At 46.2% G+C, this 67,347-nt stretch overlaps 2 protein-coding genes across 3 annotated transcripts in view; both read left to right on the top strand.

Annotated features, from left to right (window-relative positions):
• Nucleotides 1-11,007: 11,007 nt before the first annotated feature.
• Nucleotides 11,008-36,870, top strand: lig1 (ligase I, DNA, ATP-dependent). 2 transcript variants are annotated; one of them, XM_039004378.1, is made up of 27 exons: nucleotides 11,008-11,146; nucleotides 12,864-13,013; nucleotides 13,275-13,443; nucleotides 18,138-18,459; nucleotides 18,814-18,930; nucleotides 19,010-19,540; nucleotides 19,872-20,124; nucleotides 20,391-20,474; nucleotides 21,042-21,098; nucleotides 21,283-21,341; nucleotides 21,626-21,739; nucleotides 21,840-22,006; nucleotides 22,190-22,266; nucleotides 22,759-22,850; nucleotides 24,721-24,820; nucleotides 25,022-25,107; nucleotides 25,291-25,406; nucleotides 26,752-26,847; nucleotides 27,056-27,166; nucleotides 29,393-29,464; nucleotides 31,110-31,254; nucleotides 33,332-33,414; nucleotides 34,258-34,410; nucleotides 34,693-34,746; nucleotides 34,890-35,033; nucleotides 36,175-36,267; nucleotides 36,534-36,870. In XM_039004378.1, the coding sequence occupies exons 1-27, from the start codon at nucleotides 11,130-11,132 to the stop codon at nucleotides 36,606-36,608; spliced, it is 3,537 nt and encodes a 1,178-aa protein (XP_038860306.1). In that variant the 5' UTR covers nucleotides 11,008-11,129; the 3' UTR covers nucleotides 36,609-36,870. The 2 variants fall into 2 exon arrangements, with proteins under 2 accessions (XP_038860306.1, XP_038860307.1); XM_039004379.1 differs by lacking the exons at nucleotides 26,752-26,847; nucleotides 27,056-27,166.
• A 19,012-nt stretch (nucleotides 36,871-55,882) lies between these two features.
• LOC120055414 (myelin protein P0-like) overlaps nucleotides 55,883-67,347 on the top strand; it is a 17,611-nt gene continuing 6,146 nt past the window's right edge. Inside the window, exons 1-5 of the mRNA XM_039003277.1 lie at nucleotides 55,883-55,928; nucleotides 59,107-59,273; nucleotides 60,401-60,614; nucleotides 61,267-61,396; nucleotides 61,787-61,835. Coding sequence (XP_038859205.1) covers nucleotides 55,883-55,928; nucleotides 59,107-59,273; nucleotides 60,401-60,614; nucleotides 61,267-61,396; nucleotides 61,787-61,835 — 606 coding nt within the window. The remainder of the gene's footprint in view (nucleotides 55,929-59,106; nucleotides 59,274-60,400; nucleotides 60,615-61,266; nucleotides 61,397-61,786; nucleotides 61,836-67,347) is intronic.

Here is a 67,347-nt window from a genome sequence, read left to right as displayed (position 1 = left end):
CCACGCATGCACACCTAACCTGGCTCCTTTTGGGCTCTTGAGTTTCATTATTTTGGCGACATGAGATGGAAGGATTAGTAACATTGAAAAACTTTAAAAAATAATAAATATAATAAAAAAAGAGCTCCCTGGAGAGAGCGAGGGAGGGGGTAGAGAAGGCAGCAGGAAAAAAGAGGTGCCCACGTTCCAAATGGGACCCTATTACCAATGTAGAGCACTACTCTTGACCAGGGCCCTATTGGGCCTGCACTATACAGGGAATATGGTGCCATTTGGGACGTGACCAAGGGAGGAGAAGACAACTGTTCCTCAAGCCTTCTGGCTGTAAGTGGCTTTAGCTTGGAAGTTACCATCGAGCGCATCCTGACTGGTTGCATCACCGCCTGGTATGGCAACTGCTCGGCACCTGACCACAAGGCACCACAGAGGGTAGTGCGTGCGGCCCAGTACATCACTGGGGCCAAGCTTCCTGTCATCCAGGACCTATATAATAGGTGGTGTCAAAGGGAAGCCCATAAAATTGTCAAGAGACTCCAGTCACCCAAGTCATAGACTTATCTCTGCTACCGCACGGCAAGCGATACCGGAGCGCCAAGTCTAGGACCAAAAGGATTCTTAACAGCTTCTACCCCCAAGCCATAAGACTGCTGAACAATTAATCAAATGGCCACCGGACTATTAATATTGACCCCCCCCCCCTCCCCTCCATTTGTTTTGTATACTGCTGCTACTCGCTGTTGATCTATGCATAGTCACTTCACCCCTACCTACATGTACAAATTGCCTCGACTAACCTGTACCCCTGCACACTGACTAGGTACCGGTACCCCCTGTATATAGCCTCCACACTGACTCGGTACCGGTACCCCCTGTATATAGCCTCCACAATGACTCAGTACCGGTACCTCCTGTATATAGCCTCATTGTTATTTTATTGTGTTACTTTTTGTTATTTTTGACTTTAGTATATTTGGTAAATATTTTCTTAATGCTTGAACTGCACTGTTGATTAAAGGGCTTGTAAGTAAGCATTTCATGGTAAAGTCTACACTTGTATTTGGCGAATGTGACAAATACATTTTGATTTGATTATCTTTAGCTCGGAGGGCATTGTCTTTAGCTCGCTAGCCCTTTTGCTAGGTCCTGTTAAACACACACAGATTCTCACTTGCACTTTGCCTCCCATACAGACATGATGAGAATCAACAGTCCCACTAAACTCATTCTGTACATGACCGCCCCCCCATCCCATACATCATACATTCCCTCATCCCATCCCGTACATCATACATTCCCTCATCCCATCCCGTACATCATACATTCCCTCATCCCATCCCGTACATCATACATTCCCTCATCCCATCCCGTACATCATACATTCCCTCATCCCATCCCGTACATCATACATTCCCTCATCCCATCCCGTACATCATACATTCCCTCATCCCATCCCGTACATCATACATTCCCTCATCCCTCATCCCATCCCGTACATCATACATTCCCTCATCCCATCCCGTACATCATACATTTCCTCATCCCGTCCCGTACATCATACATTCCCTCATCCCATCCCGTACATCATACATTCCCTCATCCCATCCCGTACATCATACATTCCCTCATCCCATCCCGTACATCATACATTCCATCATCCCATACATCATACATTCCCTCATCCCATCCCGTACATCATACATTCCCTCATCCCATCCCGTACATCATACATTCCCTCATCCCATCCCGTACATCATACATTCCCTCATCCCATCCCGTACATCATACATTCCATCATCCCATACATCATACATTCCCTCATCCCATCCCGTACATCATACATTCCCTCATCCCTCATCCCATCCCGTACATCATACATTCCCTCATCCCATCCCGTACATCATACATTCCCCCATCCCGTACATCATACATTCCCTCATCCCATCCCGTACATCATACATTCCCTCATCCCATCCCGTACATCATACATTCCCTCATCCCATACATCATACATTCCCTCATCCCATCCCGTACATCATACATTCCCTCATCCCATCCCGTACATCATACATTCCCTCATCCCATCCCGTACATCATACATTCCCTCATCCCATCCCGTACATCATACATTCCCTCATCCCATCCCGTACATCATACATTCCCTCATCCCATCCCGTACATCATACATTCCCTCATCCCATCCCGTACATCATACATTCCCTCATCCCATCCCGTACATCATACATTCCCTCATCCCATCCCGTACATCATACATTCCCTCATCCCATCCCGTACATCATACATTCCCTCATCCCATCCCGTACGTCATACATTCCCTCATCCCATCCCGTACGTCATACATTCCCTCATCCCATCCCGTACATCATACATTCCCTCATCCCATCCCGTACGTCATACATTCCCTCATCCCTCATCCCATCCCGTACATCATACATTCCCTCATCCCATCCCGTACATCATACATTCCCTCATCCCTCATCCCATCCTGTACATCATACATTCCCTCATCCCTCATCCCATCCCGTACATCATACATTCCCTCATCCCATCCCATACATCATACATTCCCTCATCCCATCCCGTACGTCATACATTCCCTCATCCCATCCCGTACATCATACATTCCCTCATCCCATCCCGTACGTCATACATTCCTTCATCCCATCCCGTACATCATACATTCCCTCATCCCATCCCGTACATCATACATTCCCTCATCCCATCCCGTACATCATACATTCCCTCATCCCTCATCCCATCCCGTACATCATACATTCCCTCATCCCATCCCGTACATCATACATTCCCTCATCCCATCCCGTACGTCATACATTCCATCATCCCATCCCGTACATCATACATTCCCTCATCCCATCCCGTACATCATACATTCCCTCATCCCATCCCGTACATCATACATTCCCTCATCCCATCCCGTACGTCATACATTCCATCATCCCATCCCGTACATCATACATTCCCTCATCCCTCATCCCATCCCGTACATCATACATTCCCTCATCCCATCCCGTACATCATACATTCCCTCATCCCATCCCGTACGTCATACATTCCATCATCCCATCCCGTACATCATACATTCCCTCATCCCATCCCGTACATCATACATTCCCTCATCCCATCCCGTACATCATACATTCCCTCATCCCATCCCGTACGTCATACATTCCCTCATCCCATCCCGTACATCATACATTCCCTCATCCCATCCTGTATCCCATCACTCTTACTCACTTAAAGCGATCTCTGTTAATGTACAAAGAGAAATGAGGGATGATGGTAGATAGGAGAGCAGGAGTGGCTTGGAGAGAGAGATGATGGAGAGTCGGGGAAAGAGTTTGATTTATTCATCATACACTCGTCCTTTAACCAGGAACGACACCATACCCTGTTTTAACAACACAATAACTTTTGTGTGTTTTGTCATGCTACATTTGGACATAATTACATTCACATTTAACTACTAATACCACGTGATGGTTCAGCAGCATTATCGGAGGCCAGTCAACAAGGAAAGACTCAATCACATTGCTTCACCGTGAAGATGTATGAACTGAATAGGAGGGTTTGGCATTTGTAAAAAGGAATATAACTGTGTTACATTATAACAGAGGTCAAATGGATTATTAAACAACTACAGGTATTTTTGAATATCTGACTTCAGTGTGATGATGATGAAGATATTTTATAGACACAGTGTGACTGTACCTCCATAGGATCTCTCTCAGTACCATATTGGAGCAAAAGTAAGGGTCCCACTTTAGATTGGAAATGAGGCAGTCAATTACATTGATGGAAGCTACAATCTATCCGCAATATTAAAGCTGATCTACCACCTAAAATAATTCATTACAAATAAATGAAAATAAGGGTCCCACTTTAGAGTGTCAATAAAATATGCATTTATTACATAGAAATGACATACTGTCAGCTCCACAGTAGGTTGGTGGCACCTTAATTGGGGAGGATGGGCTCGTGGTGATGACTGGAGCGGAGATTCACCCTGTGTCTGTACATTTACTTTGACCTTTTGTCCCGGCTGTCAAGCTGAGAGGCTGGCGAGGCAGTGGGAAGAGAGAAACCCCACATGAACTACGACAAGCTGAGCAGAGCACAATGAGGTGAGGTGACACACTCACTATACCCATATGGAGAAATGCTCAATACTACTGTTGTTTCCATAGATACACATACTCAGATACAGTCTCAATGCTACTGTTGTTTCCATAGATACACATACTCAGATACAGTCTCAATGCTACTGTTGTTTCCATAGATACACATACACATACTCAGATACAGTCTCAATACTACTTTTGTTTCCGTAGATACACATACTCAGATACAGTCTCAATGCTACTGTTGTTCCCATAGATACACTCACTCAGGTACAGTCTCAATACTACTGTTGTTCCCATAGATACACTCACTCAGGTACAGTCTCAATACTACTGTTGTTCCCATAGTTACGCATGCTCAGGTACAGTCTCAATACTACTGTTGTTCCCAAAGAAATTCATGCTCAGGTACAGTCTCAATACTACTGTTGTTCCCATAGTTACGCATGCTCAGGTACAGTCTCAATACTACTGTTGTTCCCAAAGAAATTCATGCTCAGGTACAGTCTCAATACTACTGTTGTTCCCATAGATACACTCACTCAGGTTTCAGTACTACTGTTACTCCTTAATGCCAACAGGTACTTATTTAAATGAAATTACGTTGAACCAATGTGGAATAGATGTTGAATTCATGTCTGTGCCCGGTGGGGAGATTCACCTACAAATCTAACTTCAGTAAACTGATCCTGGTCAACTACCAAGGGCACCCACCTTGTCACCAGGTCTGTATATCCCCTGTTAATCTCAAGGTGTATCAAATGGCACCATATTCTTACTAGCTCACGCATTTCATATAAGGATGTAGAGCTTTGAAATGGACCTCTTACTTTTGGACTCCCAGCTGGTCCAGAGTGCCCCTCTTCTGTTACTCCCTATGCATTGTGGCAGGTAGCGTTCTCCTGGCATCCGCCAAACCCAGATTCGTCCGTCAGACTGCCAGATGGTGAAGTGTGATTCATCACTCCAGAGAACGCGTTTACACTGTTCCAGAGTCCAATGGCGGCAAGCTTTACACCACTCCAGCCGACACTTGGCATTGCACATGGTGATCTTAGGCTTGTGTGAGGCTGCTCGGCCATGGAAACACATTTCATGAAGCTCCCGACTAACAGATCTTGTGCTGACAATGCTTCCAGAGGCAGTTTGGAACTCGGGTAGAGTCTCGCAACCGAGGACAGACGATTTTTACACTCTACACGCTTCAGCACTCGGCGAGCTTGTGTGGCCTACCACTTTGTGACTGAGCTGTTGTTGCTCCTAAACAAACCCACTGGCTCCAGGTCATCTACAAGACCCTGCTAGGTAAAGTCCCCCCTTATCTCAGCTCGCTGGTCACCATAGCAGCACGCGCTCCAGCAGGTATATCTCTCTGGTCACTGCCAAAACCAATTACTCCTTTGGTCGTCTTTCCTTCCAGTTCTCTGCTGCCAATGACTGGAACGAACTGCAAAAATCTCTGAAGCTGGAAACACTTATCTCCCTCACTAGCTTTAAGCACCAGCTGTCAGAGGATCTCACAGATTACTACACCTGTACATAGCCCATTTATAATTTAGCCCAAACAACTACCTCTTCCCCTACTGTATTTATTTATTTATTTTGCTCCTTTGCACCCCATTATTTCTATTTCTACTTTGCACATTCTTCCACTGCAAATCTACCATTCCAGTGTTTTACTTGCTATATTGTATTTACCTCGCCACCATGGCCTTTTTTTTGCCTTTACCTCCCGTATCTCACCTCATTTGCACACATTGTATATAGACTTATTTTTCTACTGTATTATTGACTGTATGTTTTGTTTATTCCATGTGTAACTCTGTGTTGTTGTATGTGTCGAATTGCTATACTTTATCTTGGCCAGGTCGCAGTTGCAAATGAGAACTTGTTCTCAACTAGCCTACCTGGTTAAATAAAGGTGAAAAAAAAAAAAAAAAAATGTCTGACATCTTTTTATGTACATCAATGTGTGTTTGACTGTCTGTCTGTGTATCGACAGCCTTCCAGTCGGTTACCCGCTCACCTTCTGCCATATTGCCTCCCGAAGCCCATCCCGTTGCCCTCTTCGGGGCCACTTCCCCTTCCTCTCTGTTCCCCCTCCTTCTGGGAGCTCGAACCCTAATCTGAGGGAGCTCTTAGCAGGCCTTCCACCTGCCGCCACTACCGCCCTGGCACCTCAACCCCAATTGCTTCAACGGCTGGCATACCAAGAGCAATATCATCAGAACCCTGCCTGGTGTGGGACTGGGAGGGAAAGAGAGTGGGAGCTGAGGAGGAGAGAGGAATGTGGGGAATGATGATGGAGAATAGTGGAGGAGGAGGAGGAGGAGGAGGAATGTGGGGAATGGTGATGGAGAGTAGTGGAGGAGGAGGAATGTGGGGAATGATGATGGAGAGTAGTGGAGGAGGAGGAGGAGGAGGAATGTGGGGAATGATGATGGAGAGTAGTGGAGGAGGAGGAGGAGGAATGTGGGGAATGATGATGGAGAGTAGTGGAGGAGGAGGAGGAGGAGGAGGAGGAATGTGGGGAATGATGATGGAGAGTAGTGGAGGAGGAGGAGGAGGAATGTGGGGAATGATGATGGAGAGTAGTGGAGGAGGAGGAGGAGGAATGTGGGGAATGATGATGGAGAGTAGTGGAGGAGGAGGAGGAATGTGGGGAATGATGATGGAGAGTAGTGGAGGAGGAGGAGGAATGTGGGGAATGATGATGGAGAGTGGTGGAGGAGGAGGAGGAGGAATGTGGGGAATGATGATGGAGAGTAGTGGAGGAGGAGGAGGAGGAATGTGGGGAATGATGATGGAGAGTAGTGGAGGAGGAGGAGGAATGTGGGGAATGATGATGGAGAGTAGTGGAGGAGGAGGAGGAGGAATGTGGGGAATGATGATGGAGAGTAGTGGAGGAGGAGGAGGAGGAGGAATGTGGGGAATGATGATGGAGAGTAGTGGAGGAGGAGGAGGAGGAGGAATGTGGGGAATGATGATGGAGAGTAGTGGAGGAGGAGGAGGAGGAGGAATGTGGGGAATGATGATGGAGAGTAGTGGAGGAGGAGGAGGAGGAATGTGGGGAATGATGATGGAGAGTAGTGGAGGAGGAGGAGGAATGTGGGGAATGATGATGGAGAGTAGTGGAGGAGGAGGAGGAATGTGGGGAATGATGATGGAGAGTAGTGGAGGAGGAGGAGGAGGAATGTGGGGAATGATGATGGAGAGTAGTGGAGGAGGAGGAGGAGGAGGAATGTGGGGAATGATGATGGAGAGTAGTGGAGGAGGAGGAGGAATGTGGGGAATGATGATGGAGAGTAGTGGAGGAGGAGGAATGTGGGGAATGATGATGGAGAGTAGTGGAGGAGGAGGAGGAATGTGGGGAATGATGATGGAGAGTAGTGGAGGAGGAGGAGGAGGAATGTGGGGAATGATGATGGAGAGTAGTGGAGGAGGAGGAGGAATGTGGGGAATGATGATGGAGAGTAGTGGAGGAGGAGGAGGAATGTGGGGAATGATGATGGAGAGTAGTGAAGGAGGAGGAGGAATGTGGGGAATGATGATGGAGAGTAGTGGAGGAGGAGGAGGAATGTGGGGAATGATGATGGAGAGTAGTGGAGGAGGAGGAATGTGGGGAATGATGATGGAGAGTAGTGGAGGAGGAGGAGGAGGAATGTGGGGAATGATGATGGAGAGTAGTGGAGGAGGAGGAGGAGGAGGAGGAATGTGGGGAATGATGATGAGAGTAGTGGAGGAGGAGGAGGAGGAATGTGGGGAATGATGATGGAGAGTAGTGGAGGAGGAGGAGGAGGAATGTGGGGAATGATGATGGAGAGTAGTGGAGGAGGAGGAGGAATGTGGGGAATGATGATGGAGAGTAGTGGAGGAGGAATGTGGGGAATGATGATGGAGAGTAGTGGAGGAGGAGGAGGAGGAGGAGGAGGAGGAATGTGGGGAATGATGATGGAGAGTAGTGGAGGAGGAGGAGGAATGTGGGGAATGATGATGGAGAGTAGTGGAGGAGGAGGAGGAATGTGGGGAATGATGATGGAGAGTAGTGGAGGAGGAGGAGGAATGTGGGGAATGATGATGGAGAGTAGTGGAGGAGGAGGAGGAATGTGGGGAATGATGATGGAGAGTAGTGGAGGAGGAGGAGGAATGTGGGGAATGATGATGGAGAGTAGTGGAGGAGGAGGAATGTGGGGAATGATGATGGAGAGTAGTGGAGGAGGAGGAGGAATGTGGGGAATGATGATGGAGAGTAGTGGAGGAGGAGGAGGAGGAATGTGGGGAATGATGATGGAGAGTAGTGGAGGAGGAGGAGGAATGTGGGGAATGATGATGGAGAGTAGTGGAGGAGGAGGAGGAATGTGGGGAATGATGATGGAGAGTAGTGAAGGAGGAGGAGGAATGTGGGGAATGATGATGGAGAGTAGTGGAGGAGGAGGAGGAATGTGGGGAATGATGATGGAGAGTAGTGGAGGAGGAGGAGGAATGTGGGGAATGATGATGGAGAGTAGTGGAGGAGGAGGAGGAGGAATGTGGGGAATGATGATGGAGAGTAGTGGAGGAGGAGGAGGAGGAGGAGGAATGTGGGGAATGATGATGAGAGTAGTGGAGGAGGAGGAGGAGGAATGTGGGGAATGATGATGGAGAGTAGTGGAGGAGGAGGAGGAGGAATGTGGGGAATGATGATGGAGAGTAGTGGAGGAGGAGGAGGAATGTGGGGAATGATGATGGAGAGTAGTGGAGGAGGAGGAGGAATGTGGGGAATGATGATGGAGAGTAGTGGAGGAGGAGGAATGTGGGGAATGATGATGGAGAGTAGTGGAGGAGGAGGAGGAATGTGGGGAATGATGATGGAGAGTAGTGGAGGAGGAGGAGGAGGAATGTGGGGAATGATGATGGAGAGTAGTGGAGGAGGAGGAGGAATGTGGGGAATGATGATGGAGAGTAGTGGAGGAGGAGGAGGAATGTGGGGAATGATGATGGAGAGTAGTGAAGGAGGAGGAGGAATGTGGGGAATGATGATGGAGAGTAGTGGAGGAGGAGGAGGAATGTGGGGAATGATGATGGAGAGTAGTGGAGGAGGAGGAATGTGGGGAATGATGATGGAGAGTAGTGGAGGAGGAGGAGGAGGAATGTGGGGAATGATGATGGAGAGTAGTGGAGGAGGAGGAGGAGGAGGAGGAATGTGGGGAATGATGATGAGAGTAGTGGAGGAGGAGGAGGAGGAATGTGGGGAATGATGATGGAGAGTAGTGGAGGAGGAGGAGGAATGTGGGGAATGATGATGGAGAGTAGTGGAGGAGGAGGAGGAATGTGGGGAATGATGATGGAGAGTAGTGGAGGAGGAGGAGGAATGTGGGGAATGATGATGGAGAGTAGTGGAGGAGGAGGAGGAATGTGGGGAATGATGATGGAGAGTAGTGGAGGAGGAGGAGGAATGTGGGGAATGATGATGGAGAGTAGTGGAGGAGGAGGAGGAATGTGGGGAATGATGATGGAGAGTAGTGGAGGAGGAGGAGGAGGAGGAATGTGGGGAATGATGATGGAGAGTAGTGGAGGAGGAGGAGGAATGTGGGGAATGATGATGGAGAGTAGTGGAGGAGGAGGAGGAATGTGGGGAATGATGATGGAGAGTAGTGGAGGAGGAGGAGGAATGTGGGGAATGATGATGGAGAGTAGTGGAGGAGGAGGAGGAATGTGGGGAATGATGATGGAGAGTAGTGGAGGAGGAGGAGGAATGTGGGGAATGATGATGGAGAGTAGTGGAGGAGGAGGAGGAATGTGGGGAATGATGATGGAGAGTAGTGGAGGAGGAGGAGGAATGTGGGGAATGATGATGGAGAGTAGTGGAGGAGGAGGAGGAATGTGGGGAATGATGATGGAGAGTAGTGGAGGAGGAGGAGGAGGAATGTGGGGAATGATGATGGAGAGTAGTGGAGGAGGAGGAGGAATGTGGGGAATGATGATGGAGAGTAGTGGAGGAGGAGGAGGAGGGGGAGGAGGAGGAGGAGGAGGAATGTGGGGAAAGATGATGGAGAGTAGTGGAGGAGGAGGAGGAATGTGGGGAATGATGATGGAGAGTAGTGGAGGAGGAGGAGGAATGTGGGGAATGATGATGGAGAGTAGTGGAGGAGGAGGAGAAATGCAAGGAAGAGTCTTTCCTCTTTTGACATTATAATAGATGTCCTATTGTTTGGGATGTCTTTGTCTGTAGTTTTTACTCTCTCTCTCTTTAAGTTGTCCTCAGAATAAATCTGAAAAGGCTATTATTGAAATCAGATTATTATAATATTATAATTATCCTCACAGATTGAGTGGGGATACTACTGATGTTGTTTGATTATCTGTTTGTGTAAAGGATTGTGTATAGAACAGGACAATTGCAGTTGTGTGATATGTATGATGAATTGTATGTGAATGTCACAGAGTTTACAATGTACTTTGATATTTATTCTATTTAATATTGCATGTGCTTTTACTTATTCTAGATTTCATGAAATAAGTAGGTTTAGTCGTACAAACCTGTGACATGAACAGTACACTTACTTTCTCAGCAATCTTCAACAGAGAAGTACCTGTTGTGTATGACAATAAAATAGTTCAATTATCAAAATGTTGTTCTGCATTATAAGCCAAATTTGCTTTGCATGACAAAAGGCACATTTCCATTTTGTGCTCAATGATGTTATCAAAACATAGGCCTGAGACTCATGTGAAACATCATCACGATCAGAGCCATACTGCTGCTATATAATATATTCCACTCCAGCAGGTGGCAGTATCGCAAATGCCGTTACCTCGACACCACACTGGCAACATGATTCCCTCCCTTGCAGAAACGTCTGACGTTGTTTTGGCGCGGAACGTTACAATCGCATTTCTGCGCGGGTAATGTCCTTTTGTTGTTAGCTAAACACGAAGTTTAATTGTAGTGTATAACCAGTAATTTACCACATCAGAAAACTACAAGACAGCATGCAGCGAAGCATATCGTAAGTAAAGTCAGCATTGGTCTCTGCAACACTAGTCAAGTAATGTTACCTAGCTAGGTTGGCTAACTCAGCCTGTTTGCTTTTGTGCTAGGTAACGTTAGTTAGCTACACTAGCAAAATGAGTTCCTTGCCATCATCTAGCTAACTGGCTTGAGGTACATTGAAACTAGCTAGTTGGCTTATTTGTGGTTGCAAAGATGTGAACAACACACACGAGGTCAAACTCCTTGGGCTTTGTGTTGATAATTAGGTGAAAATTACTTCGTCTTGGGCCTAACTAACGTTACACCCGTGCCAATATATCCTCCAACCACCGGCTAAGACGGCATTATCACTTTTATACAACGGGTTACCAACATATTAAAAATAATGATTGACATATTTTCATTAACGTTATTTTGATTAATATAACGCGACTCAGTCGTTCAGTTGTTTTTTTGGTTCTGTATCTATGGACGCGACCCAGTCTTCTGTTCTAAATGTTCCATTGCCATACTGGCTGGCAACGTTCTTATCGCTAACTAGCCAACTACAGCTAACTTAAAGTAACGTAAAAAAGAATAACAGCTGCATTTAGGTTGTTTTCTAGTGACATTTATTTGGATACGTACATAACAGTAAGCTAATGAGGGGCGATTTCGCCTGGCATAGAAAATGTGCTCACTCGTCAGGACACTGTTGTTCAGAGGAGCTAGCCAACAACACAGCTAGCACAATCACTTCAAACACGGAAGCTTTAAATATGGAAAACTAGCTGTACTTCGTTTCGTTGTACCTTTTTAAATTGAAATTCCTTTGTATGTGTGTGTGTGTGTGTATATATATATATATATATATTAAATGATGCCAGCTGATTCATGATTTAGACTGGCTGAGAAACGCAGTCTGTCTCGTCCCGACACGTTCATTACTATGGGACAGCTGGAGATAGAATTTGAATATTGATTTTTTTGTTGCAAATGTCATTAAGCCAGACAGTATGGTTTATACACATCTCCGCTGTTGAAAACTAAATGTTGGTCAGAAAGAAATGCGAGATAATGTCTAGATACTTTTTAAAGTGGAGATCAAGTGTATATTTTGCCTGGCTGGGCTGATGAGACAGTGGATTGTGCAGTTGGATGAACAGAGTAAATGGGCATTTTAATGTCATAGATTTAGCTGGTGGTAACTTGTGGAATAGACACTGGCTGGAATGCACTTTTAACCAATCAGCATTCAGGATTAGACCCATCCGTTGTATAATTAAGCAATACCGCTCGAGGGGGTGTGGTATATGGCCAATATACAACCTCTAAGGGCTGTTGTTAGGCACGACGCAACGCTAAGGGCTGTTCTTATGCAAAGTGCCTGGACACAGCCCTTAGCCCTGGTATATTGACCCTATATCACAAACCCCTGAGGTGCCTTATTGCTATTATAAACTGGTTACCAATGTAATTAGAGCTGTAAAAATAAGTGTTTTGTCATACCCGTGGTATACGGTCTGATATACCACGGCTGTCAGCCAATCAGCTATCAGGGCTCAAACCACCCAGTTTATAATATCATATAACGTTAGTGCCTGTCTCAAAATTCTACTTGACACCTGCCTTAATATAAAGCGAATCATGAGACTCAACAGCGTGTTTGTGTCATGCATAATATATTTTTTACCTTTACAGTAGCTACATATGTTTTCTTTCTGACTTCTGTTACATTTTCTTCTGCCCTAAAGATCTTTCTTTCAGCCCAAAACGGGCAAAGAGAAGGAGAGCAAAGAAAGTGATGGACCGGTGAAAGACAAGCCGGTGAAAGACAAGCCGGTGAAAGACAAGCCGGTGAAAGACAAGCCGGTGAAAGACAAGCCGGTGAAAGACAAGCCAGAGTAAGTGTTTAAGGCCAGGGGGTGAGGGTGGCAGGGTTTTCACGGGTGTAGCCAGAGCCATATATTTAAGTTAAACACATGGCCCTGGGTGTAGTTGTCTATACAGGAAACAGATTACGTTTGAAGTTTGTGGTAGAGTACTTGCCTGAATAGCAAAGCAATCAGCAACGGCGAAAGCGAACAGAATGTAGAATGACCGATATGAGAGTAGGTATTTGCAGTGTCTCTCTATAATGTATTTTTATTTTCCATCCTTGCTAGACCAGTCAAAAGGCCTCTCAAAGTTCAGAATGGGGTCCATGAAGAGCCTGATTCGCCAGTAAAGAAGTTCACTAAACGCAGTCGTCAGATCTTGGACAGTGATGATGATGATGATGAGGCTCCAGCCGGAATAGAACAGGAGCAAGAGGACAAGGCTGTGCAACCCAAGGTAGGTTTTACATTTCCCACCTCATATCCTCCTCTACGTAAACAAGCTCTAATCAGGACATTGGATCCATCCCATATGGCAAATATATTATCTCCAGTTCAGTGCCCCAGCTATGCGTTTGGTTTGCTAACTCTCTAGCTAAGTGGCTAGGTTGCAAGATCAAGCTTCTAGGTTACATTTACATTTAAGTCATTTAGCAGACGCTCTTATCCAGAGCGACTTACAAATTGGTGCATTCACCTTATGATATCCAGTGGAACAACCACTTTACAATAGTGCATCTAAATCTTTTAGGGGGGGGGGGGTTAGAAGGATTACTTTATCCTATCCTAGGTATTCCTTAAAGAGGTGGGGTTTCAGGTGTCTCCGGAAGGTGGTGATTGACTCCGCTGACCTGGCGTCGTGAGGGAGTTTGTTCCACCATTGGGGTGCCAGAGCAGCGAACAGTTTTGACTGGGCTGAGCGGGAACTGTACTTCCTCAGAGGTAGGGAGGCGAGCAGGCCAGAGGTGGATGAACGCAGTGCCCTTGTTTGGGTGTAGGGCCTGATCAGAGCCTGAAGGTACGGAGGTGCCGTTCCCCTCACAGCTCCGTAGGCAAGCACCATGGTCTTGTAGCGGATGCGAGCTTCAACTGGAAGCCAGTGGAGAGAGCGGAGGAGCGGGGTGACTTGAGAGAACTTGGGAAGGTTGAACACCAGACGGGCTGCGGCGTTCTGGATGAGTTGTAGGGGTTTAATGGCACAGGCAGGGAGCCCAGCCAACAGCGAGTTGCAGTAATCCAGACGGGAGATGACAAGTGCCTGGATTAGGACCTGCGCCGCTTCCTGTGTGAGGCAGGGTCGTACTCTGCGAATGTTGTAGAGCATGAACCTACAGGAACGGGCCACCGCCTTGATGTTAGTTGAGAACGACAGGGTGTTGTCCAGGATCACGCCAAGGTTCTTAGCGCTCTGGGAGGAGGACACAATGGAGTTGTCAACCGTGATGGCGAGATCATGGAACGGGCAGTCCTTCCCCGGGAGGAAGAGCAGCTCCGTCTTGCCGAGGTTCAGCTTGAGGGGGTGATCCGTCATCCACACTGATATGTCTGCCAGACATGCAGAGATGCGATTCGCCACCTGGTTATCAGAAGGGGGAAAGGAGAAGATTAATTGTGTGTCGTCTGCATAGCAATGATAGGAGAGACCATGTGAGGATATGACAGAGCCAAGTGACTTGGTGTATAGCAAGAATAGGAGAGGGCCTAGAACAGAGCCCTGGGGGACACCAGTGGTGAGAGCACGTGGTGCGGAGACAGATTCTCGCCACGCCACCTGGTAGGAGCGACCTGTCAGGTAGGACGCGATCCAAGCGTGGGCCGCGCCGGAGATGCCCAACTCGGAGAGGGTGGAGAGGAGGATCTGATGCTTCACAGTATCAAAGGCAGCCGATAGGTCTAGAAGGATGAGAGCAGAGGAGAGAGAGTTAGCTTTAGCAGTGCGGAGCGCCTCCGTGACACAGAGAAGAGCAGTCTCAGTTGAATGACTAGTCTTGAAACCTGACTGATTTGGATCAAGAAGGTCATTCTGAGAGAGATAGCAGGAGAGCTGGCCAAGGACGGCACGTTCAAGAGTTTTGGAGAGAAAAGAAAGAAGGGATACTGGTCTGTAGTTGTTGACATCGGAGGGATCGAGTGTAGGTTTTTTCAGAAGGGGTGCAACTCTCGCTCTCTTGAAGACGGAAGGGACGTAGCCAGCGGTCAAGGATGAGTTGATGGGTGAGGTAAGGGAGAAGGTCTCCGGAAATGGTCTGGAGAAGAGAGGAGGGTATAGGGTCAAGCGGGCAGGTTGTTGGGCGGCCGGCCGTCACAAGACGCGAGATTTCATCTGGAGAGAGAGGGGAGAAAGAGGTCAAAGCACAGGGTAGGGCAGTGTGAGCAGAACCAGCGGTGTCGTTTGACTTAGCAAACGAGGATCGGATGTCGTCGACCTTCTTTTCAAAATGGTTGACGAAGTCATCCGCAGAGAGGGAGGAGGGGGGGGAGGAGGATTCAGGAAGGAGGAGAAGGTGGCAAAGAGCTTCCTAGGGTTAGAGGCAGATGCTTGGAATTTAGAGTGGTAGAAAGTGGCTTTAGCAGCAGAGACAGAAGAGGAAAATGTAGAGAGGAGGGAGTGAAAGGATGCCAGGTCCGCAGGGAGGCGAGTTCTCCTCCATTTCCGCTCGGCTGCCCGGAGCCCTGTTCTGTGAGCTCGCAATGAGTCGTCGAGCCACGGAGCAGGAGGGGAGGACCGAGCCGGCCTGGAGGATAGGGGACATAGAGAGTCAAAGGATGCAGAAAGGGAGGAGAGGAGGGTTGAGGAGGCAGAATCAGGAGATAGGTTGGAGAAGGTTTGAGCAGAGGGAAGAGATGATAGGATGGAAGAGGAGAGAGTAGCGGGGGAGAGAGAGCGAAGGTTGGGACGGCGCGATACCATCCGAGTAGGGGCAGAGTGGGAAGTGTTGGATGAGAGCGAGAGGGAAAAGGATACAAGGTAGTGGTCGGAGACTTGGAGGGGAGTTGCAATGAGATTAGTGGAAGAACAGCATCTAGTAAAGATGAGGTCAAGCGTATTGCCTGCCTTGTGAGTAGGGGGGGGAGGTGAGAGGGTGAGGTCAAAAGAGGAGAGGAGTGGAAAGAAGGAGGCAGAGAGGAATGAGTCAAAGGTAGACGTGGGGAGGTTAAAGTCACCCAGAACTGTGAGAGGTGAGCCATCCTCAGGAAAGGAACTTATCAAGGCGTCAAGCTCATTGATGAACTCTCCAAGGGAACCTGGAGGGCGATAAATGATAAGGATGTTAAGCTTGAAAGGGCTGGTAACTGTGACAGCATGGAATTCAAAGGAGGCGATAGACAGATGGGTCAGGGGAGAAAGAGAGAATGTCCACTTGGGAGAGATGAGGATCCCAGTGCCACCACCCCGCTGACCAGAAGCTCTCGGGGTGTGCGAGAACACGTGGGCAGACGAGGAGAGAGCAGTAGGAGTAGCAGTGTTATCTGTGGTAATCCATGTTTCCGTCAGTGCCAAGAAGTCGAGGGACTGGAGGGAAGCATAGGCTGGGATGAACTCTGCCTTGTTGGCCGCAGATCGGCAGTTCCAGAGGCTGCCGGAGACCTGGAACTCCACGTGGGTCGTGCGCGCTGGGACCACCAGGTTAGAGTGGCAGCGGCCACGCGGTGTGAAGCGTTTGTATGGTCTGTGCAGAGAGGAGAGAACAGGGATAGACAGACACATAGTTAACAGGCTACAGAAGAGGCTACGCTAATGCAAAGGAGATTGGAATGACAAGTGGACTACACGTCTCGAATGTTCAATAAGTTAATCTTATTGACTAAAATGATTAAAATGATACAGTACTGCTGGCTGGTGAAGTAGGCTAGCTAGCAGTGGCTGCGTTGTTGACTTTGTTTGAACGTGTTGCTGGCTAGGTAGCCTCGATAACTGGCTAGGTAACCTCGATAACTGGCTAGATAATTACTCTAAACTACACAATTATCTTAGATACAAAGACAGCAAAGACAACTATGTAGCTAGCTAACACTACACTAATCAAATCGTTCCGTTGTAATGTTTCGGTAGAAGTTGGCTAGCTGGCTAGCTAGCAGTGTTGACAACGTTAGGACGGCGAAAATAGCTGGCTAGCTGACTTTGTTTGAAAGTGGAGCTGGCTAGGTAACCTCAATAACTGGCTAGATAATTACTCTAAACTACACAATTATCTTAGATACAAAGACAGCAAAGACAACTATGTAGCCAGCTAACACTACACTAAGCAAATCGTTCCGTTGTAATGTTTCGGTAGAAGTTGGCTAGCTGGCTAGCTAGCAGTGTTGACAACGTTAGGACGGCGAAAATAGCTGGCTAGCTGACTTTGTTTGAAAGTGGAGCTGGCTAGGTAACCTCTAACTGGCTAGATAATTACTCTAAACTACACAATTATCTTAGATACAAAGACAGCAAAGACAACTATGTAGCTAGCTAACACTACACTAATCAAATCATTCCGTTGTACTGTTTCGGTAGAAGTTGGCTAGCTGGCTAGCTAGCAGTGTTGACAACGTTAGAAGATTCGATAATAATCTAAACTACACAATTATCTTTGATACAAAGACGGCTATGTAGCTAGCTAAGAAAAAAAGTGCTAAGATCAAACAAATCAAACCGTTGTACTGTAATGAAATGAAATGAAATGTAATACTACCTGTGGAGCGAAGCGAAATGCGACTTGAATTGTTTTGAACCTATACCGAACCCTGCATAGACTATCAAGGACCTCCTGGATCAAGGTCCCTGCTGCCTAAATTAGTTTTGTGCGTCAAAACAATAACACATTTTGTTTTTTAGAGCCCCTTGCGTGCGCTGCTGGTAATACTGTCTACCCCTGTACAGGAACAGCATGACTGTATGAACGTTTGGTTACCAGCCAACCCTACTCTGGTCTTTACCATTTGAAACAACTGTAAAGCCAAAGAAGGGTGTGTGTATATAAAGATGCGACTGACTATGCATTCCAAATGGCATCATATTCCCAATACAGTGCAGTCTTGACCAGGTCGCTCTTGAAAAACAGATTTGACCTAAATGAGACCTGGGTAAACAAATACAAATCTAGGAAATAGTGGCCGTTTGTGACCCTCTCTGTGTATATAGATCTGAACTTTGTCTCTCCCTCACAGGATGAAGTATTCAAGGCTGTTACCACCCCCCTGTCCCCCGCCTCTCCAGTGACCACATCCGCCTCTCCAGTGACCACATCCGCCTCTCCAGTGACCACATCCGCCTCTCCAGTGACCTCATCCGCCTCTCCAGTGACCACATCCGCCTCTCCAGTGACCTCATCCGCCTCTCCAGTGACCTCATCCGCCTCTCCAGTGACCTCATCCGCCACTCCAGTGACCTCATCCGCCACTCCAGTGACCCCAGCTGCCTCCCCCACCCCTGGAACCCCTGACACCCCCACTTCCATCTCACCTTCCGGAATACCCAAACGCCGCACCGGTCGGTCTCTAGCTGTACAAGTCCAACATCTACTAACACACTGTTAACAAAGTTGTCTGTTTTTAATGTTGAATATGTTTAAATATGTCTGAAAATAGGAAAAAGCATTTCCATATCTGGGGTTACTTGTTGCAGGTGCGTGGGGAATTATTCAATGATAACAAAGAGAAAATACTTCCACAAGTTTTTTTTTTTTTTTTTTTAATGAACAGAATAAATATATTTCTAAGAACTACATCAATTTGATCAATGCCTCAAAAATGTGTTCAGCAATGATGCATCTCTAGTTGTTTCTATCTTCTCTGTAGAGTAGTGGTGCATCTCTAACTAGTTGTGTTTCTATCATCTCTGTAGCAAGGAAGCAGTTCCCAAAGAGAAAGCTGGACAGCCGGAGTGGCAGTGAAAAGGAGGAGGAAGAACAAGGACAGCAGAATAAAAGAGCAAAGGTTGAGGAGACACAGGACAGCACCGGTAAGGGTTTCCTCCATTACAAGTGTTCCTACCCCTTCTCTCTTCTGTTGCATCACTCCATTTCTCTTTTTCTCTGTAGAGAATGAAGAGGAAGCGATGGACGTGGGAGGAGAGAACAGTGTGGAGAAGCCTGGGGTGGTGCAGAACAACCCGGAGGAGAAAGAGACGGATGAAGAGAAGACCAAAGATGGAGAGAAGGAGAAAGCACTTGATGTGAAAGAGACCGCGGCTGAGGAGGAAAAAGGAAAAAGTGAAAAGGCTAAAGAGAGAAGCCCTAAGGGTCAAAAGGCTAAAGAGAGAAGTCCTAAAGAGAGAAGTCCTAAAGAGAGAAGTCCTAAAGAGAGAAGTCCTAAAGAGAGAAGTCCTAAAGAGAGAAGTCCTAAAGAGAGAAGTCCTAAAGAGAGAAGTCCTAAAGAGAGAAGTCCTAAAGAGAGAAGTCCTAAGGGTCAAAAGGCTAAAGAGAGAAGCCCTAAGGGTCAAAAGGCGGTAAAGGATGAGAAAGAAAAAGGAAGTCCTAAAAATGAAAGGAAGGAGGAGAAAGACATGAAAGAAGAGAAAGTGTCAGAAAGCCCCCAAGCCAAGAAAGCCCCCACCATCAGCAGTTTCTTTGGTGAGATTTTTCCCCATTTATTTCCTGCCTTGCACAGGAACATCTCTATGAATGACTTTGCATTCTGCAGTTTGTTTAGAAGAAACCTGAAGGAGTGTAACATTGCTTCTCAAGTGGCACGGAATAGGGTGCCATTTGGGATTTAACCTACATTTTGTTTTGGGAGGTTTTGAAGAAATCTGAAGGAGTGTAAGAGACTTGTAAACTGCAGAGATGGCAGTGGAACAAGGACATGTAACATCCTTTGTACTTTATACTTGAAAAAGCTTGTTTGACAAACCGTATGCTCCAAACTCCAAGTCTGAATGTTGGTTTCTTCTCTGTTATCTAGCTCCCAGGAAGGCTGCTGTAAAGATGGAGAGACCAGAGAAGAGCGAGGGAGACGGAAAGGAGAAGAGCGAGGGAGACGGAAAGGAGAAGAGCGAGGGAGACGGAAAGAAGAAGAGCGAGGGAGACGGAAAGGAGAAGAGCGAGGGAGACGGAAAGGAGAAGAGCGAGGGAGACGGAAAGGAGAAGAGCGGGGAGTGTATAAAGGAAGAGGCGACGGTGTCCCGTACCCCGGAGAACGTTAAAGACAAGAAAGGGTAAGAGAGAATCACAGATGGTTATGAAAATATGTTAACTTTACACCATGGCTTCATCCCATTCTCCACTCTTTTCCCAAAATTGGTGCTTTGGTCAATGGTGGAATCTCCCTCTAGCCAATAATTACAACAATCCATTGCTTTTAAAACTGTCACTCTAAGTATATCTCTTTGAAGGAGTAGCTGTACATGTGTACATTCATGTTTTCTCCAGTGAGTTGAATAGTGCAGTATACTGTATTAATCTGAGTGTCTTTGACCCCCAGAGAGAAGACTGCCCAGGCCCAGTATGACCCGTCCAGACCCAACTATCACCCTGTAGACCACGCCTGCTGGAGCCGGGGACAGAGGTACGTCCAACCCCCTTAACACAGCTAGAGCTGGGACGATAACTGGACATTATCCACACTGACCAACCCAACCATTTAAAAAAATATATATATTTTACTGACATCGATATTAACGACAAGTTGCTTTTACTAGGAGTTAAATAAGCCTAATATAGCCTATTGCTAATGAGAAAATTAAGAATATAAACATTTGTAGGAGTATTTTAAAGGTCCAAATAAAGTAACTGGTGCTTTTTCATTTGATTAATGTATCGTTATCGAGCTAAAATTCAGTCAATGTGGATTTTTGTCCACATTGCTCAGCTCTAGCCACACGACTCAGCCGTATACCTCAACCTGGGTCCTATTCACTAGGCACCAAACGAAAGCAAATGGGCTGAAACGGAGAGGGACTACCTGAACTTGTCCAATAAGAAACGCTTGTTTTAATTTCCTGTTCCAAAACGATTTTGCTGCGATGTGCACTAATGATTTCCACCCTGAACAACCTACACTGGACATATGCACTGTAAATAAGTCTCTCAACGGAGTTGTATTCAATGTTTTGTCTAATTTTCTCTTTCACAGGGTCCCGTATTTGGCTGTTGCACGCACCTTTGAAAAGATTGAGGAAGATTCTGGCAGGTAAGAGATTTCAATAGACCTCCCAAGTCGTAACTGGTTAGTGCATCCCAAATGGCTCCCTATGTAGTGCACTATCTAGGTAATGGGGTGCCGTTTGGGACAGCCTGTGTTTTATTGTAGTGTAATTTTCCCTTTTATATTGTTTTACATACTAATTGCATTTCTTTCTTTCTTTTGTTTCTAGATTGAGGAACATTGAAACATTATCTAATCTTCTACGCTCTGTTATCGTCCTCTCTCCAGGTAAAATAGCTTTTATTAGTTTTTCCCTACGGTGTGTACATGTGGAGCCCAGGTGCAGGATGCCAACATCCCAAATGGCTTTCTAATATTCTCTATTTAGTGCACTACTTTTGACCAGACCCCTACGGCACTATCTGTAAAGGAACACTGTGAAATACCCTGGATATGTCCCAAATGCCACCCGATTCCCTATGGGCCCTCGTCAAAAGTAGTGCGCTATATTAGGGACTAGTGTGCTGCAGTTAGTGTGCTGAGTGTTTGTCTCTGTTGTTGTTCTTGCTCAGAGGACCTGCTGTGCTGCGTCTACCTGTGTCTCAATCAGCTGGGTCCTGCTTACATGGGGCTGGAGCTGGGAGTGGGAGACACTGTTCTGATGAAGGCTGTCGCCCAAGCTACTGGTGAGACACACACACACACACGCTCTCTCTGTGTTGTTGTTATTTATCTTCCTTTGCTTTTGGGCGTAGAACTCTCTCACATCTTTGTTCTTGTTGCCAGGGCGACAGTTGGACAAAATCAAGGCGGAGGCTGCAGAGAAGGGGGACTTGGGGTTGGTGGCTGAGAGTTCCCGTAACAACCAGAGAATTATGTTCCAGCCAGCCAATCTGATTGCGGGGGGTGTGTTCAACAAACTGAAAGACATCGGGAACATGAGTGGAAATTCTGTGAGTGTGTGTGTGAGAGTTTAACACCGTAAAACTCTCAAATCGTTTTGACAAATTCACTGATTGTTTTTTTAAACAGTTCTCTGTCCTGGGAATAGGATGATGAATTTATTATTAATCCGTCTAGAATTTGATTAAAAGGAATTAATTATTTTCTCTCTCTCTCTACCCCCCTGCCTTTAGGCCATGAATAAGAAGATCGACATCATCAAAGGTCTCTTTGTAGCCTGTCGTTTCTCTGAAGCCAGATACATTGTCAGGTAATGGTTTCCACTTCCTTCACTATACTACTGGTCAAACTGAGGATGTCTCCTAAATGGCAGCCTGTGCTCTATGTAATGCAATACTTTTGACCGGAGCCTTATTGACCTGTCTTTCTGCACTCACTGAGTTCTAGCCTTTGTTCATTTTATATGTGATCCATTATTATTTTGTTGTTGTATCTTCCGGTCACCTGTTATTGGTTTACACAGGATATAGTTGAGCATGTTGTCTTGCTTCATTAGTCAAGCTGAACTTATTATCACTCCTGTCTGCCTGCACATTCACAAGTCTTCACCCCGCTGGTCGGTACCGTAATGCATTCAAATAAGATAGGATCTCTGTGACTATTAAGTTATGTGTAATTCTATAGTACTTTATAACTGTTTGTTTACCAGCTGCTACGTACAACACCAGTACATGTACAGCATCAGACAAAAAGCAGGACATCATCAATGCATGTCTGTATTGATTGGTTGATTGGTCGACAGGTCGCTGGCAGGGAAGCTGAGGATTGGCTTGGCTGAACAGAGTGTACTCTCTGCCCTGAGTCAGGCTGTGTGTCTGACTCCTCCAGGACAAGGTTAGCCAGCCAACGTCATTACAACATTTTCACAATGTTTAAACAACATTACCTCCCAATTATATCACGTTTTCAAAATACTATCACATTACCATAACATCGTCAAAGCGTTTTCACAACAGTGCCCCCCCCCAGACATTACCACAACATCCTCAAAGCTTTTTCACAACAGTGCCCCCCCCCCCCAGACATTACCACAACATCGTCAAAGCGTTTTCACAACAGGTCCCCCCCCCCCCCGACATTACCACAACATCGTCAAAGCGTTTTCACAACAGTCCCGTCCCCCCCCCGACATTACCACAACACCATCAAAGCGTTTTCACAACAGTGCCCCCCCCCCAGACATTACCACAACCTCGTCAAAGCGTTTTCACAACAGTGCCCCCCCCCCCCCGACATTACCATAACACCGTCAAAGCGTTTTCACGACAGTGCCCCCCCCCCCCGACATTACCATAACACCGTCAAAGCTTTTTCACAACAGTGCCCCCCCCCCCCCCCAGACATTACCACAACATCGTCAAAGCGTTTTCACAACAGTGCCCCCCCCAGACATTACCACAACACCGTCAAAGCTTTTTCACAACAGTGCCCCCCCCCCAGACATTACCACAACACCGTCAAAGCTTTTTCACAACAGTGCCCCCCCCCCCAGACATTACCATAACACCGTCAAAGCGTTTTCACAACAGTGCCCCCCCCCCCAGACATTACCATAACACCGTCAAAGCTTTTTCACAACAGTGCCCCCCCCCCCAGACATTACCACAACACCGTCAAAGCTTTTTCACAACAGTGCCCCCCCCCCCAGACATTACCACAACATCGTCAAAGCGTTTTCACAACAGTGCCCCCCCCCCCCAGACATTACCACAACATCGTCAACGCGTTTTCACAACAGTGCCCCCCCCCCCCCCCCCAGACATTACCATAACATCGTCAAAGCTTTTTCACAACAGTGCCCCCCCCCCCCCCAGACATTACCATAACATCGTCAAAGCGTTTTCACAACAGTGCCCCCCCCCCCCAGACATTACCATAACATCGTCAAAGCGTTTTCACAACAGTGCCCCCCCCGACATTACCATAACATCGTCAAAGCGTTTTCACAACAGTGCCCCCCCCCCCCCCCCCAGACATTACCACAACATCGTCAAAGCGTTTTCACAACAGTGCCCCCCCCCCCAGACATTACCATAACACCGTCAAAGCTTTTTCACAGCAGTGCCCCCCCCCCCAGACATTACCACAACATCGTCAAAGCGTTTTCACAACAGTGCTCCCCCCCCAGACATTACCACAACATCGTCAAAGCGTTTTCACAACAGTGCCCCCCCCCCCCAGACATTACCACAACATCGTCAAAGCGTTTTCACAACAGTGCCCCCCCCGACATTACCATAACATCGTCAAAGCGTTTTCACAACAGTGCCCCCCCCCCCCCCCCCCCCCCAGACATTACCACAACATCGTCAAAGCGTTTTCACAACAGTGCCCCCCCCCCCCAGACATTACCATAACACCGTCAAAGCTTTTTCACAGCAGTGCCCCCCCCCCCCCCCCAGACATTACCACAACATCGTCAAAGCGTTTTCACAACAGTGCTCCCCCCCCAGACATTACCACAACATCGTCAAAGCGTTTTCACAACAGTGCCCCCCCCCCCCAGACATTACCACAACATCGTCAAAGCGTTTTCACAACAGTGCCCCCCCCCCCCCCCCCCCCAGACATTACCATAACACCGTCAAAGCTTTTTCACAACAGTGCCCCCCAGACATTACCATGTTGGTTCACAACATAACCTCTACATACAATATTAATGTCTGCCTTTGATGCAACTGAGACGTTAGTGTGTGTGTTCCAGACTTCCCTCCGGCGGTGGTTGACGCGGGGAAAGGAATGAGTGCAGAAAAACAGAAAGCTTGGATAGAAGAGAAGAGCCTTGTCCTCAAACAGACTTACTGGTACTAAACCTGCTAAATACGGCTGTAGTCAGTGTGTTCCTTACCCAAACGGACCCCTATTCCCTATATAGTGCACTACTTTTGACCAGGGCTCGTAGGCTTCTGCACAATGTAGTACACTATGTAGGGAATTGTAGTGCCATTTGGGACAAAGCCTGTGTGAATGAGATTTTCTTAATGGATTTATTCTGTCCCGTCCAGTGAGATGCCCAACTATGATGTCATCATCCCAGTCATTCTGAAGGAGGGGATTGATGAGCTCCCCAACCACTGCAAACTCACTCCAGGCAATAAGAATCATTTATTACATTTTTATAGCGCTTTTCATTACATGAAGAATCCCAAAGTACTTCAAGCGGGAGGGTAAATGTCAACCTTTTCTGAGTAGATGATGAGGTACTGACCATCGGGGTTGTTGGTGTGGGAGGGTGCATTGTTTCCGTGTGGTATTTCTGACCCCTGTTCCTCAGGTGTACCGTTGAGGCCCATGCTGGCTCACCCCACCAAAGGTGTAGGGGAGGTGATGAAGAGATTTGATGAAGCCGCCTTCACCTGCGAGTACAAGTATGATGGAGAACGAGCACAGGTAGGTGTGTGTGTGTGTGTGTGTGGTTGCTCACTTTTGTCTGTCCTATACATGTGTCAGCTACATGTTTGTTATATCTGTGTGTGTGTCCTGGTTAGGAAGCAGACATGGTGCTATTGTGCCTCAGGTTGTGAGGCCCTACTGAGTGGAGGCTGTAGAAAGCCCTGTGACGGCCCTCCCAGGTGGAGGCTGTAGAGAGCCCTGTGACGGCCCTCCCAGGTGGAGGCTGTAGAGAGCCCTGTGACGGCCCTCCCAGGTGGAGGCTGTAGAGCCCTGTGAGGCCCTCTCAGGTGGAGGCTGTAGAGAGCCCGGTGAGGCCCTCCCAGGTGGAGGCTGTAGAGCCCGGTGAGGCCCTCCCAGGTGGAGGCTGTAGAGCCCTGTGAGGCCCTCCCAGGTGGAGGCTGTAGAGCCCTGTGAGGCCCTCCCAGGTGGAGGCTGTAGAGAGCCCGGTGAGGCCCTCCCAGGTGGAGGCTGTAGAGCCCTGTGAGGCCCTCCCAGGTGGAGGCTGTAGGGAGCCCTGTGAGGCCCTCCCAGGTGGAGGCTGTAGAGCCCTGTGAGGCCCTCCCAGGTGGAGGCTGTAGGGAGCCCTGTGAGGCCCTCCCAGGTGGAGGCTGTAGGGAGCCCTGTGACGGCCCTCCCAGGTGGAGGCTGTAGAGAGCCCTGTGACGGCCCTCCCAGGTGGAGGCTGTAGAGCCCTGTGAGGCCCTCCCAGGTGGAGGCTGTAGGGAGCCCTGTGAGGCCCTCCCAGGTGGAGGCTGTAGGGAGCCCTGTGAGGCCCTCCCAGGTGGAGGCTGTAGGGAGCCCTGTGAGGCCCTCCCAGGTGGAGGCTGTAGGGAGCCCTGTGAGGCCCTCCCAGGTGGAGGCTGTAGGGAGCCCTGTGAGGCCCTCCCAGGTGGAGGCTGTAGGGAGCCCTGTGAGGCCCTCCCAGGTGGAGGCTGTAGGGAGCCCTGTGAGGCCCTCCCAGGTGGAGGCTGTAGGGAGCCCTGTAACGTGTTGTCCTCTTGGCCATTAAGCTGCTGTCTGACTCCTGAAAGGGCCACCAGATGGCGCTCTAACATACAGCTGGCTCGCAGTGCTTGTGTTCCATCTTTACAGGTTGACCCTGCATATTTCTGTCTAATATAACATGTATTATGACAGTCGGCAGATGCCTATTCAAAGCAATGGGAAGTAGTGTGTCCATTTTCTTATGAGTGGCCCCTGCGGGAATCGAACCCACTGTTTTGGTGTTTTTAAAGTGTTAAACTCCACCAACTGAGCCACACAGCTCTGCTCTACATACAACAGGAAACTCACTGCCTGTTGTTGGTTGAATGGTTCAACTATTGATAATTGTATTGTGCAGATCCATATCTTGGAGAACGGGGAAGTGCGTATTTTCAGTCGCAACCAGGAGGATAATACCACCAAATATCCTGACATCATCTCCCGCATTCCTACGGTAACAATGACCCTCTCAACACTCATCCCAAATGACAACCTATTCCCTATATAGTGCACTACTTTTGTCCAGAGTACACTACATAGAGAATAGGGTGCAATTTCAGATACAATCTGAGATCATTTTAGCCCCTTTATCATGGACATAAGCACACTGCATGATAACACTATTACCTGTCTCTGTCGCTCTCTCGCTGTGTCTCTCTTAGGTAAAGAATGAGTCTGTGATTTCCTGTGTGTTGGACTCTGAGGCAGTAGCTTGGGACAGAGAGAAGAAGCAGATCCAACCATTCCAGGTTCTCACCACACGGAAGAGAAAGGTGACAGGAAAGAAATGAGTGGTCCTCTTACTGAGTAACCATGGTTTCTCTAGTCATTGTCATTACAGCTGGATGGCTGATTAGCCCAGGTGGCCGTTTCCTCAGTGGTCGTAGATCTTTTTCCTACCAGGCTCTGGTCAAGAAGTGGACTGACCTGTCTGGTTTGACCTGCCGGGAGTTGGGCTACCTCCCATCGGCATAGCGCTGAGGGGCTGTCGAGCCCTCTCACTGTCACAATATACTGAGTACAGGGACCAAAAGATCTAGGTTGGAATCATCTTTTACTGGGTGGGGGGTTAGATGGGTGGGATCGGTGTTAAGTGACCTGTGCTGTATATTCTGTAGGATGTGGCTGGTATCAATGACCTGTACTGTATATTCTGTAGGATGTGGCTGATAGCTGATATCAATGACCTGTACTGTGTATTCTGTAGGATGTGGCTGATAGCTGATATCAATGACCTGTACTGTATATTCTGTAGGTTGTGGCTGATAGCTGATATCAATGACCTGTACTGTGTATTCTGTAGGATGTGGCTGATATCAATGACCTGTACTGTGTATTCTGTAGGATGTGGCTGATATCAATGACCTGTACTGTGTATTCTGTAGGATGTGGCTGATATCAATGACCTGTACTGTGTATTCTGTAGGATGTGGCTGATATCAATGACCTGTACTGTGTATTCTGTAGGATGTGGCTGATATCAATGACCTGTACTGTATATTCTGTAGGATGTGGCTGATAGCTGATATCAATGACCTGTACTGTGTATTCTGTAGGATGTGGCTGATAGCTGATATCAATGACCTGTACTGTATATTCTGTAGGTTGTGGCTGATAGCTGATATCAATGACCTGTACTGTGTATTCTGTAGGATGTGGCTGATATCAATGACCTGTACTGTGTATTCTGTAGGATGTGGCTGATATCAATGACCTGTACTGTGTATTCTGTAGGATGTGGCTGATATCAATGACCTGTACTGTGTATTCTGTAGGATGTGGCTGATATCAATGACCTGTACTGTGTATTCTGTAGGATGTGGCTGATATCAATGACCTGTACTGTGTATTCTGTAGGATGTGGCGGATATCAATGACCTGTACTGTGTATTCTGTAGGATGTGGCGGATATCAATGACCTGTACTGTGTATTCTGTAGGATGTGGCTGATATCAATGACCTGTACTGTGTATTCTGTAGGATGTGGCTGATATCAATGACCTGTACTGTGTATTCTGTAGGATGTGGCTGATATCAATGACCTGTACTGTGTATTCTGTAGGATGTGGCTGATATCAATGACCTGTACTGTGTATTCTGTAGGATGTGGCTGATAGCTGAAATCAATGACCTGTACTGTATATTCTGTAGGATGTGGCTGATAGCTGAAATCAATGACCTGTACTGTGTATTCTGTAGGATGTGGCTGATAGCTGATATCAATGACCTGTACTGTGTATTCTGTAGGATGTGGCTGATATCAATGACCTGTACTGTGTATTCTGTAGGATGTGGCTGATATCAATGACCTGTACTGTGTATTCTGTAGGATGTGGCTGATGGCTGATATCAATGACCTGTACTGTGTATTCTGTAGGATGTGGCTGATATCAATGACCTGTACTGTGTATTCTGTAGGATGTGGCTGATATCAATGACCTGTACTGTATATTCTGTAGGATGTGGCTGGTATCAATGACATGTACTGTGTATTCTGTAGGATGTGGCTGATATCAATGACCTGTACTGTGTATTCTGTAGGATGTGGCTGATATCAATGACCTGTACTGTATATTCTGTAGGATGTGGCTGATATCAATGACCTGTACTGTGTATTCTGTAGGATGTGGCGGATATCAATGACCTGTACTGTGTATTCTGTAGGATGTGGCTGATATCAATGACCTGTACTGTGTATTCTGTAGGATGTGGCGGATATCAATGACCTGTACTGTGTATTCTGTAGGATGTGGCTGATGGCTGATATCAATGACCTGTACTGTATATTCTGTAGGATGTGGCTGATATCAATGACCTGTACTGTATATTCTGTAGGATGTGGCTGATATCAATGACCTGTACTGTATATTCTGTAGGATGTGGCTGATATCAATGACCTGTACTGTATATTCTGTAGGATGTGGCTGATATCAATGACCTATACTGTATATTCTGTAGGATGTGGCTGATATCAATGACCTGTACTGTGTATTCTGTAGGATGTGGCTGCAGCTGATATCAAGGTCCAGGTGTGTGTGTACGCCTTCGACCTCCTGTATCTCAATGGAGAGGTGAGTGGATGAGAATAGGAATTATAAGGTCGGTTAGACATGGACACTTTTTCCTATTTAGTGCACTAGTTTTGACCAGGGCCCGTAGGTTTCTGGTCCAGAGTAGTGCACTATGTAGAGAATAGGGTGCCTCTCTGGGTGTCTCTTCTCTCCTCTCTCTCTCTGGGTGTCTCTTCTCTCCTCTCTCTGTCTGTGTGTCTCTTCTCTCCTCTCTCTCTCTCTGGGTGTCTCTCTCTTCTCTCTCTCTCTGGGTGTCTCTCTCTTCTCTCTCTGTCTGGGTGTCTCTCTCTTCTCTCTCTGTCTGGGTGTCTCTCTCCTCTCTCTCTCTCTGGGTGTCTCTCTTCTCTCTCTGGGTGTCTCTCTTCTCTCTCTTCTCTCTCTCTCTGGGTGTCTCTCCGCTCTCTCTCTCTCTGGGTGTCTCTCTCCTCTCTCTCTCTCTGGGTGTCTCTCTCTTCTCTCTCTCTCTGGGTGTCTCTCTCTTCTCTCTCTCTCTCTGGGTGTCTCTCTCTCTCTCTGGGTGTCTCTCTCTCTCTCTGGGTGTCTCTCTCTCTCTCTGGGTGTCTCTCTCTCTCTCTGGGTGTCTCTCTCTCTCTCTGGGTGTCTCTCTCTCTCTCTGGGTGTCTCTCTCTCTCTCTGGGTGTCTCTCTCTCTCTCTGGGTGTCTCTCTCTCTCTCTGGGTGTCTCTCTCTTCTCTCTCTCTCTGGGTGTCTCTCTCTTCTCTCTCTCTCTGGGTGTCTCTCTCTTCTCTCTCTCTCTGGGTGTCTCTCTCTTCTCTCTCTCTCTGGGTGTCTCTCTCTTCTCTCTCTCTCTGGGTGTCTCTCTCTTCTCTCTCTCTCTGGGTGTCTCTCTCTTCTCTCTCTCTCTGGGTGTCTCTCTCTTCTCTCTCTCTCTGGGTGTCTCTCTCTTCTCTCTCTCTCTGGGTGTCTCTCTCTTCTCTCTCTCTCTGGGTGTCTCTCTCTTCTCTCTCTCTCTGGGTGTCTCTCTCTTCTCTCTCTCTCTGGGTGTCTCTCTCTTCTCTCTCTCTCTCTGGGTGTCTCTCTCTTCTCTCTCTCTCTGGGTGTCTCTCTCTTCTCTCTCTCTCTGGGTGTCTCTCTCTTCTCTCTCTCTCTGGGTGTCTCTCTCTTCTCTCTCTCTCTGGGTGTCTCTCTCTTCTCTCTCTCTCTGGGTGTCTCTCTCTTCTCTCTCTCTCTGGGTGTCTCTCTCTTCTCTCTCTCTCTGGGTGTCTCTCTCTTCTCTCTCTCTCTGGGTGTCTCTCTCTTCTCTCTCTCTCTGGGTGTCTCTCTCTTCTCTCTCTCTCTGGGTGTCTCTCTCTCTTCTCTCTCTCTCTCTTCTCTCTCTCTCTCTCTCTGGGTGTCTCTCTCTTCTCTCTCTCTCTCTCTCTCTGGGTGTCTCTCTCTTCTCTCTCTCTCTCTCTGGGTGTCTCTCTCTTCTCTCTCTCTCTCTCTGGGTGTCTTCACATTGTTTGTGCCCCACTGGTTGTCCTTTTCTCATGGCAACAGCCACAAATCTTGACACTGCGGTATTTCGCCTAATGGACGTGGGAGTTTATCAATGTTTGATTTGTTTTCAAATTCTTTGTGGATCTGTGGAAAATATGTCTCTAAATTGGTCTCGCTCTCTCTGGGTCTCTCTCTGGGTGTGTCAGTCTCTAGTGAAGAAGCCCTTGTCATGTCGCAGGGCTCTGTTGAAGGAGAGCTTCCAGGAGAAGGAGGGAGAGTTTGTGTTCGCCCGTGCCATCGACTCAGACAACACAGATGTCATCGCTGAGTTCCTGGAGCAATCGGTTCGAGGTTTGTGGGATAAGTGTGTTTTTTTATAACGTGTGTGTGACCAGTCTGTTAGCTGTGTTTGTTTGTGAGGTCACTCTTCTGTGATCTCCTTCTGTCCTTGACCTGTTTATTCATGTCTTAGCATATGTCCTAAATGACACCCTATTCCCTATATAGTGCACTACTTTAGACCAGAGCGCTCTCTATGGTCCCTGGTCAAAGGTCACGCACTGTTGTTGCCAGGGATGGTGTAGCATTCTAAGCCGCTTCCTCTTGGATCATGTATAGTACTGCAGCAGAGGCCACCATCCAGCCCCCTCTGTCTTTCCTCTCTAGCTCTCTCTCTCTCTCTATCCTGTACAATAAACACATATGTGAGGAGTGGGACTGCCCCACTCCTTTAAAAAAAAACATACAAGTTTGAGAGAGAAAAAAGCTGTGCACTGTACAGCGAAGGGTTTACCAAGAACATTCCAGAAGGACTCATTTGAGGCAGAAAGGGAATTGTCGTTGTCTTACGTCAGATGGCGTCACACCTACACAACGCTCGTCCCTCAATCAATCTGTCTTGTAGGACGTCGAACTCATCCTAAAATATTGGGATTCCCGAGCATCCGCCATTCAAAAATGGAAACGGTTCCTAAAATGTTATATCAATGCGCTCTTGTATGACTCTCCATGAAACAGGCAGAATAACAAGCTAAAGTAATACAAATGTTGTGACAATGATTTAATAGCTTTTGTTTTAATTTTCTCAAACTATCTCCTGCAAAAATTTTGCAAAGATGTCCTCCGCCAGTGCAGTGACTTAATCAGCTGCTTAGCTGTTCTAGCTAGCTGTCGTACTGACGTGGTAAGCTAGCTAGCTAGCTGTCTGGCGTTCTGACGTGGTAAGCTAGCTAGCTGTCTGGCGTACTGACGTGGTAAGCTAGCTAGCTGTCTGGCGTACTGACGTGGTAAGTTAGCTAGCTGTCTGGCGTACTGACGTGGTAAGCTAGCTAGCTGTCTGGCGTACTGACGTGGTAAGCTAGCTAGCTGTCTGGCGTACTGACATTTTTAAAGCTTAAAGCTTAAATTACCCAAAAGTTATATACTTGCAGCCCCAAAGTTAAGAGGGACTGTGATCGGAAATCAGTTTGTAGATCAGCATGTTTCCCCTGCGATCGCTAACGTTACTCTGTATGGTTGGGTCAGCTGAGCAAAGCAGCTGATTCATGAAAACTCATCATGCGTCAGCACTACTAAAGTAGCTTGCTTAGCTAGCTTTTGTTGGAAGCATTCAACATTGTGTGTGTGTTACTAGGTAGAGGCTTGGTTGGTTTGCAGCATCGTTTCAGGGACTGGTTCAGCAAGCTAATGTTGGACATTTTATGCTAGCTGTCGTGCCCATTGTCAAACTTCAGAAATGCTCGGAGATGCACAAAAAGTCTTCGTTAGATGTAAAATGGAGCGACTAAGACTTCCTCACCAAAAACATTATTGAAAGATGTATTGTTTTAGCTTACATTCATTCAGACTGTTTTCGGGCAGAAATTGTGTTCAGCAGACGAATTCAACTAGGTAATATTTTTTTATGCTAGACGACACAATGTAGCTGAATTATCCCATCACCCTTGCGAGATACGAGACAGATCAATGCCGGCAGAACCGACACGCTGTCTGGCTTAGGACGATGGCGAATCGACCCGCTGTCTGGCTTAGGACGATGGCGAATCGACCCGCTGTCTGGCTTAGGACGATGGCGAATTGACACGCTATCTGGCTTAGGACGATGGCGAATTGACACGCTATCTGGCTTAGGACGATGGCGAATCGACACGCTATCTGGCTTAGGACGATGGCGAATCGACACGCTGTCTGGCTTAGGACGATGGCGAACCGACACGCTATCTGGCTTAGGACGATGGCGAATCGACACGCTATCTAAGGACAATGGGGAATTGGCTACCATTTGGGGAACATTAAGTGTTATGTTTCTATGGGCCCTCGTCAAAAGTAGTGCACTATATATGGAATCGGTTGCCATTTCCTGTTTTTAAATACATTTTAAATACAATTTGGGACGCACTGTTTCTGAATGTAATTCTGGGTTCATCAGACTCCTGCGAGGGACTCATGGTGAAGACTCTGGAGAAAGATGCCACGTATGAAATCGCCAAGCGCTCTCACAACTGGCTCAAGGTACAGACACACCACAGGGTTCTCCCCAGGATTTAACAAGGTGGTGCTGCTGAGTACAGCTGGGGGGACACTCTGACAGGGGCAGCCCCCCCCTTAAGACTCTGACAGTTTTGAACATCGTTAACAGCCATTTCCTGCTGTCTAGAACTAAAAAGTGCCTTCTATATAACAAGTAAAAATAAATATATTTACATTTTTTATTTATATATACATGCATGAATATTTACATACATACATACATACATACATACATACATACATACAGTACCAGTCAAAAGTTTGGACACCTACTCATTCAAGGGTTTTTCTTTATTTTTACTATTTTCTACATTGTAAAATAATAGTGAAGACATAAACTATGAAATAACACATATGGAATCATGTAGTAACCAAAAATGTGTTAAACAAATCTAAATATATTTGAAATATAGCCACCCTTTGCCTTGATGACAGCTTTGCACACTCTTGGCATTCTCTCAACCAGCTTCATGGGTTATTCACCTGGAATGCTTTCCCAACATATGCTTAGCACTTGTTGGCTGCTTTTCCTTCACTCTGCAGTCCAACACATCCCAAACCATCTAAATTGGGTTAGCATTAGTTTTTCATGTCTTCGTTATTATTCTACAATGTAGAAAATAGTCAAAATAAAGAAAAACCCTTGAATGAGTAGGTGTGTCCAAACGTTTGACTGGTACTGTATATATATATAGTGGCGCAGCCAGTCCACAAGGTGGCGCAGCTCCTCTAACATTCTTTGGCGAACCCTGCACTACACACGCGTGCACAAACACAAGAACTTGTTACACGTTTTCTATAAATCCTTCCTATCTCTCTGTCTAGCTGAAGAAGGATTATCTGGATGGTGTGGGGGACACGGTGGATCTGTGTGTGATCGGAGCGTATCTGGGGAAGGGCAAGAGAACAGGGACCTACGGAGGCTTTCTGCTCGCCTGCTACGATGAGGACAATGAAGAGTTCCAGTCAGTCTGCAAGGTGTGTGTGTGAGAGGGGGCTTCTTTGTGTGGGCTGTATGTCTGTGTGTGTGTGTGTGTGTGTGTGTGTGTGTACCTGTCTGCCTGCCTTGCCTGCGAGGTGACTTTTTTTTCCTCTTTGTCTGCTGGTTTGTCTGTTTTGAAAGGTGACAGCGCCTCGGGCCAATTAGGCTAAAGGCATTTAACACAGGGAATTCTGTCAGTTGTGTTATTCTACTCTGCTAAAGGTCTCATCTGGGTTACCGCAGGGGACTATCTTTTTCTGGTTCTTTTGTCTTTGCAGATTGGGACAGGGTTCAAGGATGAAGATTTGGAGCAACATTATAAATTCTTAAAGGTACAATACAGAGACCGTTGCTGTGTTCTATTCTCATTTGTGAAGCAAAGCCCAGAGTTTCTGTTGCAAAGCCCAGAGTTTCTGTTGCAAAGCTGCCAAAAGTCTTTAGATCCAATTAACTATGAAGCCATTGTCTTTTCCAGGAGCATATTTTGCCAAAGCCACGCCCCTATTACCGTGTGGACCAATCAACTGAGCCCGACTTGTGGCTCGATGCAGTGCAAGTATGGGAAGTGAAGTGTGCCGACCTATCGCTGTCGCCGATCTACAAGGCTGGCATGGGATTGGTTAGTACCACTCTTGTTTGTACACTGGCACATCAATACTAGTAATATAAAGACTGGCCCTATTCCTTTTGTAGTGCACTACTTTTGACCAGGTCCCAATAAAGTAGTGCGCTATATAGGGAATAGGGTGCCATTTGGGACATAACCAATGTCATTTGGAAATTATTCATTCGATTCAATGCAATTTCATCTTTGAGGACCGACAGGGATGCAACCGCCACAGACTCTTCACCTCATTAATCCCCTCTGCAAATCTAAGATGTGTTGTTGATTCTCAACAAACTGTTTACGTCTCTAGATTTGAGTATTTAAAAAGTTCCCCCAAATTTCTTGTGAGATCGTGGCTCTTGTTGCTTTCCTTTGGGGTTTATATTATTTAATAGACTTACCATGAACCCATGTTACCCACAACTTCAATGCACACCGCGCCGCGGTCTAAGGCACTGCATCTCAGTGTTAGAGGCGTCACTACAGACCCTGGTTCGATTCCAGGCTGTATCACAACCGGCCGTGATTGGGAGTCCCATGGGGCGGCGCACAATTGGCTCAGCGTCATCCAGGTTAGGATTTAGCTGGGGTAGGCCGTCATTGAAAATAAAATAAAAATCTTAACTGACTTAAATAAATGTTGAAATAAATCTCAGGGCCAGAGTATGAGTAGCGGTGCTGCTGTCCATAAGTCCTATTCATATCAGCACTCCTACTCTGAAGCTCTTTGTCGATACGGGCCCTAATCTGTGATTTATACCAGGGTTGTGTCCCAAATGGGCCTCTATTTCCTATATAGTGTATAACGTTTGATCAGAGCCTTGTGGGTAGTGTACTACATAGGGAAGAGGGTGCCATTTGGGACAGAGCCCAGGTCTCAAAGTGCTTTACTGGTCAAGTCTTCGGGTGCTTGGTTAGTAATGCATCAACTGGGAAGGGAAAACCTGCACTCACTGAGAGTGTCTGTTTTAATGCATTTACTCTGGTCCTCGTATCTTCTCTCTTTGTGACCCAGAGAATGGCTTCAACCTTTTGCTCGGGTTATGGTTCGGACATAGTTAGTTGAAATGTTGTTGACCGTCTACAAAACAATTTGGGACTATCCAAATACAGTGTTGCCGATGATTCATGTATTTTCTCTCCTGTTTCCCAGTGTGACCCAGAGAAGGGCATCTCTCTTCGGTTTCCACGCTTCCTGAGGATCAGAGATGATAAGAAGCCAGAGGAGGCCACTTCAGGAGGACAGGTACGTTGAGACACTGCTGTGACACACTGGAGTTGTGTGTCTCGTTGCCACATCGCGTCCTTTCTTCTCTCCTCCCTCTCAACTGTATTGGAGGAGAATGTCCAAGGTCCCGCCCCTTGGACCTTCTCCAGTGAGTTTTGAGGTGTCAAGGGGAGATTTATTTGTATGCTTTTTTTTCACAGCGCCATCTCTGTATTTTAACGTCTCCCTCAGAATCTCTCTGAAATCAAGTCACTGATTTCTGTCGTTCTATTTTTCTATTTTAGATTGCTGATTTATACAGGAAGCAGCAGGTTGTGCAGAATCAGGGCGACAAAGCTGACCTTGAGGACTACTACTGACCTCTGACCTGATCAGCTGCCCGTCCAGTCGCCAATGACTCGGGGGAAATCTCAATGTGTACATAATTATTATTGTTTTTTTAAATGATGAACCTTGAATAAGGCTCTGCCAATGTTATGACGTTAAACATTTTGTTGTTGAGCCTAAGGCTTTTTTGTGCGGGGGGGGATTGTATACACAGCAGTATAAAGTACAGTTGTCAATGACTCAAATACATTATGGTGATTTATGTGAATAAAGGCTTTTGCCAATTTTATAATATGGTGTGTGTGCTCATTTTAGCCACTAAACATATTTTTCTCAACATATGCAGTATAAAGAACCTCAAGACTATTGGTGGCTTCCATCGTTCAGATTGTTACGATGCATATTTAGCTAACGCTTTACCTGAAACTTGCAGGTATGCTTTCTAACTTGCTCTAAGCATGTATGAGCCTGAAGGCATTCTCTACAACTGACTAGGTTTTCCCTTTATCCTTTTAATGTCTTCTAAGGTTTTATAATTCAGGCAGTGAGTGAATACCACTTTGTTCCCTTTGTTGTCCTGTGTGCCAGCCAGTCTAATGAAGATGAGTTGAATGGCACTTTAATATTTGCGGTACATAGTGACTTGAATAGAGTCCACAGGAGTAAACAAAAAGCTCTACCCTCAGTACCTCTCACTCACAGCTTCATTACCATACAGATGTGTCCCAAATTGCACCCCATTATAGTGCACTACTTGGTTTAATGTCATTGGCACCATGCTCCCTATATAGTGCACTACTTTTAACCTGAGCCCTATGAGTCTACTATATACACTACATGACCAGAAGTATGTGGACACCTGCTCATCCAAGTTGATCCCCCCCTTTGCTGCTATAAAAGCCTCCACTCTTCTGGGAAGGCTTTCCACTAGATGTTGTAACATTTCTGTAGAGACTTGCTTCCATTCAGCCACGAGTATTAGTGAGGTCCGGCACTGAGATTAGGCCTGGCTCGCAGTCTGTGTTCCAATTCATCCCAAAGGTTTTCATTGGGTTTGAGGTCAGTCAAGTTCTTCCACACTGATCTTGACAAACCATTTCTGTATGGACCTCACTTTGTGCACGGGGGTATTGTCATGCTGAAACAGAAAAGACCCTTCCCCTAACTGTTGCTACAAAGTTGGAAGAACAAAATCGTCTAGAATGTCATTGTATGTTGTAGCGTTAAGATTTCCCTTCACTGGAACTAAGGTCTAGCTGTTGTTGCTCCTAGATGTTTCCACTTCACTGTAACAGCACTTATGGTTGACCAGGGAAGCTCTAGCAGGGCAGAAATGTGATGAACTGACTTGGGAAGGTGGCATCCTATGACTGGGAAACATTTAAAGTTACTGAGCTCTTCAGTAAGGCCATTCTACTGTCAATGTTTGTCTATGGAGATTGCATGGCGGTGTGCTCGATTTTAGACACCTATCAGCAATGGTTGTGGCTGAAATATCCGGATCCACTAATTTGAAGAGGTGTCCACATACTTTTGTGTTGTGTAGATAATATGGTCCCATACTTCTCAGTTCATTCTCTTGTAGACTTACACCATCGAGGTCTGAAGCTGATTCGCAGAAATGTGAGGCAAGGTCATCTCCTAACATTGCTCACATTGTTTGTATCCTTGGAACTGAAGAGGTTCATTCTAGTTTACCCAATAACCCACGAAGCATTATTAACTTATCTCGAGTCAGTCATAATTATTGACTATTCAAATATTACTGTACACAATGTAACAATGTGTAAACCATACATGGTTACATCTCAACAGTTCACCAGAGTTAAATGAACACCCACAAATCCAAGTTCCCTGTAGAAATCAACAAAACAATGCAACAAGAGATGAGATTTCCTCAAGACATGAATTTATGCAAAATATCGGTGTAACACAATTTCCAATGTTCTGTGTATATTCAGAAGAACAAGGACGAAACAAGGACGCCGCCTGGTATGATGTGATGAAATGCAAAAGAGGGTTGACGATTCATGGAGCAGAACAAAACAGATGCATTTCCAGCCTGCATTAGACAATGAAAATCCACAAAGTCTGTAGAAGGAAGTCGACTCCATCCACTATAATACGATGCAGGTCAGTTTAGAGAGCCAAGGTCACGTGGTCATTTCAGGGAGTAAAATGGATTTTAGAGTTCTGTGCACGGTAATAACAATCCGAGTGGCGTGTGCTCTAGTTACGTGTTTGTCAAGATGACATACTTGGTGGTTGTTTCGTTTGTATGTGGCTTCTACTTGGTCAATAGTAGTGCACTATGTAATGAAATAGTATGCTATTTGGGACGTAACTCCGACGTGAGCGTGTGTTGTGGCGTGCATTTGGAAGTGGGTTGTGATGCGACCTGTGCTGCGGCGTCAGTCTGCTTCTGCAGGGGAGGAGAAGGGCTCCATTGTGCCAGCCTGGACATTTACATTGTCTTACCCTTTCCCATCTGTTCATTAGGGGCTTTTCTTGCTCTCTCTAAATTTCACCATGTGGGTTTCCTCTCCTAGCATTTCTTGCTACTTCTATTATGAATAAATTGTGGCAGATTTTATACATATTCTTTTTGATATTTAATTCATACCTGAAACAAGAAAGAATCAGCTAATGTTTGCACAGTAGAATGTGAGATATTTATACACATACTGTATCTGTCCCTGGGATGTCTGTCCCTGGGTTGTCTGTCTCTCTGTCCCTGGGTTGTCTGTCTCTCTGTCCCTGGGATGTCTGTCTCTCTGTCCCTGGGTTATCTGTCTCTCTGTCCCTGGGTTGTCTGTCTCTCTGTCCCTGGGATGTCTGTCTCTCTGTCCCTGGGTTATCTGTCTCTCTGTCCCTGGGTTGTCTGTCTGTCTGTCCCTGGGTTGTCTGTCTCTGTCCCTGGGTTGACTGTCTCTCTGTTCCTGGGTTGACTGTCTCTCTGTTCCTGGGTTGTCTGTCTCTCTGTCCCTGGGTTGACTGTCTCTCTGTCCCTGGGTTGTCTGTCTCTGTCCCTGGGTTGACTGTCTCTGTCCCTGGGTTGTCTGTCTCTCTGTCCCTGGGTTGTCTGTCCTTCTGTCTCTGGGTTATCTGTCTCTCTGTCCCTGGGTTGAATGTCTCTCTGTCCCTGGGTTGACTGTCTCTCTGTCCCCTGGGTTGACTGTCTCTCTGTCCCTGGGTTGACTGTCTCTCTGTCCCTGGGTTGACTGTCTCTCTGTTCCTGGGTTGTCTGTTTCTCTGTCCCTGGGTTGACTGTCTCTCTGTTCCTGGGTTGTCTGTCTCTCTGTCCCTGGGTTGACTGTCTCTCTGTCCCTGGGTTGTCTGTCTCTCTGTCCCTGGGTTGTCTGTCTCTGTCCCTGGGTTGACTGTCTCTCTGTCTCTGGGTTGACTGTCTCTCTGTCCCTGGGTTGACTGTCTCTCTGTTCCTGGGTTATCTGTCTCTCTGTCTCTGGGTTATCTGTCTCTCTGTCCCTGGGTTGTCTGTCTCTGTCCCTGGGTTATCTGTCTCTCTATCTCTGGGTTGTCTCTTCTGATAAAACAATACCTGAAACTAGGAAGATGAAGAAGCAGCTAATGTTTGCACAGTAGAATGTGAGCTGTAGAATATCCTCCTTCTGTGGTAGTGTATCAGGACAGTGGTGTGGGGTTGCAGGGTGGGGGAGGAGAGGGAGCTGGTGTTCAGTGTTCACTGAGGGGCAGCTGGCTCAGAACATGTGCCTGCAGGGCAGAGTACTGCTCTGGTTTTGTGCTCGATGGCACCCCTCCCTGACTAGTGCACTACCTTCAACCAGGGCCTTGATGTTCCATTTGGTACGCAGACCTGGTTTCCATTTATAGAATCTGTTTCCACTATAGACTGTCTGATGTTGGACCAGATTAACTAACCTGATGGTGGACCAGATTAACTAACCTGATGGTGGACCAGATTAACTAACCTGATGGTGGACCAGATTAACTAACCTGATGTTGGTTCAGATTAACTAACCTGATGTTGGACCAGATTAACTAACCTGATGTTGGTTCAGATTAACTAACCTGATGTTGGACCAGATTAACTAACCTGATGGTGGACCAGATTAACTAACCTGATGGTGGACCAGATTAACTAACCTGATGTTGGTTCAGATTAACTAACCTGATGTTGGACCAGATTAACTAACCTGATGTTGGACCAGATTAACTAACCTGATGGTGGACCAGATTTACTAACCTGATGTTGGACCAGATTAACTAACCTGATGTTGGACCAGATTAAATAACCTGATGTTGGTTCAGATTTAATAACCTGATGTTGGACCAGATTAACTAACCTGATGTTGGTTCAGATTTAATAACCTGATGTTGGACCAGATTAACTAACTTGATGTTGGACCAGATTAACTAACCTGATGTTGGTTCAGATTTAATAACCTGATGTTGGTTCAGATTAACTAACCTGATGTTGGACCAGATTAACTAACCTGATGTTGGTTCAGATTTAATAACCTGATGGAGTAGCTACATGGCTACATCCCTGATGGAGTAGCTACATGTCTACATCCCTGATGGAGTAGCTACATGTCCTGATGGAGTAGCTACCTGTCCTGATGGAGTATCTACATGTCTACATCCCTGATGGAGTAGCTACATGCCCTGATGGAGTAGCTACATGTCCTGATGGAGTATATACATGTCTACATCCCTGATGGAATAGCTACATGTCTACATCCCTGATGGAGTAGCTATATGTCTACATCCCTGATGGAGTAGCTACATGTCTACATCCATGATGGAGTAGCTACATGTCTACATCCCTGATGGAGTAGCTACATGTCTACATCCCTGATGGAGTAGCTACATGTCTACATCCCTGATGGAGTATCTACATGTCTACATCCCTGATGGAGTAGCTACATGTCTACATCCCTGATGGAGTTGCTACATGTCTACATCCCTGATGGAGTAGCTACATGTCTACATCCCTGATGGAGTAGCTACATGTCCTGATGGAGTAACTACATGCCTACATCCCTGATGGAGTAGCTACATGCCCTGATGGAGTAGCTACATGCCCTGATGGAGTAGCTACTTGTCTACATCCCTGATGGAGTAGCTACATGTCTACATCCCTGATGGAGTAGCTACATGCCCTGATGGAGTAGCTACATGCCCTGATGGAGTAGCTACATGTCTACATCCCTGATGGAGTAGCTACATGTCTACATCCCTGATGGAGTAGCTACATGTCCTGATGGAGTAGCTACATGTCCTGATGGAGTAGCTACATGTCTACATCCCTGATGGAGTAGCTACATGTCTACATCCCTGATGGAGTACCTACATGTCTACATCCCTGATGGAGTATCTACATGTCTACATCCCTGATGGAGTATCAACATGTCTACATCCCTGATGGAGTAGCTATATGTCTACATCCCTGATGGAGTATATACATGTCTACATCACTGATGGAGTAGCTACATGTCTACATCCCTGATGGAGTAGCTACATGCCCTGATGGAGTAGCTACATGTCTACATCTCTGATGGAGTAGCCACATGTCTACATCCCTGATGGAGTAGCTACATGTCCTGATGGAGTAGCTACATGTCTACATCCCTGATGGAGTAGCTACATGTCTACATCCCTGATGGAGTAGCTACATGCCCTGATGGAGTAGCTACATGCCCTGATGGAGTAGCTACATGCCCTGATGGAGTAGCTACATGCCCTGATGGAGTAGCTACATGCCCTGATGGAGTAGCTACATGCCCTGATGGAGTAGCTACATGTCTACATCCCTGATGGAGTAGCTACATGTCTACATCCCTGATGGAGTAGCTACATGTCTACATCCCTGATGGAGTAGCTACATGTCCTGATGGAGTAGCTACATGTCTACATCCCTGATGGAGTAGCTACATGCCCTGATGGAGTAGCTACATATCTACATCCCTGAAGGTGTAGCTACATGTCCTGATGGAGTAGCTACATGTTTACATCCCTGATGGAGTAGCTACATGCCCTGATGGAGTAGCTACATGGCCTGATGAAGTAGCTACATATCTACATCCCTGAAGGTGTAGCTACATGTGTCAGAGTCGTTTGTATAGGTGGCAGGGAAGTCAGGCGCAGGAGAGTCAAACGTAGTGTAAAATGGAGTCTTTTAATGAAAGTCCAAATACATGCTCCATAACACTAAATAAGAAACGAACAAAACAAATATGGGTACGAAGACCCGTCGCGCACCTATACACATAAAAACAATACTAACAAGAAACAATCTCTGACAAAGACATGAGGGGAAACAGAGGGTTAAATACACAAGAGGATAATGGATGGGATTGAAAACAGGTGTGTGGGAAGACAAGACAAAACCAATGGAAAATGAAAAATGGATCGATGATGGCTAGAAGACCGGTGACGTCGACCGCCGAACACCGCCCGAACAAGGAGAGGCAACGACTTCGGCAGAAGTCGTGACAGTACCCCCCCCCTGACGCGCGGCTCCAGCAGCGCGTCGACACCGGCCTCGGGGACGAGCCGGAGGGCGAGGTGCAGGGCGATCCGGATGGAGGCGGTGGAATTCTTTTAACATGGAAGGATCTAAAACGTCCTCCACCGGAACCCAGCATCTCTCCTCCGGCCCGTACCCCTCCCAGTCCACGAGGTACTGAAGGCCCCTCGCCCGACGTCTCGAATCCAAAATGGATCGAATAGAGTACGCCTGGACCCCCTCGATGTCAAGAGGAGGTGGAGGAACTTCACGCACTTCAGCCTCCTGGAGCGGGCCAGCCACCACCGGCCTGAGGAGAGACACATGGAACGAGGGGTTAATACGGTAATTAGTGGGCAGTTGTAACCTATAACATACCTCGTTCACTCTCCTCAGGACTTTAAACGGCCCCACAAACCGCGGACCCAGCTTCCGGCAGAGCAGGCGGAGGGGCAGGTTTCGGGTCGAGAGCCAGACCCTGTCCCCTGGTGCGAACACCGGGGCCTCACTGCGGCGACGGTCTGCGCCAATTTTCTGGCGCCTTATGGCGCGCTGAAGGTGGACGTGGGCTCCCTCCCAGGTTTCCTCAGCGCGCCGAAACCAATTGTCCACCGCAGGAGCCTCGGTCTGGCTCTGATGCCAAGGAGCCAGAACCGGCTGATACCCTAATACACATTGAAAAGGAGTGAGGTTAGTGGAGGAGTGACGTAGCGAGTTCTGGGCCATCTCTGCCCAGGGCACGAACTTCGCCCACTCCCCCGACCGGTCCTGGCAATAGGACCGCAAAAACCTGCCCACATCCTGGTTAACTCTCTCCACCTGCCCATTACTCTCGGGGTGAAAACCTGAGGTAAGACTAACCGAGATCCCCAGACGTTCCATGAACGCCTTCCAGACCCTTGATGTGAACTGGGGACCCCGATCAGACACTATATCCTCAGGCACCCCATAGTGCCGGAAAACGTGTGTAAACAGGGACTCTGCAGTTTGTAAGGCCGTAGGGAGACCGGGCAAAGGGAGGAGACGACAGGACTTCGAAAACCGATCCACAACGACCAGGATCGTGGTGTAACCCTGTGAAGGTGGAAGATCAGTCAAAAAATCCACCGACAGGTGCGACCACGGCCGTTGAGGAACGGGTAAAGGTTGAAGCTTACCTCTGGGCAGGTGTCTAGGAGCCTTGCACTGGGCGCACACCGAGCAGGAGGAAACATAAATCCTCACGTCCTTGGCTAAAGTGGGCCACCAGTACCTCCCATCAAGACAGCGCATCGTCCGACCTATCCCTGGATGACCAGAGGAGGGTGACGTGTGAGCCCAATAGATCAATCGGTCGCGGACAGCGGACAGAACGTACAGACGACCAGCTGGACACTCAGGAGGAGAGGGCTCTGCACGTGACGCCCGCTCAATGTCCGCGTCCAGCTCCCACACTACTGGCGCCACCAAACACGAAGCTGGGAGTATGGGAGTGGGATCCATGGACCGCTCCTCTGTGTCATACAGCCGAGACAATGCGTCTGCCTTGACGTTCTGGGAGCCCGGTCTGTAAGTAAGGGTAAACACAAAACGAGTGAAAAACATGGCCCACCTTGCCTGGCGAGGATTCATTCTCTTCGCCTGCCGGATGTACTCCAGATTGCGGTGGTCAGTCCAGATGAGAAAAGGGTGTTTAGCCCCCTCAAGCCAATGCCTCCACGCCTTCAAGGTCTGTACGACAGCTAACAGCTCCCGGTCCCCCACATCATAGTTTCGCTCCGCCGAACTGAGCTTCTTCGAAAAGAAAGCACAGGGGCGAAGCTTCAGTGGCACACCCGAACGCTGAGAGAGCACTGCTCCTATCCCAGCTTCGGATGCGTCCACCTCCACTATGAATGGCAAAGAGGGATCCGGATGAGCCAACACAGGCGCCGAGGTAAACAGAGTCTTCAGGTGTCCAAAAGCCCTGTTCGCCTCAGCCGACCACTGCAAGCGCACCGGGCCCCCCTTTAGCAGTGAGGTAATGGGAGCAGCCACCTGACCAAAACCCCGGATAAACCTCCGGTAGTAATTGGCAAACCCTAAAAAACGCTGCACCTCCTTTACCGTGGTTGGAGTCGGCCAATTACGCACGGCAGTAATGCGGTCGCTCTCCATCTCCACTCCTGAAGTGGAAATCCGATGCCCTAGGAAGGAGATGGATTGTTGGAAGAACAAGCATTTCTCAGCCTTGACATATAGATCATGCTCCAACAGGCGACCAAGCACCCTGCGCACCAGGGACACATGCTCGGCGCGTGTAGCGGAGTATATCAGAATATCATCGATATACACCACTACACCCTGCCCATGCAGGTCCCTGAAGATCTCATCTACAAATGATTGGAAAACTGATGGAGCATTCATCAACCCATATGGCATGACAAGGTACTCATAATGACCTGAGGTGGTGCTAAATGCCGTCTTCCACTCATCACCCTTCCGAATACGCACCAGATTGTACGCACTCCTGAGATCCAATTTTGTGAAGAAGCGTGCCCCGTTCATTGACTCAATAACTGTATTTATCAGAGGTAACGGGTAACTATATTTCACCGTGATTTTATTGAGACCTCGATAATCAATGCACGGGCGTAAACCGCCATCCTTCTTCTTCACAAAAAAGAAACTCGAAGAGGCTGGTGAAATGGATGGCTGAATGAACCCCTGACGCAGGGATTCAGAGATATATGTATCCATAGCTACCGTCTCCGCTTGCGACAGGGGATACACGTGACTCCTGGGATATGCAGCGTCTACCAGGAGATCTATCGCACAATCCCCCCGTCGATGGGGTGGTAATTGAGTCGCCTTCTTTTTACAGAAGGCGAGAGCCAAATCGGCATATTCTGGGGGAATGCGCACGGTGGAGACCTGGTCTGGACTTTCCACCGTAGTAGCACCAACGGAAACACCTACCTGAGCACTCTCGCGACCACCCTGTGAGAGCCCTCTGTGGCCAAGAAACAGTGGGGTTATGACAAGTTAACCAGGGTAGGCCTAGCACCACAGAATACGCAGGAGAATCAATAAGGAAAAGACTAATCTTCTCCTTGTGACCCTCCTGCGTTATCATACACAAAGGTGCGGTGACCTCCCTGATAAACCCTGAACCTAATGGTCGACTATCTAAGGCATGAATAGGGAAAGGCATATCCACAGAAACAATAGGGATCCCTAAACTATGAGCTAGATCTTTATTAATGAAATTCCCAGCTGCGCCTGAATCTACTAGCGCCTTATACTGGGAATGCAGGGAAAAGTCCGGAAAAGTGACAGAGACAAACATAAGTGCGACAGAGGGCTCTGGATGAGAATGGTGCCTACTCACCTGGGGTGATGCCAGAGTGCCCTGCCTGCCTTCTCTATTCCCAGAGGAACCAACCCGGCACCGACCAGCAGTGTGATCTCTGCGACCATAAATGGTGCTCGAGCAGGAACCCCCTCCGGTCTCCCTGCGCACCATCCCTCCCAATTCCATAGGTTTGGGAGAGAGGGTGCGGGAGGATGGAACAACCAGACCCCGATCTAGACGTCCACGAGTAGCCAGCATGTTGTCCAGCCTGATGGACATGTCCACCAGCTGGTCGAAGTTGAGGGTGGTGTCTCTACAGGCCAGCTCCCGACGGACGTCCTCGCGTAGACTACAGCGGTACTGGTCGATCAGGGCCCTGTCGCTCCATCCAGCGCCGGCAGCCAAGGTTCTAAACTCCAAAGCAAACTCCTGTGCACTCCTCGTCTCCTGCCTCAGATGATAGAGGCGCTCACCCGCCGCTTTGCCTTCGGATGGGTGGTCGAATACTCTCCGGAAATGGCGGATGAACTCCTCAAAATCGTCCAACGCCACATCCTCCTCTCTACACACAGCGCTGGCCCACTCCCGGGCTTTCCCGGTGAGGCATGAGACGAGGGCGCAACTCTTCTCACGGTCTGATGGTACTGGGGAGACCGTGGCCAGATACAACTTAAGTTTAAGGAGGAAACCCTGGCAGCCGGCAGTATCTCCGTTGTATCCAATGGGTAGGGGTAAATGGATTTTGTTCGGTTCAGGAGGGGAAAAAGTGTTCAAGGAATACCCTGGTTGTGGGAGTGGAGGCGCTGGAGAAACTCCCTGTCTCTCCCAGCGGTCCATTTTCTGGACAATGCGATCCATGACTGCGCTCAAACATTCAATCTCCTCCGTTTGTTCCCGGACGCGTTCCTCCACCTCCATGAGCGTAGTGTCCTCTCCTGCTGACTTCATATTGGGTCAGAGATTCTGTCAGAGTCGTTTGTATAGGTGGCAGGGAAGTCAGGCGCAGGAGAGTCAAACGTAGTGTAAAATGGAGTCTTTTAATGAAAGTCCAAATACATGCTCCATAACACTAAATAAGAAACGAACAAAACAAATATGGGTACGAAGACCCGTCGCGCACCTATACACATAAAAACAATACTAACAAGAAACAATCTCTGACAAAGACATGAGGGGAAACAGAGGGTTAAATACACAAGAGGATAATGGATGGGATTGAAAACAGGTGTGTGGGAAGACAAGACAAAACCAATGGAAAATGAAAAATGGATCGATGATGGCTAGAAGACCGGTGACGTCGACCGCCGAACACCGCCCGAACAAGGAGAGGCAACGACTTCGGCAGAAGTCGTGACAACATGTCCTGATGGAGTAGCTACATGTTTACATCCCTGATGGAGTAGCTACATATCTACATCCCTGAAGGTGTAGCTACATGTCTACATCCCTGATGGAGTAGCTACATATGTACATCCCTGATGGAGTAGCTACATATCTACATCCCTGATGGAGTAGCTACATATGTACATCCCTGATGGAGTAGCTACATATCTACATCCCTGATGGAGTAGCTACATGTCCTGATGGGGTAGCTACATGTCTACATCCCTGAAGGTGTAGCTACATGTCTACATACCTGATGGAGTAGCTACATATCTACATCCCTGAAGGTGTAGCTACATGTCTACATCCCTGATGGAGTAGCTACATGTCTACATCCCTGATGGAGTAGCTACATGTCTACATCCCTGATGGAGTAGCTACATGTCTACATCCCTGATGGAGTAGCTACATGTAAATTTAAAGAAAAAGCAACTGACACATCAAATGACATCACTGCTCAGCTCTGTTCACAGACCTCAAATGAAATGGAGATGTTGTTTCACTAGCTTGTGGTTCAGAGAGAGAGGGATACTGGGAAGGACTGGTAACAGTGCTGAGAAATTGGCTGAAATGCACAGCCTCCCTCCTGAGCTCCAAGAGTCCCTAAACACTCTTATGGATTATCCCAAACAGTTAGGAATTTTTCGGGGTGTTTGACAAATAACGGTTTTCACCTCTCTCTGTCCTTTTGTCTCCTCTCCTCTTTCTCCCACCACGGCTATCTGTCTTGCACACAATAGCCCTTTTCTCAACCCAGAACAATGTGTTTGTTCTCTCTCCACCCCTCCATCTCTGTGTCGCTCTCTACCCCTCCATCCCTTTGGTGCTTTCTGTGACATCTCGGGCCATGCGTGGGCACGAGGGAGAGAGGGAGCGAGGGACAGGCCCTACCATTGTCCTCATCTGAACCCACAGAATATGAGTGTTTTTCTTGAGGCACAGGACCAGCAAGCGTTGGCCAATAACCTTTAGATAAACGGACTTGATGATGTCAGACCAGCTTTATCACCCTAGCTGAGTACCTAATGGTGCCTCATCCACTACATAGTTCACTATGGGTCCTAGTCAAAAGTAGTGCACTATATAGTGTACAGGGTGCCATTTGGGATGCAAGCAGCCCCATGTTCTTTCCACAGTCTCCACTGGCACTTTATTGTAATATATTATTGAATACAATAGACCTGCATGTCTCGTCAATGCAATCTACCAAGACCATATTAAGCCAAATCCCATTTCTATTCATATTCTACCATTATTGAAATAATTGTTTTTTTAATCCTGATTTGCAGTCCCCAAGCTGGAGGATCTTGTGGAGTTGTCTACTTTGTGTTCTCATGGCTGGTTTGGCTGCTTGGATGGATAAATCTCCTGTCCCCCGTTAGCTCCAGTTTGGGAGCAGAATCTTGGCCTGTATTCATAAAGCGTCTCAGAGTAGGTGTGCTGATCTAGGATCAGGTCCCCCCCCTGTCCATGTAATCTTATTCATTATGATCTAAAAGGCGAAACTGATCCTAGATCAGCAATTCTACTCTGACTGAGACGCTTTGTTAATATTGGCCCAGGGTGTTGATGGTGTTTGTGTTGTGATTAGTCCACAGCAGCGGTTGTTTTCCCCAGTGCTGCTTGGCGTAGGCCCACACTGCTGCTCCTCTGAGGGACTGACTGACTGGCTGGCAACTCCTTTGGATCACTTCTTTGGACATTAGCTAAATGACCAGATGCCTCTGTCACTCTGGTCTCTGGCCTCTCTCTGTCCCTCTATCTCTCTCTCCCTCTGTCTCTCTGTCCCTCTGTCTCTCTCTCCCTCTGTCTCTCTGTCCCTCTGTCTCTCTCTCCCTTTGTCTCTCCCTCTGTCTCTGTCCCTCTGTCTCTCCCTCTGCCTCTCTCTCTGTATCTCTCTCTGGCCTCTCTCTCTCCCTCTGCCTCTCCCTCTGTCTCTCCTTCTCCCTCCCTCCCTCCCTCCCTCCCTCCCTCCCTCCCTCCCTCCCTCCCTCCCTCCCTCCCTCCCTCCCTCTTTCTTGTTCTCTTTCTCTTTCTCTTTCTCTCTCTCTCCCTCTCCCTCTGTCCCTACCTCTTTCCTCATGACCAGAAAGTATTGTCTGTGTCCAAATAGCACCCTATTCCCTGTGTAATGCACTACTTTTGACCTTGACCCATCGGGGAAAAGCATACGGAGAAGCCATTGTGCCATTTGGGACATATGCTCGGCATCCCGCCACCTCCCACCAGCCCTCACGACGCTAACCAGATCCCTCTAACCCTCCGACCCGGCCAGTCCAAGACATTCCACTGGTACTCTTCTACCAACATGCATGGTAATTATCCCACTGTCTGGCCTGTTACACCCAGACACTGTAGACAGCCGGCTCTGTTACACCCAGACACTGTAGACAGCCGGCTCTGTTAAACCCAGACACTGTAGACAGCCGGCTCTGTTACACCCAGACACTGTAGACAGCTGGCCTGTTACACCCAGACACTGTAGAAAGCTGGCTCTGTTACACCCAGACACTGTAGACAGCTGGCCTGTTACACCCAGACAATGTAGACAGCTGGCCTGTTACACTCAGACACTGTAGACAGCGGGCCTGTTACACCCAGACACTGTAGACAGCTGGCCTGTTACACCCAGACACTGTAGACAGCTGGCCTGTGACACCCAGACACTGTAGACAGCTGGCCTGTTACACCCAGACACTGTAGTCAGCTGGCCTGTTACACCCAGACACTGTAGACAGCTGGCCTGTTACACCCAGACACTGTAGACAGCTGGCCTGTTACACCCAGACACTGTAGACAGCTGGCTCTGTTACACCCAGACACTGTAGACAGCTGGCTCTGTTACACCCAGACACTGTAGACAGCTGGCCTGTTAAACCCAGACACTGTAGACAGCTGGCCTTTTACACCCAGCCACTGTAGACAGCTGGCCTGTTACACCCAGACACTGTAGACAGCTGGCCTGTTAAACCCAGACACTGTAGACAGCTGACCTGTTAAACCCAGACACTGTAGACAGCTAGCCTGTTACACCCAGACACTGTAGACAGCTGACCTGTTACACCCAGACACTGTAGACAGCTGGCCTGTTACACCCAGACACTGTAGACAGCTGACCTGTTACACCCAGACACTGTAGACAGCTGGCCTGTTACACCCAGACACTGTAGACAGCTGGCCTGTTAAACCCAGACACTGTAGACAGCTGGCCTGTTAAACCCAGACACTGTAGACAGCTGGCCTGTTAAACCCAGACACTGTAGACAGCTGGCCTGTTACACCCAGACACTGTAGACAGCTGGCCTGTTAAACCCAGACACTGTAGACAGCTGGCCTTTTACACCCAGACACTGTAGACAGCTGGCCTGTTACACCCAGACACTGTAGACAGCTGGCCTGTTAAACCCAGACACTGTAGAAAGCTGGCTCTGTTACACCCAGACACTGTAGACAGCTGGCCTGTTACACCCAGACACTGTAGACAGCTGGCTCTGTTACACCCAGACACTGTAGACAGCTGGCTCTGTTACACCCAGACACTGTAGACAGCCGGCTCTGTTACACCCAGACACTGTAGACAGCTGGCCTGTTACACCCAGACACTGTAGACAGCCGGCTCTGTTACACCCAGACACTGTAGACAGCCGGCTCTGTTACACCCAGACACTGTAGACAGCTGGCCTGTTAAACCCAGACACTGTAGACAGCCGGCTCTGTTACACCCAGACACTGTAGACGGCTGGCCTGTTGAGCTGTTTTTATTCACAAAGCGGTGAAACCCAGGAGGGGGATGCTCCTGAAATCCATTCTTGTATCTGGGCTGAGATCTAAATGTGACTCCCAAATGGCACCCTGTTCCCTATTTCCTCTGGGCAAAAGCAGTACAATATAGAGGGAATAGGGTGCAATTTGGGATACAGCCTGAGAGTTCTCCTTTCCTCTTCTCTCTGTGTTTTGTTGATGGTCTTGCCTTACCACATGAGTGTTTTATCACTGCCTGCTGTGAGAAGGTGTCTCTCTCTGTCTCTCTCTGTCTTTCTCTCTCTCTCTCTCTCTCTCTCTCTCTCTCTCTCTCTCTCTCTCTCTCTCTCTCTCTCTCTCTTTCTCTCTCTCTCTCTGTCTCTCTCTGTCCTTCTCTCTTTCTCTCTCTGTCCTTCTCTCTCTCTCTCTCTCTCTCTCTCTCTCTCTCTCTCTCTCTCTCTCTCTGTCTCTTTGTCTCTCTCTTTCTCGCTCTCGCTCTCTCTCTGTCTCTCATTTCAATATAAGGGCTTTACTCGCATGGGAAACGTATGTTAATACTGCCAAAGCAAGCGAAATAGATAATTAACAAAAGGGAAATTAACAATATAAAATTAACAGTAAACATTACACTCACAAAAGTTCCAAAAGACATTTCAAATATCATATTATGTATATATACAGTGTTGTAATGATGTGCAAATAGTTAACTTGTTATGGCTAGGGTTACAGTATAAAAGAGAAAATAAATAAACATAAATATGGGTTGTATTTACAATGGTGTTTGTTCTTCACTGGTTGCCCTTTTCTTGTGGCAACAGGTCACAAATATTGCTGCTGTGATGGCACACTGGTATTTCACCCAGTAGATATTGGAGTTTATCAAAATTGGGTTTGTTTTCGAAGTCTTTGTGGATCTTTATAATCTTAGGGAAATATGTCTCTCTAATATGGTCATACATTTGGCAGGAGGTTAGGAAGTGCAGCTCAGTTTCCACCTCATTTTGTGGGCAGTGTGCACATAGCCTGTCTTCTCTTGAGAGCCAGGTCTGCCTACGGCGGCCTTTCTCCTTTCTCAATAGCAAGGCTATGCTCACTGAGTCTGTACATAGTCAAAGATTTCCTTAATTTTGGGTCAGTCACAGTGGTCAGGTATTCTGCCACTGTGTACTCTCGGTTTAGGGCCAAATAGCATGACAGTTTGTTCTGTTTTTTGGTCAATTCTTTCCGATGTGTCAAGTAATTATCTTTTTGTTTTCTCATGATTTGGTTGAGTCTAATTATGTTGCTGTCCTGTGGGGTCTGTTTGTGTTTGTGAACAGAGCCCCAGGACCAGCTTGCTTAGGGGACTCTTCCCCAGGTTCATCTCTTTGTAGGTTTTGCCTTTGTTATGGAAGGTTTGGGAATCTCTTCCTTTTAGGTGGTTGTAGAATTTAACGTCTCTTTTCTGTATTTTGATAATTAGCGGGTATCGGCCTAATTCTGCTCTACATCCATTATTTGGTGTTTTACGTTGTACACAGAGGATATTTTTGCAGAATTCTGCATGCAGAGTCTCAATTTGGTGTTTGTCCCATTTTGTGAATTCTTGCCCGGCTAGCAATGAGGAATCGGCCCAGAAGCGGCCCTCATCCGGGGTGCCGGAACTAATGGGCCTGGAATCGGGTGTCGGACTCCAGCCCGGAATCAAAATGAATGACTGCCCAGAATCGGGCCGTTTCCATCTACCGGAATTCAGCCGACTTTGACGGCATCTTACCAGAAACCCCCAGAAGTGGCCCGATGCAAATTTAAATACATTTATTCAAAATTACCTGATTTAGTCATTTTAAATATTACTATCTACATTTTATACATAAAAATTATACCCATCCACGGGGAAAAAATTGTGTCGGAGGAAACACCATACACTTGGTGACTGTGTCAGCGTGCATGCGCCTGGTCCGCCAGAGGAGTCACTATAGCGCGATGGGACAAGGACATCCCGGCCGGCCAAACCCTTCCCTAACTCAGACGACGCTGGGCCAATTGTGCGTCGCAATTGGCCCGAGCCCCAAGTAATACATTTGGGCCAGATACCCCTCACCGGAATCGGCCCGAGCTCAATCCCCGCATCCTAGACATAAGTAATAATGTGGAAGGCGGCCCAGACTCGGGCCACATGACGTCAGCCGAGTCTGACTCTCAGCCGAGTGCTCCGACTCTCAGCCGGAATCAGCCCAGGTCCACTGTGCTAGCTGGGTGGTTGGTGAGCGGACCCCAGACCTCACAACCATAAAGGGCAATGGGTTCTATAACTGATTCATGTATGTTTAGCCAGATCCTATTTGGTATGTCGAATATTATGTTCCTTTTGATGGCATAGAAGGCCCTTCTTGCCTTGTCTCTCAGATCGTTCACAGCTTTGTGGAAGTTACCCGTGGCGCTTTTTTGTGTGCTCTAGGGCAACGGTGTCTAGATGGAATTTGTATTCGTGGTCCTGGCAACTAGACCTTTTTTGGAACACCATTATTTTTCTCTTACTGAGACTTACTGTCAGGGCCCAGGTCTGGCAGAATCTGTGCAGAAGATCTAGGTGCTGCTGTAGGCCCTCCTTGGTTGGGGACAGAAGCACCAGATCATCCGCAAACAGTAGACATTTGACTTCAGATTCTAGTAGGGTGAGGGTGCTGCAGACTGTTCTAGTGCCCTATTGGTTGGTGAACGGACCCCAGACCTCACAACCATAAAGGGCTCTCTCTCTCTCCCTCTCTCTGTCTCTGTCTCTGTCTCTCTCTCTCTCTCTCTCTCTCTCTCTCTCTCTCTCTCTCTCTCTCTCTCTCTGTCTCTCTGTCTCTCTGTCTCTCTCTGTCTCTGTCTCTCTCTCTCTGTCTCTCTCTCTCTCTCTCTCTCTCTCTCTAATACAGTAGTTTGCCTTGGCAATCTCCATTCTGCCACTGCAGAAAACTTTGGAAGTTTGCCACACGTTCCTTTCAGTGGACAGATTTATAAACTATTTCCTGTTTCCTCTGCCTTATGGCAAGCCTTAATCATTTAGAACACACACTGAGCTAGATCTCTGCCATCAGGTCTAGTGAAGTGATCCGTTGGTATGTTGTTGAAACGGAACTCTGCTCCTTACATAGTGCACTACTTTTGACAAGAGCCATCTATCCTCTGGCCCACTAGTTGTTCTCCCTATGGGCTCTGGTCAAAAGAAGTGCACTATATAGGGAATAGGGTGCCATTCGGGATGCAACCCTGGTCTAATGGGAAGCCACATGACATGTTCTGATAGGGAGAGGAGAGCGACCTAATAGTGGGTCAGCGGATAGCAGGAGTGTAATGTTAAACAATAGTCTCCTCATAGATTCAATCGACCCACCGTAGATGTCACCGTCGGCTAAACTCATTTATATTTATGTCATATGACAGGTTGATGGATTGTGCATCCTCCTGGAGTGGATGGCTCTCGTACTTATAAACAAAACCTTTCTCTGCGTCTTTCCCACTCTCTCTATCTGCGTTGGCTCTCATGTCTGTGTCCCAGTGTCCTCATGTCAACCCATCTATATATATCTGGTCTCTCTCTCTCTCTTTCTCTGTTTTACAGGAATAAGCGGAGTCGGAGCTCTGCAGAGGGAGGCAGGAGGAGAATACAACGCTTTGTCTGGATGGAGAGAGAGAGGAGAGAGAGAGGTTGGAGAGGAAGAAGGCGCCATTGAAAGACAGGCCAGTCTCCCCCTGTGCCTCTGTCCCTCTCTCCATTGAAAGACAGGCCAGTCTCCCCCTGTGCCCCTCTCTCCCTCCATTGTTTGTCTGCTAGACGTCAGCAAACAGGCAGGAATTCGGAGAGAGGGAGGAGAGAGAAAGGGAGAGAGGGAAGACTTGGGACCTTTGTTTTCCATTCCTCTCTCCGCATCCCGGTGGAAAAACAGGGGGATGATGGACAGGGTTACACTGACCTCGTTAGAGACATGCTCCCCCCACCTTCTAATCAAGGACTGATTTAGACCTGGGACACCAGGTGGGTGCAATTAACTATCAGGTAGAACAGAAAACCTTAAGTACTCAGGGCCTCCAGACTCAAATTTGAATACCCCTGTCCTGTCCCATAACACACAGGAAATGACATCATTCTGGGACAATACATGATGTGTTAAAGAGTGACGGTGTAGATTGTTATACATTTGAGGTGTAGGTGGAGAGAGGGAGAGAGGGAGGAATGGGCCGGGCCGTGGAGAGAGAGAGGGGTGTGGTTGGGTATAAACCCTGGGACAGTAGGGTTCTGTTGTTGTCCTCTGTCCTGGCACCCTGCATCACTCTGTCCTCTCTCTCCATCGCTCCATAGCGGGACTCCTCCATCTGCAACATCCCTTTAGGAACCCAAAGAGTCAGGAACCATGCTGACCATTTTGGCGCTGGCATCGGTCATACTGCTTGGAATAGGTAAAAATTGTATTTGATTTTGTCTTTATATATTCTTAATCTCAGCCCTAACCCTAATTATTTTCACAATTATAAGGCCACAGTAATGTGAAGTGTAACTGCGTTCAATTTCTTTGATTTATGGTTTAAAAAAAGTTACATTACATTACATTTAAGTCATTTAGCAGACGCTCTTATCCAGAGCGACTTACAAGTTACTTCTAATATGTTAATTCTATGACTAAACCTTCTAATTTGATTTGTGAATAGTGCTGCCAGACCTTTATCAACATCTCGGTTAAAGGTCGAAGAGCACATAGGGTCAGTTAGACAATTTGAATAAATAACAGATATGATGAATGATCTCCTATGCTTTACACAGGCTTGGTATTTCATTCTCAGCTGTACATTGAATTCATCCCGTCGGTCGCTGACTCTGGGTGACTCTGGGTGAACCTGGGTGACTCTGGGTGACTCTGGGTGACTCTGGGTGACTCTGGGTGACTCTGGGTGACTCTGGGCGACTGATATTGGTAGATATTAATTAAAGGGAAGGCAAGTAAAGGAAACCTGTCAGATGATTGGTTGGTCTTGTAATACATTGTTATGCGAATGTTATATTGTTGTGACGGAATTCCATAAGGCTCACAAAGTCAGAGTGAGGGTATCAATATTGGGACTCACTCTGAGACAGTGTGTTGACAGCATTTTTACACTTGAGCAGAGATCCTTTTTCTTTTCCCTGATTTTTTACAGCTTTGTCAAAATGTTTATTAAAAACGTCAAGTCTTATTCCATTGACATGTTCTCTGCTGGCTGACATCAGTTATTCAAGGACGCTGGAGTTGTGATCTGCTGAGAGTTTCAGCCTGTGAACATTTTTAATGTGCATTTTTTATATATCCACTACCGTTCAAAAGTTTGTGGTCACTTAGAAATGTCCTTGTTTTTGAAACAAATGCACATTTTCTGTCCATTAAAATAACATCAAATTGATCCGATATACAGTGTAGACATTGTTAATGTTGTAAATGACTATTGTAGCTGGAAACGGCTGATTTTTAATGGAATATCTACATAGGCGTACAGAGGTCCATTATCAGCAACCATCACTCCTGTGTTTCAATGGCACATTGTGTTAGCTAATCCAAGTTTATTGATCATTAGAAATTGATCATTAGAAAACCCTTTTGCAATTATGTTAGCACAGCTGAAATCTGTTGTTCTGATTAAAGAAGCAATAAAACTGGCCTTCTTTAGACTAGTTGAATATCTGGAGCATCAGCAATTGTGGGTTCGATTACAGGCTCAAAATGTCCAGAAACAAAGAACTTTCTTCTGAAACTCGTCAGTCTATTCTTGTTCTGAGAAATTAAGGCTATTCCGTGCCAAGAAACTGAAGATCTCGTACAACGCTGTGTACTACTCCCTTCACAGAACAGCCCAAACTGGCTCTAACAAGAATAGAAAGAGGAGTGGGAGGCCCCGGTGCACAAATAAGCAAGAGGACAAGTACATTAGAGTGTCTAGTTTGAGAAACAGACGCCTCACAAGTCCTCAACTGGCAGCTTCATTAAATAGTACCCACAAAACACCAGTCTCAATGTCAACAGTGAAGTGGCGACTCCGGGACGCTGGCCTTACAGGCAGAGCTGCAAAGAAAAAGCCATATCTCAGACTGGCCAATAAAAAGAAAAGATTAAGATGGGAAAAAGAACACAGACACTGGACAGAGGAACTCTGCCTAGAAGGCCAGCATCCCGGAGTCACCTCTTCACTGTTGACGTTGAGACTGGTGTTTTGCGGGTACTATTTAATGAAGCTGCCAGTTGAGGACTTGTCTGTTTCTCAAACTAGACACTCTAATGTACTCCCACTCCTCTTTTCTAATGATCAATTAGCCTTTTAAAATGATAGACTTGGATTAGCTAACACAACGTGCCATTGGAACACAGGAGTGATGGTTGCTGATAATGGGCCTCTGTACACCTATGTAGATATTAAATAAAAAATCAACCGTTTCCAGCCACAATAGTCATGTACAACATTAACAATGTCTACACTGTATTTCTGATCAATTTGATGTTTTTTTAATGGACAGAAAATGTGCTTTTCTTTCAAAAACAAAGACATTTCTAAGTGACCCCAAACTTTTGAACGGTAGTGTATGTTGTATAGGGTATAACATGCTTTGTGTGCGAGTCAGTATCTTGAATTAAAAGGAATTCCTAATACCTCAAAATACTAGGGATAATAATTGATGATGGCAATGTTTGTAAATGTCATTACATTGGTGGTGGTAAATGTACTGTGGTATGTATTGCATTTACTATATTAGTTTTATATAGATTTTATTGCAAATACAGAATTTACATTCATATTTCAAGGACACAACATAGAAAAATAAGCTATGGATATTTATATTCTGTGGATAGTTTTTGTTATGTTGCGCTTTTTAGTTAATATCAATCAACTCCAATCTTTGTTGCCTGCCATCATAACTTGTGTTCATAGGGCCTTTTGCCCTTGGATAAACAGTGTGCCCTTGGATAAACAGTGTGCCCTTGGATAAACAGTGTGCCCTTGGATAAACAGGGGTTGTGTGTGTATGGATTTTGAAGTGTATATAAAAGGTTTTGAAACCGAAGAAAAACGTTGAAAATAACATGTCTGTTCCACTAGGTCTACTTGTCTGTCTTTTCAAAGGAAATGGTCCATCCACACCATACTAGTTTTGAAGGTTGTGTTGCTTTATTGATGTGAATACAAGGGGTTAGAACGATAGACTCGACAATAGTCTGGAAGGATCCTCTTGAAAAAAACGCCTTGCAACTCAAAAACATTCTCTACTCCACTCTATCCCGTTGTCCTTGTCTTGTTACCCAGGGACAAAGTTTTGGCATGTGCAGCTTAGATTTTTCTTATTTAACCCTGCGTGCCCCAGTCCACTTTATCATCTTGTCTGTTTTTAAAGTATTGTCCTTTTATATCCCCAGAAAAATAGTTTTGAACCGTGCTGATCTTTCGTGTTTATATTTTTTTATTGAAAGCGCTATAAAAATGAACGATGGTGGAAACATACACACATAGATAGAATGCTACAATGGTGATGGGGTCAAAAAGGAAGTGTGAAAAGAGGTTATTATGAATCACATGAGTGTTCATCTTCCTCATTTAACCCCGTCTTTAACCCCTATAGTGCCCCAGCAGTCGGAGGCCATCGTCATCTACACGGGCTGGGAGCGTCACGCCCTAGTGGGGTCAGACATCCGTCTGTCATGTTCATTCTTCTCCTGGCGCTGGACTTCCGATGACGTCACCTTCTCCTGGAGCTACCGGGCCGACGGATCCAGGGACACCATCTCTGTATATAACCACCTCTTCTTTATCAATCCATTCTCTATCAATCCATTATCTTCCTCTATCCTTCTCTATCACTCCATCTTCTATCACTCCATTCTCTATCACTCCATTATCCTCCTCTATCCTTCTCTATCACTCCATTCTCTATCACTCCATTCTCTATCACTCCATTATCCTCCTATATCCTTCTCTATCACTCCATTCTCTATCACTCCATTATCCTCCTCTATCCTTCTCTAACACTCCATTCTCTATCACTCCATCCTCTGTCACTCCATTCTCTATCACTCCATTATCCTCCTCTATCCTTCTCTAACACTCCATTCTCTATCACTCCATCCTCTATGACTCCATTTTCTATCACTCCATTATCCTCCTCTATCATTCTCTATCACTCCATTATCTATCACTCCATTATCCTCCTCTATCACTCCATTCTCTATCACTCCATTCTCTATCATTCCATTATCCTCAGGTCCATTCTCTATCATTCCATTATCCTTTTTTATCTTTCTCTATCACTCAGTCCTCATCTCCTTCTCATTGTACTCATCTCCCCATATCCCCCTGACTAGAGCCCTGGTCAAAAGTAGTACACTAAATAGGGAATAGGGTGCTATTTAGGATGCAGACTCTCACTCGGTTCTCATCTCCTCCTCATTCCCGTCCTCTCACCTGGTGCCAGCTCTTTCATTTCAGTCTCTCTCACCTTATCTTACTGTTTCCATCTTATTATGTCTCTCTCCTCGTGTGACTTCTTCTCCATGGCTCCCAATCTCCCCCTTTTATCCCCCCGTCTCTCTCTCTCCTACTCTCATTATCTATCTCCTTCTCTCCTCCGCTTTCATCTACCTCTTGCCTCCCTCTGAAATGATATCACTTCCTTCCTTCTTACTCCTCTCCAAAAAACAGTTAATGAACTTACAAGTCTCTTCTTTTAACACATTTCATCTCACACTGCTGTATGGGCTGGTCTAAAATGGCACCTTAGTATTCCCTCATTTTAACCTTTACCAATACAAAAGTAGTTCACTACATAGGTAATAGGGTGCCATTTTGGATTCAACCTTAGCCTAGATGTAAAACCACACAAGAAAGAAACTGAATATCTTCCCTGTTCCGTGCTCCAGGTCTTCCACTACACTGGTGGAGCTGCCTATGTGGACAACAAGGGACAGTTCAGAGACAGGCTGGAGTTTGTGGGGAACCCCGGTCGCCGGGATGGATCCATCCTACTCAAGAACCTGGACTACGGAGACAACGGCACCTTCACCTGTGATGCCAAGAACCCGCCTGACATAGTGGGACGCGCCTCCAGTGTCAGACTGCTGGTCTTTGAAAAAGGTGAGAGAATTACTAGCCTGAGGATCAGTCTGTTTGTCACACTCCCTGCTTTGGTATGACAAGTCGTGACAAAGGAACGGCATGAAGGCACCAACAGATCTGGGAACGGGTTATAGAATGACATATATACAGTTCCTAGAATAGATATTGGCATCCTAGTAACATGCCTAATAAATCCATCTGCCATCTTGGTCAGGAAAACTTCAATTCTAGAAATGGATCAAATTCTATCTAGGTTTATACAGACAGGTCTATTTCATCAACCACTGTAGTGAATTAAAGGGTCCGTCATCACAATCAGAAGCAGCGCAGTGCCACAATCATCCACATTCTAAATCAGACTGCACACTTAAGCAAGCCCTGATTTGTGCTAATATGTTGTTTAATGTCAAAGTGTTTTCTTGTCTTCTTCATATTTCTCTCCATCCCTCCCTCTCTCTTTTCATCCTCATTGCTCTTGCTATATTTGACAATTCTTTCTTTCTTTCTTTCTTTCTTTCTTTCTTTCTTTCTTTCTTTCTTTCTTTCTTTCTTTCTTTCTTTCTTTCTTTCTTTCTTTCTTTCTTTCTTTCTTTCTTTCTTTCTTTCTTTCTTTCTTTCTTTCTTTTTCTCTCTCTCTCTTTCTCCACCCCCCTTCCCTTCACTCTCTCAGTTCCCATCCAGGCCGGAGTGATCACAGGGTCCATCATCGGTGCGGTGCTGGGTCTGTTGGTGCTCGTCGTTGTCATCTACTATCTCATGAGGTTCCTGGTGGCCCGCAGAGTCTTCAACCTCAGTGTCAGGTCAGTGTCCCTGTGCCTGGGTCTGAGGCCTGAGCTCCTTCTGTATGGCTTAGCTGTCACTGGGTCGTCTTTTTCTCATTGAACAGATAGAGAGAGAGGATGGAAGTGCAGAAAGTTAGGGACAGGTTGTGTCAAAGCTAGCCATGTGTATCAGAGGCTGAGGCATTACCCCTAGACCAGCCCTCTGCACAGGAAAGAAGTTGACCTCTATTGACACTTTACAGTCTATCTATGTTGCTGTGTCTCATAACATAGCGGGAGAAACAGTGCTGTGTTCTTTGCGATAGCTATAAGGCAGGCAGTTACTGTTACAGGAGCAGTACATCCCTTTGACCACCGGAGGCAGAGGTTCTACATCCTCCTAACTTGGTTCTCTTTTGTTTCCTCCAGCAAACATGGAAAAAAAGGGAAGGGTAAAGAGGGATCACAGCAGAGACAGGTAAGTCCTCTCAGCGTCGACTCACTCACAATGATTTCACAACGTTAGCATCTGACTCACAACAACTACAGTACCTCACTCACAACATCTACACATCGACAGTACCTCACTCACAACATCTACACATCGACAGTACCTCACTCACAACAACTACACATCGACAGTACCTCACTCACAACAACTACACAACGACAGTACCTCACTCACAATAACTACACAACGACAGTACCTCACTCACAACAACTACACAACGACAGTACCTCACTCACAACAACTACACATCGACAGTACCTCACTCACAATAACTACACATCGACAGTACCTCACTCACAACATCTACACATCGACAGTACCTCACTCACAACAACTACACATCGACAGTACCTCACTCACAACATCTACACATCGACAGTACCTCACTCACAACAACTACACATCGACAGTACCTCACTCACAACAACTACACATCGACAGTACCTCACTCACAACAACTACACATCGACAGTACCTCACTCACAACAACTACACATCGACAGTACCTCACTCACAACAACTACACATCGACAGTACCTCACTCACAATAACTACACATCGACAGTACCTCACTCACAATAACTACACAATGACAGTACCTCACTCACAACAACTACACATCGACAGTACCTCACTCACAATAACTACACAACGACAGTACCTCACTCACAACAACTACACAATGACAGTACCTCACTCACAACAACTACACAATGACAGTACCTCACTCACAACAACTACACATCGACAGTACCTCACTCACAATAACTACACATCGACAGTACCTCACTCACAACAACTACACATCGACAGTACCTCACTCACAACAACTACACATCGACAGTACCTCACTCACAACAACTACACATCGACAGTACCTCACTCACAACAACTACACATCGACAGTACCTCACTCACAATAACTACACAACGACAGTACCTCACTCACAACAACTACACAACAACAGCAGTTCAATCACAACAACAACAGCTCACAACTACAGCACACAAGTGCCGTACAACACAAGTCATGTCAGAGTACAGCACCTATATAACAGCTCATACTATAACAACATGGTTACACACAGTCCCAGAACCACACAGTCCCAGAACCACACAGTCCCAGAAACACTCAAGCTAAAGTACCACCCCTCCCATCTCTTATCCCCCCCTTCATTTTAAACCTCCTCAAAGGCCAGACAAACACAATGGGTAAATAGCTTTAAGGCATAATGATAATAACACAGAAGAGCTGCACTGTGAAATGGCTGCAGCAAGGTCCTGTTGTACAGTAATTCAATTCCCTGTGAATGGAACTGATTTGCTCTCAGTGGGAGAGAAAGGAGAATACGAGGGAGACCTGCTGATTCTACCTCCTTTGAGCCAAATGTAAATCACTGGCCCATTATTGGCTCACAGTTATCCCAAATTACACAGAGTCACACTGCGGATAAGTGCAGGGCTTGGGGATGGATAGCTCTTAGGCTGCGTCCCAAAATGGCACCCTGTTCCTTATACACTGCACTACTTTTGACCAGAATAGTGCACTATATAGGGAATAGGGTGCCATTTTGGGACATGACCTTAGTATTGGATTAATAAAACACTCATTATTTCTTGTGTGCTTTTGGGATTACCAGCAGTTCCTCCAGGGCGAATCAAGTTGTATTATTTTGGGAGAGAGATTTCTTGTTAAATAGATGATGATGTATGACATGCTGTTAAACTACAAACACCTAAAGACCTATTATTCCATCCTATCGATCAGTTCAGCTCCGTCTAAAAATGAAATGAACTAAGACATCTTAATGGAAGTAGTCAAAGGAATAGGTTTGCAAAATTTCGGGTAACTTGAAAAAAATATCCAGGATTTCCTGAAGCAGGAATTTGGGGAAAACCTGTACATTTTGGGAAATTTTACAGAATTATACAACCCTACCAAGGGAAAGTGTGGCATGTAGTCACTTTCTTATAGCATTGTTCAGAAATATACATATTAAAGCAAGTATGCAGCTAGCGAATAAACTGTACAGGTCAGTACAGTATCAGGGGTTAGAGGCAGGGGTTTGCTTCTGTCTACCTCAGTACCAGAGTGATCTCTAATTCTCATCTTTACACAGCTCACTGGCTGCCTCCCAAATGGAATCCTATTCCCTATATATCAGGGGTAGGCAGCTAGATTCAGCTGCGGGCTGATTTTTGTTGGAACGGATGGTCTGGGGGCCGGAACAGAATTATAACAATATGTACACTGTTAATTTACCACAACTAAGCCCAGAAAGATATTGTATTTGAAAATATATAAAAATTCATACCTTGATTACATTGAGACACGATCACATATCTCTTTTCTTTTATCCGTGAGAATACTTATTTCCTACATTAGACACATTTTTAGTTGAATTCCTGGTAATTTTACAGTCTTTTTTGACCAAAAACAAACAAAAATAAATAAATCCCCCCAAAATTTTGGGGATCAAAATAAATCACTCGCTGGTCAGTTTTGGACATGGGCCACCTGTTGCTGACCACTGACCCATATAGTCTACTACTAGCAGAACTCTATGGGCCTTGGTCAAAAGCAAAAGACTCTTTTGGTAATAGTGTTAAATCCTCTGTATCCTGTGTATGTGAACAATAAACATTGATTTTTGTCAAAACTAGTCGACTATATGGGGAACTGAGTGCTACTTGGAACGCACACACTGTCACATGACTGACAGTCAGTTTGAGTTGCAGTCAGTCACACAACGCCCGGAGGTTGGCTGCATAAATGAATAATAAAACACAAAGCCAAATGTTTCTGAAATATAAACTTGAAGTCTCCCCATGTGTGATTCATTTCTCCTCACTATGGCTGCTCTCTTTTAAACCTACAGTATGTTAACAGGTTTACAGGTTAAACCTACAGTATGTTTACAGGTTAAACATACAGTATGTAAACACGTTTACAGGTTAAACATACAGTATGTAAACACGTTTACAGGTTAAACCTACAGTATGTTAACATGTTTACAGGTTAAACCTACAGTATGTTAACAGGTTTACAGGTTAAACCTACAGTATGTTTACAGGTTAAACATACAGTATGTAAACACGTTTACAGGTTAAACATACAGTATGTAAACACGTTTACAGGTTAAACCTACAGTATGTTAACATGTTTACAGGTTAAACCTACAGTATGTTAACACGTTTACAGGTTAAACCTACAGTATGTTTACATGTTTACAGGTTAAACCTACAGTATGTTTACAGGTTAAACCTACAGTATGTTTACAGGTTAAACCTACAGTATGTTAACAGGTTAAACCTACAGTATGTTAACACGTTTACAGGTTAAACCTACAGTATGTTTACAGGTTAAACCTACAGTATGTTAACAGGTTAAACCTACAGTATGTTAACACGTTTACAGGTTAAACCTACAGTATGTTAACATGTTTACAGGTTAAACCTACAGTATGTTAACACGTTTACAGGTTAAACCTACAGTATGTTAACATGTTTACAGGTTAAACCTACAGTATGTTAACACGTTTACAGGTTAAACATACAGTATGTTAACACGTTTACAGGTTAAACATACAGTATGTAAACATGTTTACAGGTTAAACCTACAGTATGTTTACAGGTTTACAGGTTAAACCTACAGTGTGTTAACACGTTTACAGGTTAAACCTACAGTATGTTTACAGGTTAAACATACAGTATGTAAACACGTTTACAGGTTAAACCTACAGTATGTTAACACGTTTACAGGTTAAACCTACAGTATGTTAACATGTTTACAGGTTAAACCTACAGTATGTTAACACGTTTACAGGTTAAACATACAGTATGTTAACACGTTTACAGGTTAAACATACAGTATGTAAACATGTTTACAGGTTAAACCTACAGTATGTTTACAGGTTTACAGGTTAAACCTACAGTGTGTTAACACGTTTACAGGTTAAACCTACAGTATGTTTACAGGTTAAACATACAGTATGTAAACACGTTTACAGGTTAAACCTACAGTATGTTTACAGGTTTACAGGTTAAACCTACAGTATGTTTACAGGTTAAACATACAGTATGTAAACACGTTTACAGGTTAAACCTACAGTGTGTTAACACGTTTACAGGTTAAACCTACAGTATGTTTACAGGTTAAACCTACAGTATGTAAACACGTTTACAGGTTAAACCTACAGTATGTTTACAGGTTTACAGGTTAAACCTACAGTATGTTTACAGGTTAAACATACAGTATGTAAACACGTTTACAGGTTAAACATACAGTATGTTTACAGGTTTACAGGTTAAACCTACAGTATGTTTACAGGTTAAACCTACAGTATGTAAACACGTTTACAGGTTAAACCTACAGTATGTTTACAGGTTTACAGGTTAAACCTACAGTATGTTTACAGGTTAAACATACAGTATGTAAACACGTTTACAGGTTAAACCTACAGTATGTTAACAGGTTTACAGGTTAAACCTACAGTATGTTTACAGGTTAAACCTACAGTATGTTTACAGGTTAAACCTACAGTATGTTAACACGTTTACAGGTTAAACCTACAGTATGTTAACAGGTTTACAGGTTAAACCTACAGTATGTTTACAGGTTAAACATACAGTATGTAAACACGTTTACAGGTTAAACCTACAGTGTGTTAACACGTTTACAGGTTAAACCTACAGTATGTTAACACGTTTACAGGTTAAACCTACAGTATGTTAACACGTTTACAGGTTAAACCTACAGTATGTTAACAGGTTTACAGGTTAAACTACAGTATGTTTACAGGTTAAACATACAGTATGTTTACAGGTTAAACATACAGTATGTAAACACGTTTACAGGTTAAACCTACAGTATGTTAACACGTTTACAGGCTAAACCTACAGTATGTTTACAGGTTAAACCTACAGTGTGTTAACACGTTTACAGGTTAAACATACAGTATGTTAACAGGTTTACAGGTTAAACCTACAGTATGTTTACAGGTTTACAGGTTAAACCTACAGTATGTTAACATGTTTACAGGTTAAACCTACAGTATGTTTACAGGTTTACAGGTTAAACCTACAGTATGTTTACAGGTTAAACATACAGTATGTAAACACATTTACAGGTTAAACCTACAGTATGTTAACACGTTTACAGGTTAAACCTACAGTATGTTTACAGGTTTACAGGTTAAACCTACAGTATGTTTACAGGTTAAACATACAGTATGTAAACACGTTTACAGGTTAAACCTACAGTATGTTTACAGGTTAAACCTACAGTATGTAAATACGTTTACAGGTTAAACCTACAGTATGTTTACAGGTTAAACATACAGTATGTAAACACGTTTACAGGTTAAACCTACAGTATGTTTACAGGTTAAACATACAGTATGTAAATACGTTTATAGGTTAAACCTACAGTATGTTAACACGTTTACAGGTTAAACCTACAGTATGTTAACACGTTTAC

The sequence above is a fragment of the Salvelinus namaycush genome, chromosome 11, assembly GCF_016432855.1.
Source record: "Salvelinus namaycush isolate Seneca chromosome 11, SaNama_1.0, whole genome shotgun sequence".
Lineage (NCBI taxonomy): Eukaryota > Metazoa > Chordata > Actinopteri > Salmoniformes > Salmonidae > Salvelinus > Salvelinus namaycush.
The sequence above is the reverse complement of the archived record's forward strand: the minus strand, read 5'-3'. Positions and strand labels throughout refer to the sequence as shown.

Bases quoted from the DNA above. Each gene is read 5' to 3' on its own strand.
- lig1 (XM_039004378.1), top strand. The intron at 20,475-21,041 runs GTACGTCCAACC...TCTCTTTCACAG, and splicing joins TGCTGGAGCCGGGGACAGAG to GGTCCCGTATTTGGCTGTTG. The intron at 33,415-34,257 runs GTACAGACACAC...CTCTCTGTCTAG, and splicing joins GCTCTCACAACTGGCTCAAG to CTGAAGAAGGATTATCTGGA.